The 72,089-nt window shown below is 40.1% G+C and overlaps 1 protein-coding gene across 1 annotated transcript; it reads left to right on the top strand.

Annotated features, from left to right (window-relative positions):
- Positions 1 to 19,182: 19,182 nt before the first annotated feature.
- TRIQK (triple QxxK/R motif containing) lies at positions 19,183 to 65,026 on the top strand (the record flags this gene model as incomplete). The annotated part of the gene is made up of 3 exons (XM_080610007.1): positions 19,183 to 19,259; positions 54,256 to 54,341; positions 64,913 to 65,026. The coding sequence occupies exons 1-3, from the start codon at positions 19,199 to 19,201 to the stop codon at positions 65,024 to 65,026; spliced, it is 261 nt and encodes an 86-aa protein (XP_080466133.1). The 5' UTR covers positions 19,183 to 19,198.
- Between the last annotated feature and the right edge of the window lie 7,063 nt (positions 65,027 to 72,089).

Here is a 72,089-nt window from a genome sequence, read left to right as displayed (position 1 = left end):
AATGGTATGGAATAAGGGGTGGATACTGTCCTGGTTTAGCAGTAGCAGTCATTTTTTCTGCTGGTGCAGCACTGTGGTTTTGACTTTTGGCCTGGGAAAAATATTGATAAAGCCGATGTTTTCAGTTGCTGGTCAGAATGTTTACCCTGACCAAGGACTTTGTGAGTCTCATGCTCTACCAGGGAGGAGGAGAAGCCGGGAGGAAGCAGGGACAGGACACCTGACCCAAACTAACCAAAGAAGTATTCCATACCACAGCACATCATGCCCAGGAGGTAGAACTGAGAGTTCCCAGAAGGGCTGGATCATGGCAGGGTGGGGGTGAGGTACCGGTTGGTGAGCGGTTGTATTCTCTTGCTTGTTATTTCCTTTATCATTATTACTGTTAGTGGTAGCAGTAGTGATTTGTGTTATACCTTAGTTATTAAACTGTTCTTATCTCAACCCGTGGGAGTTGCATTCTTTTGATTCTCCTCCCCGTCCCTCCAGGAGCAGAGGGAAGAAAGGTGTGGGGGGGGAAGTGGACTTCGTGGTTCTGATTTACGGCCTGGGCTTAAACCACTACACTTGGTCAACCTGGTCTAGTAGAAGGTTTCCCTGCCCATGGCAGAGGGGTCGGAAGTAGATGATCTTAAGGTCCTTTCCAACCCAAACCTTTCAATTCAATGATTCTATGAAGTTCCCACTGAATGGGGCTTGTGATAGTGATGATGTGAAGGTGACCAACTGCTTTTCATCCACATGTCTGGAACACCAATTCTAATGCATGTTGGCAAAAGAGAGGTAAAAACTGAGAAGAGGGTGTGAAGGGAGGATGCTAAAATACTCCGTCGCTGAAATTCCAGCCTCCACCAAAGCATTTCTCCTGGGACACCCACCGAGACATGTGGGTGAGAGGCCTCCTGCGGGCAGTCCCTGCGAGGTCGAGGCCGCCGCTGCCGTAGCACCTTCCTTGACACACCTGCCGTTGTAGCTGCTCGGCCTAGAACCCCAGCCCCATGCAGCTGATGCCCGGCAGGGCGGGCGGGGCCGGGAGGCGGGGACGCTCGGCCGGGAGGCGGTGGCAGCCCCGCCAGCACAGGAAGTCGCCCAGCCGCGAGAGGAGGCAGGAGGCGGAGCTGTGCCGCTCGGCCCGAGGTACCGCGCGCTTCTCGGGGTGGACAAGGGGCCGCAGGCGCCAGGGCCGGCCGCACCGACGGGCCTGCGGTTGTCACGGCAACGGCTCCCCCCTCCCCCGGGGCGGCGGGGGCGCGCTACCCGCCGCTGCTCCGGCGCCGCCATTGGCTTGCGGGCAGTGAGCGGCCACAGCGGGCGGTCGGCCCGCTGTCCGCGCGGGCCGCCACTGCCATTGGCCGGCAGAAAGCGCTCGCCTCCGCGATTGGCCGGAGCACGCTGCCAATCGGGGCGGCGCCGGGGGCGCCCGGGTGCCGCCCTCGGAATGCGGGCTGAGGGGTCGGGAGGGGTCAGCGGCCGCGGCTGGCGCGGCCATGTTGGGTGCGGGTGGGGAGAGTGCCCTCCCCTCTCCCCCGGCGGCGTGCGCCGTGCCCGGGAGGTGGGGACTGGCGGGGACGGGCGGCTCCCCTCGCGGCAGGGGGGTGGTGGTACGGCCGCACACCGCTCCGGGCGCTCCTCGGTTGTAATGTCAGCCTCCGACGTGCGCGCAGATGAGGCCAGGCTGGGTCCCTCCGCAGGGTGTGACTGGCCAATTTGGAGGGAAATAAACCCCTCAGCAGGGGGTCTCCCGTGTGAGACCTGCGGTCGAGGCCTGTTTCGGGGGTTGCTGGACTGGCTGAGCTGACAGGAGCCTGCGGTGCTTCTTTGTGGGGCCAGCCTATGGCTTTCCCTCATGAATTCAGCTCTTCTATGTACTGCCTGCCAGTGCAGTGCGGTTGGGTGTTCATATACGTGTGTGAAGCCCATTTGTGTGGGGTTTCTCTGTCTGGGAGCTGGACTTGCAGCTGCTCTGTGTGTGTGCGCGCGCACACGTGGGCTGACCACCCTAGTGCAGTGAGGCCAGGGTGTGTCGGAGCCGCCGCATGTGCAGTGTGTGACAGCTGGCTGTGGGTATGCAGTAAATCTGATACACCCTGGGCTTTTTGAGCTGGCTCCATTCACCTTTCAGGTGTTATGTGTTCCGGGTGCGTTGGACTTCTTTGTGCTTTGTGCAGAGTGCACTGGTCATGCTTACGTTCAGAAAATCCTGGATGGAAACACAGGAGCCGCAACTTCTCTAAATGTGAAATGTTGGCGGAAATCTCTGCGAATGCATATTTGTATGGCTCTCAAAGTGTTCTGCCTTACATCAGCCTACATGGTTACGAGAGCAGAGCACAGTACCAGAAAGCCCCTGTAAAAGAGCGTGTGGTACAATTGGGCTGTATGCAGAGCACACATTCACACACAGTAATTCAATTGCGTATCACATAGGGCTTGAGGGCTTTGCTTTTGGAGACCAGGCTTGTGCCTAAAGAGCTAATCAGAATGGAAGGATGCCTGTTTCTAAAGACATGTTGACTCTTCCATCCTTTGCTACTGGTGTATGATTTCCATAGTGGAAAATTGTAGAAAGTGATGCAGAAAGTGATGTAGAAAGGAATACACAGAAATCTGGAAGTATGGGGAAAATCGATCCATTTCTTAAGTAGTGCTGTTTGGCATGTCTTCCTTGGCTGAGTCACTTCACCTCTTGGTACAAAATGGGTTAGGGACAGCCGCTGTTGTTCAGAAAAGAGCTTGTCTGCTCACTGAGGAAAAATTTAGCAGCTGTTTCTGTTGGCATGGTTATCTTTGATCATGAATTAGTGCTATGTACCGTTCTAGGTCTTGATATCTGTCTTTATGGAAGCTGTGAAGATGTAAGCCTACTTCAGGTCAGTACTGTAACCTTGAGCATAGTGAAAATAGAAGTGTTAACTTGGAAATAAATTTATCACACTAGTACAAATAGTTGCCTTTTTTTTTTTTTCCCTACAGAAAGGGCAGTTGCTCACATTTTCTGTTATTTTTGCTTCAATATGTAATTTCTTTTGTAATTTATAACTTATAATTCTGTAACGTATGTATATTCTTCTAGCTGAGCCTGTTTGAGCAGATTTGAGCCCAACAGATGACCTCAAGAGGTCCCTTCCAACACCATCAGTCCTGTAATTTTGTGAATTTGATTTGTTAATTTAACCATGTAAAAATTACAATGTTTTACAACTAGCTTTGTCTAAAATAGTATTTCATGTCTGCAAAAGCAATACAGAAGATACTCAGTTTCAGCACAGATGTGACAGCTCTTCAAATATCTAGGTTTTGAAAAATCATTTAAAATCAAGTGATTAAACCAGATTTCTGTTAGCACTGGCAAAACTCCCCTTATAATTTACTTTGATTCTTGTATCAATATACATTAAATATATATATATTTCTATTAAGTTCTATAAAAACAGGACTATACCTTCCATTTCAGATGCAAGCAGCTGAGTTCCTGAATTCAATTACTGAATGAACAGGATTTTGTCCATAAAACCAGACTTCAACAAAAGGTAATATGCAACAAGATATGTAATTATTACCATAAAAATCAAGAATAAAGGCAGTGTGTTTATTTCTGGTTTGTTGGGTGTTTTTTTTAAAATTGCTTTTATTTTATTTTGATAACCTTGATATACAGAGTAAGTTTGTATGCATTGGAAGATTCCATGTGACTTCTGCCAGTTCCCCTAACTTCATAGCTCTTGCTGTTACTTTCTGCAGCTCCTTCAGGAGAGGAAGCCAGTTTGCGTGCCAGTTTTACACCAGGTACTGGAAAATCTTGTAACTCACTATAAGTCACTAATACAGAATGAGGACTAGTAATGTAAACTAATACATTAACCTGTGATACTGCCCAGTGTGTATCTAGGATTTTATTAAAATACTTAAGCCCAACCTTGTAGCCCAGTCTTCAAGGATGACTTAAGCTCAGCATACTTCATGGAAGTCGGAAGTGTACTTTATGGAAGTAGGAAACATAAAATTTTAGTGGAGTCTACATAGAAAATTATATGAGGGTTTTGGTTTGTGTGTTTCTGTTTGGTGGGTTTTTTTTTTTTGTTGTTGTTGCTTTGTTTTTCATTTTTTTGTTTTGTTTCTTGTGTTGTTTTGGTTTTTTTTCCTTTTTTTTTTTTTTTTTTTCAGTGCAATGAAGACATTTTCCTTGGATTTATTGTGAAATTTGTTTGTTAAGACCAGTAATTAGTTTTTGCTTCTTACATAGTTTTAAAAATCTTTCAAAAGAAACTAAATACCATCAAAATTAATTACAGTTTGTCGCAGTTGGAATGTTAAGAGTTTCTGTGGGATTTTTTGTCACAACTAGGAAGTTCCTGGTTTTGTTTTCCTTTGGGATATTTCCATATAAATCTAGATTTTTTTTATTAGGGAAGACAAGCTGTGAATTACAAAAAAGTAGGATAATTTGGAAAGTCTTTATGTGTTGCTAAAGGGTAATGTTATTAAACTTGGCTGTATGTTAAAAAACAAAACAAAACAAAAAACAAAAAAACCTCTGAAACCCCAAGTTTAATATCATCTTGGAGACTCAAGTTGCTCTCTTGAGTACTGTGCTTCATAAGTAAATTGTTATGTTTGTGTGTTATGAGGTAGGTAAAGATTAGAATGGAACGTAGATGGTTGTAAGGTGTAGACAAAGAAGCTAACAATTTCTCTTTACGGTTGAAGTCTCACTCAATGCTCCAACTCCCTTATGATACTACTGTTGTAATACAGTTACTCCTGGAAAACAAGACTGCAGAAGTCCTCTGACACAAACTCTGCTTTAAGATTTCTGCTCCTGTAGAGTTTTTCATTTGCTTGCAGGTTTACTTGTTATTGAGGAAAAAAATGTGACGTGATTATATACTAGCTGATCATTTTTTAAACTAAAAAATGAAGTGCTTTTCTGTGAATGGCTATCCTCATTTCAAATGAAGTCTGCAATGATTAAATATTAAAGTGATCGATGGTTTAAATTAATATAAAAACTTTTCAGGAGATTATTACAAAGATTAACATTTTAAATGTTTTAATACTTCCATAGTTTATCAATCACAGGCACAGTGAAACTGTTTTTAGTTACCAAGCTGATGATCTCATACATCATTGCAGCATTATGCGCAACATAAACATCATGGTGGTGTTGGTAGAGATGAAAAAATCAATGTATACTGTGGCTCTTTAATAACCTGTTTTTGTCTTGAAGTATTTTGTGACACATGGAATGCGAATATTTTTTCTTTGGAAAGATGATGGGAAGGAAAGAGTGTTGCAGAAAAACTGGTGTTTGCAATTTAGGAAAGAACTCTGTTTCATGTTATGACAAACATAGATAGTCACATAGAAGAAGAAAGAGCACTTGCATTAACGCAGTTTTAACATCCCCAGATTGTCAGCAACAGCTTTATGATTCCTTATACATTTTTATTCATCAGAATTATGTTTGAAGGTCATGGGAAAATGTCAAGGCACCCCAGGTGCTTTTGTATCACTAGCTGTGCATAGATACTCCTCTGATTCAGTGGCTTGAGTAAACACTTACTCCAGGCATTCTTGACATGGACAGTGCTAATCCCTTTGTTTCCCATTTCTTCTGCATATTTTTTTAGCAGCAAGGGCAAAAATTTTTAAGTTTGATTTTGCCTCTGTAACCACATATTGTAATGATACAATGGATGGGTTTATACAATGCAGTTTTTTGTGTCCCAGGACTTTTTGTAGTGTTAAATATGATAATTGATGCATCAACAAAATACTGTTTATTCATGTGCTCTGATTGGTTTTGGCATCATCCTTCGTCCAGTGTGTTTTATGATCAAAACCAAGATGGAATTGGAAAGACATGGTATAATGAATTAGCCAGTGTAAGCCCAATAGCAAGTGTAAAGAAGGATGGGAGGGTGACACAGAAATCCAGGAATAGATGCTGAGCTGGTAAAGTGAATAAATGGGGAAAGACTGTTATGAAAGCAGAAGCTTACGGTGGAAAAGTCACACCAGAAAGGGCAGGTGTGAGAGAGGGAAAAAGCAAAGGTTAATAGTAGGTTAACGTTGAGAGTGGTATTGGGAAGGTAAAATCCGGAGGGCAGAGGGAAGCAAGCCATTTTTTACACAAGTTTGTTACCACTTACTAATGCTGTTATTTCTATTCTTAAGTAAGACAACAAAATTAAAGATGGGGTTACATTGCCTGTAGTTGGTTGCCTCTAGCCAGAAAGCCAAATTTATCCTCATGAATTTCCATTGAAATAAAATAAAGTAATGGAACCAAATAACCTTTTATGTTATGAATTGTTTTTTTGTAGTGGGGAAACAGATTGGGTTGGAAATGTAGTAGATTTCAAAGTTTCAATTGTTTTCTCTCCGGCTGTGCTGTATGGTGTAAATGAAGAAAAGGTTAAGTTTACCCATGATAATTCCCTCTCACATTTACATTATCAATCAGCCTTTGTAGCTTTTTGTGCTTTTATCTATTGTGTTTTCATTGTAATCTTTACATACGAAGTTCTCAATTCTACAAACTCTTATGCTCAAATTTATTCACGAATGGCTCTGACAGATGTGCTCTGGAAGCCTTAGATGCTGTGGTTTAAGATGCTGCCAGCTGGTCGCTTCCCCCCCCCGCCCCTCAGATTGCAGTCTGGACAGAAGACCCAGCAATACCTGCACCTTCAGTTTGCTTCCATCACCTTAACTGACACCTCTTTTTGGGAGGCTTGCACTATGCATAGTCTGGGAATGGGGTCATGGTAGCAGAATGTACCCCTTCTTGTTGCCCTTTCTTACAGGCTGCTCACCCCGGCAGAGAGGTAATTACTTGGGGTCAGCAACATCTTAAAACTTCTCAGATCCTAAAAGCTTATTTATAAGACTCTCCTATGTTTTCAAGCTGAACATGTTTTAAAAATTCTGTTACCTATGTGCTCAACTTGCACTGTACTAAGTCATTATGGATAACATTTCAGTACTTGGCTTTACCATATCACCATCTCAACTGAAACTCCCACCTCGTGGTTTTGTCTTCTTTTAAAAGTGATCATGCCTAAAAGCTCATACTAAAAATCATAATCTTTCTTTCATGTAATGTGTAAGCTATAGAAATTGTCCAGTAAGCGGTTTTAGTGTTGCACTCGTGTGTGGAGGTAATTATGCTGCCTTCAACTAAGATTACATCAATTATTTTACTGCTAGACCAGTTTTGTATTACTTATGTTCTTGCCAAAAGGAGACAGTTAACCTGAAGCAGTGTATTACTTGTTTTGTTTTTGTGTCTTGGCTGTCAGACTGAAAGTACACTCTCTGTATAGCTAACTTTTAAATTTGATTAGGTCCTTGATTTACTGTTACTCAACTAAAATTAATTTTAAAATAAGGACTACACAGTAACAATAAAATGCATAAAGACTTGGTGAGCTGCCAGCACTCAGAAGTAATGGCTGGAGGCCACTGTCAACGGATGTGAGCTTGTGAAGACTTTCCCCAGTGTTTGTGTCAGGTGTGATGCTTTTTGCTATTTTAGTCAATTGTGTGTAAATGTAAAAGCAGTAATGGCAAACAATAGATGGTTCAGTGATTGCTGGGTTGATGAAGAAAGGATGAAGTTAAAAGCATGGCTGGGATCATGGTAATACGAGTCTGTTAAAATGCAGTTTGCCTGCATGTGTTGAGGAAGAAGGAATGCTGCATGTGCATGCAGAACGCAAGATTTTATCTTCTTTATCTTCTAAATCTGGGAGGGCTTGGGATTTGTGAGGAAGCTCCTGTAGCCATATGGAATTCAAGTGCAGGGCAGTTCAAGACAGGCTGGTGCTGCCTTATAGAGGTGGGGGAGAGGTAAGAGGGTGCTTTGAAATGGCTTAGTAAGACCGGTGCTGGAATGTTGCCTCTAGTTCTGTATCTATGAAAAACATGTTCTGAAAAATTTGAAGGCATGCTGAACTCCTGGAAGAGGCAGATGGACTTCTGTTAATGATACTGCCTTTCATATTTGCTGTGATGTTTCTGGTGACACATCTACCTTAACCTCACCCATGTTGAACCTCAACAAGTTCCATTTGCTACCTGTCCCACCTGTCTGCTGCAAAGACCCTCCTGCATACAGTGTGGACTGCTGTAGGCAAGGCTGTGCTGCATCTCTGTGAACTTGTAATTTATTCCTGTTACAGAGGGTGTGGAAAGCACTTTTTCTTTTGTTGTATATATGCATCATGGAAAGCTGTCTATAAGTTCTTTTTTAGATTTTGATGTGATTGAAGTATGATTTTTAAATGCAAACACAAAGAATTGCAGCAGCTTATCATTTGGGGGTTGTTTGATTCGCAGTTGTAAAATGGTCAGAGCAAGGATGGATGTTGCTTCCTTTAAATTTTCCGTAATTTGGAGTGAAGAGGTTAACAAAGCATTCCTATATTGCTGTTTACTTCTTTGTTCTGAAAGGCAGGATAATTTGAAAGCCTGGATAATTTTGGTATCTTTTTGGGTATAGAGAAAGCAGCAGACCATCAAGTTAAATAGGAAGAGGCTACTCTGGAAAACTGATTATTGTAGAGACAAACCTGTTCAAAAAGCTTCAAACAGTTTTCATTTTAAGTACACCAGTGGGGTTAAATAATATTAGTAACTTTTGTTGGAGTAACAGATCATCATAATTTAAAACAAAAGGTCCCAGTGCATTTGCTTTTATCATTTACTGCTTCAGTAAAATACATCTGAAGTGATTTACAAAGCAAAGCTTCTGGATAAATTCTTCCAGTTCTACATGGGAAGAGAGCCTGTTTATCTTCATGCATGTTTATACAGACCCATGGAAGTTATGATCTAAATGTGGGTACCATACTAAAACATAGCCATATATGCAGAGTCAAGAATTCAGAGTACTTGTATTCTGTCATGTATTGCACATAAATAATGTATATTGTATAGGCTTGGTGTAGTTTTCTATCCTGACCATAGAAGGACTCTATAATCTTGTCTTGTACCATGAAGAGACCTTCAAGGGGACAAAATGGTGTGTGTAGGAAAAAGCTCAGGGCTGTGAGTCTCTGACCAAACTTGTCTGCTTTTAAGCCTTCAGACTTAAGACTGTCCGTGCCGGAAATAGTGAAGAGCTGGAAAGATGTTTCCCCTGTACTGTATTGGTACACATTTTCATTAACTCACCTTATTTAAAACTGAAGTAAATCAATGTGGAAACAACTGCGATGGCTTGTAAAGTTGAGCGCATGGGATATTTTGAAAGCTATAAGCAGAAGCAGCTCTTTTTCAGAGTTGGCCCAGCTCTCCTTAAGCTTCTTAAGCTTGGTTGCAGGATTCAGCTTTTGGTACAGTTGTAGTCAGGCTGAGTAGTCATAGTGGGAAGAGAGCAGACCTGTAGTTTCTTGTGATGTTGGTGTTGAATCTGTTCTTATGAAAACCAGCCTGAACTCATTTCACTGTATGCTCCAGCAGGTTTGGGGTTTTCTTTTTGGTTGTATGCAGTCTACAAGGCTAGATTTCAGGCATATCTTCTCCTTCCAATAAAACTTCACAGCAGTGCTGAAGCATACATTCCCCTTTGACTCTAGCCAAGGGCATGTGCAGGCCCCTAGTGCTTAGAGAGATGCATGCAGGAAATTGGAGCAAATGGAATGGATTGTCTGCTGTTTTATCTCAGGCTAGGGTTTCTGAAGAAATACTTGCAAGCTGATAGCTACTCATTAAATGTTCTCTTTTAGGAGTCTCATAAATATTCAGTTCCTATCTAGCTTGAGGTGTAGGAACCACTCAGTCACTGAAGGTATCTTTTAGGCTGGAAAAGGCTAGCCTTGCACACATTAGAACCCAGGATCTTAAAAATGTGCGGTCTCTAAAAGCAGAAACCCATGAAAAAGTGCTCAATTTCGTATTTCAGTAATATTTTTACAGTAAATAGAAGTTCGTGTTTACTGTGTGACTTGAAACAGAGTACTTTTTTCCAATGTGTTAGTCTCAGCTGGTGCCGTCCTTTCGTTGGCATTCTCCTTGACAGTGATCCTGCAGCAAAATTTCTTCCTTTCGAAACATGCGCTGTTCAGCAGTGGGAATATATGGGACATAGTCATCTCACATCCTGTGGTGGTATGGGAAAAGCTGAGAAAAGAACCCAGGCAGACCTTGCACAAATGGTTGCATCCGGAACCCTCTGGCATCCACATGACTTTCTGATATTTCAACTGGCACTTTTCTCTTGGTTGATGATTTTTATTTTTGCTACCTATTCTTTTCGGCTGCATTCCACACTTGCCTGCTGTGCCTTAAAATGAGGCAAGTAAATAGTTCACCGCATTTTCTGATGGCTGTCAAAGCTTATTTTCAAATTTGACCATATGAAGATTTTAACCTGATTTTGATCAATTTCTTTAATTCAATTTTTGTTCAAGATTCAGATTTTTTGTAGATATCAGTGATCTTGTATTCCATTTTTGCCCAAATAGAACATAAAGCTCCTCAAGAGGTGGTGTCATGTACGCTATTACTTTATTCTTATCTTAAAAATCAGTGCTTCTAATGGGATCTCTAGGTAGGTTTCAGGAGATCCAAGTCTTGAGCAATTTAGATATAATGTGCAGAGTGTGCTTGGCCTGTTGTTTTGAACTACTTTAGAAACTACTGAGCTGATGTTATTTAAGCCGTATTAAACTCTTCACCCAATTATGGCCTAATCCTTCCAAACCAATAGAGTAGGACTTGGTTTTGAAAATGCTGCTGCTAACATCTATGTGTCTGTTCACTAAGCCTGGCTATTAAGCTCATTATTAAGTGCTGTAGGGGCTGAACTTTACATTTGATCTGTTAACACTAAGTTATCTGCTGTTTTATCTACTGGATTTTGTCTCGAACAATACTAAAGGAAAAAAATACAAAAAATGATGTGTTAAGGCTGAGGAAATGCATATCAGCTTTGTCTTCTCATTTTATGGGAAAGATTAACAGGTCATTATTTTCATCAGTTACTGAAAAAATAAAGAAAAACACAAATGCCAAACCCACCAAATTAAAACTTTTTACAATTAATGTTTCTTCTGCTTGGTGTCTAGAATAAATTTTAATTTTTTTTTTATAAGCTGAGTTGCTTTTCTGAATGCCTAATACAGCATTTGAAACAACAAAAGTTACATAAAACTGTTTTTCTTCATTCATAGATTAGTCTATTTAATACTTACCAAGCTACAGTACTTTCAGAGAAAGGGAAAAAAAAACGCACCCCACATTCATTCTGAGCCCTGAATGGAGCGATTACCTAAGTCCTTTTGATCACCAGGTTTGGTAATAGAACTAATAATTCAGTTTTGCTGAAGTGTTATTTGCTGCTGTCATTTATAGCCTGCTTTCAACTTTTGCTTGCTTGCTCGAGGTAAGAAGTGAGCCAGTCATTAGGATACAAATGTGGTGACCAGTGTTAGTGATTCCTATGACTTGGAGTCATGTGAAGGGACACTGTATTATACTACAGTGAAATGAATAACAGAAGGGCACATTTGTCTGCCTTCCGGCTTTGTGCCTGTGTGGCTTATTTGTGGCTCTTTTCTCTGCTGGTTTTCAGTTATTAGGTTGATTGTCAAGCATGAACAGACTGTTTGCTGAGTGTATTTGCTTTTCACGAATGATAGAGCAATTTCAGTGTAAATGGAGTCAAAATAGATGGGATATCACTATTAGAATTAATGGGGAAAAAATGAAGCTGAAACTTAGCCTAGCATACTTTTAAAAGCTTTTTTTTTTCTTTAAACAGGGTGAGAGAAAAGGAAAAATTCCAGCAGTTTCAAATTGTCTTGTTTTGATATATTATTTCAAAGAAGCTGTTTAATTTTTAAATCATTCACTCAGAAATTTTGTATTTTTAATGGTCCAAGATAATGCAAGCAAAAAAAAAAAAAAAGAAAAGGCACAGTAGAAGCAAACAAAAAAAGATCAGTACGGAATTGTGTGGAAAACTGGGTGTGAACAACTTCAAAAGTTACAAGCTTTATTCTTGCTGAAGATCATTATCCCATTTTGCAGTATTGAAAACATTGTGAAAGAGACCTTTTGACTTCTGGATGGTTGTGAACTGTAGTTTAAGATGGACATGCTAAAGGGAAATAGAATTATTCCGAAATATTTCTTCTCATTTAAGGAAGAAATAAGAATCTCATTTCCATCAAAAATGAGCCTAAATCTAAATGAGCTTAAAATCTAAAAATGAGAAACTAGCCAGTGTCTATAATTAAAGCAGCCAGGCTTACAGCAAGCTCTGACTTGTAGCAGTACCAGGAAAGGAGCAACATCTGGAAAAAATGGAATTTTTGTCACTTTTAAAACTGAAGAGATGGGCAAATAAAGAGGTAATTTTCTGTTTAAAGAAAAGAAAAAAGATGCTTTTCTTCTGCTGTAACACCTAGCAGGGCAAAACAGTGTTTCTGAGGTTTTGGGATAAGACCTCAGTGAAACCACGTGATGCTCTATTAAATTAAGGAACTTCAACTTCATAACATATTAGAAGTGAAGTGCTTAGGCAGACTTAGCTGATTTTGACATTTAAGGTCTATGACCTCTAGCTTTATACCTGTTATTTAAATTATTCCCTACTTCGTCAAAGGAAATGAGTGCTGAAGGGGTGTGTGGTGGGGATCAAAGAGGGAATAAAACTGCCTGGATTTATCTGAACTGCAAAATGTTCATTGCTGATGCTTCAGTTACTGAGACAGAGCAAATAATTGTTTCTCGTCGTTGCTCTTGACTTGATGAACTTTTAACTCATGAGGCAGAGAGCACGTGTTTCATTTCCGTCCTGTGCAGTTGTGGTGGTGGTGATGTCCTCTGTACTTACCCTCAGACTACAGTGGTGGCTGTACAGCATCTGTGATTGCTCCCATGGAGGCTGTATCCATCCCTGGTGATGTGCCTCTGGGCATCAGGGTGGTCTGGCTGCCCATTCTCTTCCTACGTTTTTTCGCTCTGATTTTTACCATAGTCCCTGTTCCTCCCAAAACCCCAAAGTTTAAACATATTCCTGTTATTCTGGTGCATATGGTGTAATTTATCATGTAATTTTCCCTTTAGCACAGATTGCGCTTTCCCCTGGGAAATACTACTTTTTGAACTGTCTGGCAAGGCAGAATCAAACTACATGTACGCTTTTTTTTCCTTCACAAACTTTAAGGATATTTTCTTGACACACCAGTGCAGTCATTTTCATTAAAATGAAAAAAAAAAAAAAAAAAGTCAATCTTTGAGCATTTGCAATTTTAAATTTGTTCAGATGAAGATGTGTCTTCATATTAAGCTGAATATGTTTCACAGATGGTATAGCTCTACTCAGCTCTGACGTGAGTAAGGGAATTCAGTTCTGAAGACAAATAAGAAACCCAAATAATGAAAAGTAAATGTAAGGTGCATGGAATAGCTATAAATAGAATATTCTTCTGCAAAATGTCGTACTGTTGTTATAACAAGTATAACACAAATTGCTCAGTAGATATCTTCTGTGTCAGTAATGTTTTTATAAGTAAGTTTTGGCCTAGTACATTTTCATTCTTCTTCCCATAGAAGCTGTGACAAACTGTACTCTACTGGGAATGGAAGGAACCTTTGACATTTTTAATATCCTCTTTTTGCTTAAAAACCCTAAGTTATGTAAGTATCAAATCTTTTAAAAAAATCTTGGTCAGGTTTTGCAGTCCTTGAAATTTTTACTTTTTCCAGGCTATGATGAATGCATTTAATGATAATCTTTTCAACTCTTCAGATGTTTAAAAACATTTAACATCTAACAAAAGTAAGTAGTCTTTTTGCTAGAGGAGCAAATGCAAATATTTGGGTCTAAATAATCCTACCCCATTTTAGGTACTTAGGGGAGGTTTAGGAGCATAGCAAGGAAGATTGCTGCAGGCAGTTTGGATTCCTTACCACTGCATCTCTTTCTTCATTCACTGCAAAGGGGGTGGAGGTGGCCTCCTGCATAACTGGAGTGTCTCACTTACCTTCCTGAAATTAGGTGGAACTAATCTGGGTCGTTGGTGAAATTTATGTTTCGTAATACATATTGCCTTAGGATTTTGAAACATCTAGGAGAATAAGTTGAGTATTCATATAGGCTATTACCTGTGTACTACTTCTGCAAGTAAATTTAGATCTAATTTCGTGGGTTTTCTAGGCAGTGTAAAACTAACGAACAACTGAACAGCTCCTTTCCTCTAGAGTGCAAAGGATGCTCACTGAAAGTAGCAATGTGTGTTTTGTTCCTAGTGCTTACATGAAGCTATGAAACAGCCTGGTATACGTCAGAGTAAAAGTTGTAATTCGTAGATGGTTTTCATCTTGGGATATAGTACAGTGTTTGTTGCCCTTGTGCAGAAAGATAAGATTATTTTAGCAATACTTGTTCCAACTAGAGTTATGGATCCTGGGGTTTTTTTAATTTATTTTCCCAAATTTAAGTGAATTTAAGTCACCTCTGCTACTTTCAAGGTTAAATTAAGTAAAGAAATGTTACATTCCTTTCATTAAAAGAGAATGAAGTAAATCCCCAAGGAAGGTAGAGATTTGGCAAGAAGCACGATGGGTAGGTACTCTTTCCTTTGATGTAAGAGTGTCATCCTTTGAGAGAGATTTTCTAGAGGAATGGTGAAGACTTACCAGTAGAACATGAATGTTTTTGGTTGTTTCTTTCAATGTTTTTGTTTGTTTCTATGTTTATTGTGTTTGTGGGGTTTGTAAGTAGTAGTAAAATTTTTTAAATTCTCTCTTTTGGTTAAAGTATGGTTAAAAAATTCAGCTGCATTGTTCTTACAATTCTGGCTGTGGGTTAATTCCACTGCATTTCTTCCACTGCTGTGCAGACAGACCTTAGTTTCTGTACCTCAGCAGTGCACCAAAAAAGCTAATTGAAATAACCAACAGCAGTGATTTCCAAAATACCTACATGCAGACAGCTTCCCACTTTAAATGCAGTGCTAACAGTTCTTTGGAATAACTTGATGTTCACAGAGGATCTGATATGCTCCTTGGATTTTACCCGAGGAGAATAAAAGGCAATTTTTGCTCTCTTGTAACTTGTGTTTTAATATCCTTTATTAAACTATGAACTATGGAATTGACTGGTAAAAGACCAATTCCTTCACTGACATGTGTAAGCTTTGAATCATATTAAAAAATTACTTGGGTTGTGGGTTAAGATTATCAACCTGCACTGTGTCCAACAAAAAAAAAGGATAAAAAAAAAAAAGGTTTTTTAAGTTAGCTATCCATTTGTAATTAAGGATAAGTTACTTCTGCATACATAAACATATTCACTGTGCATTCACCTGCATTTTCATTTTCAGCTGAAGACTTGGTCCAGTACCTTTACATTCTGTAGTGATTCTTTTCTATCTAAACTATCAAGTGTATTTCAGCTACAAAACTGACCATTATTTCTTTGACATACCCTCTGTGTTAGGCAGCTTGTTGTTAAAGAATACAGACACATTGTCAGATATCACCCCTAAGAAAGTTTGCACATGTGCACATACACGAATCTTTGAGTATTCACTGGTTCACACTGTAAGCCTTACCACTGTTATTAATCATTTGTATTGCACCATAAATTTACGAAGTGCAATCTCTGTGCTATATAGTCCCTGTACTTCTTGGTATTTCTGAAGTCATTCATGGTATGTTTCTATTTCATTCAAGTAATTGATTTTAAATTTTATTTTGTTTTGGTTGATACAAGCTTTATATGCATCAATAACAGTGAGTTGGGATTTAAGCACTACTGTGGTCAGACCTTGAATGGACAATCAGAACTGTTTTTTCTATGTCACAAAATGCCATTGATTGTCGGAGGTGATAATAGGCAATTTATTGTGTTTTTTTAATTATCATTCAGTGCTTATGAATAAAGGAGGAGAAGAATCGTGTTCTGAGGGTTTAAGCCTTCAAAGCTGAACTACTGGAGGGTAAGAGAAAGAGAGTGAAAAAACAGTGAAGGGTACCACAAAAGCCGGGATGTATTTTGACCTTGTATATCTCTGTAATGGCAATAAATACAAATAATTCCTTTGGACCTCGCTTTGTTTTCTTAAAACCAGCTTATGGAAAAGCTTGAAAGTTACAGAGGGCTCATGTTGCCTTCAAATAGTTACTCTTGAAGTATTTTTAGTAGCCTGTAAAGAAAAGCAGTGACAACTCCTTTACATATTTCTTAACTAGTTATGTAGTCGTTAGAATTCCAGGGACCTGAATGCTGCCTATCCCTTTGGTTTTGCAAAAAAATACAGCAAAAGCTAGATCTTCTACTTGCTGACATCGAAGGCAGTGGAGCAGCCACTTGGGAAAGACTTGAGTGCTAATTTTGCTTACACTAAAGTTAGGATGACCACTGCTATTTTAAATACAGAAAACATGCTTTTCAAATTGTTTCATGGCTCATAAAGGTTCCAGGATTTTCCTTCATGAAAATCTGATCAGAAAGTTACATTGGAGAGCACTCTGCAGCAAGGTTCATAAATAATAAATATTATCTCTTATTAATCCATATTTTAGTTTGACTCTGGCTCATGGCAAGTTGCTTCCTTGGGGAATGCAGAATTCTTTATGAGAGAAGGTGATGAGCCCCAGTCCCTGAGGAATTAAATTGTGAAAACAGTCTCTGTTTCGTACATGCTAATATAGATCGGTTATTCCCTTTCCGCATCTATCACAACACATTCTAAATTGTGGCTGATCTTTTATGCAAATAGCTGTCTTATTAGACATTGTGGCTGTATGTGCTAATGTCTCCATGGGTTTCTCAGGCCTTTGCTATCTAACCATCAAAGTGGTGGAAATGAATGATGATTACTGCATCCCTTTGAAGAACAAAGAGGAGTCTGGGTTCTAGATGCAGCAGTTGGTGACACTGAGCCACATGGGCAAAAGAGAGCATTTGGGTGGCTCCTATTAAGTCAGGAAATAATTTTTTGTCTGTGTTTCCTTCTTGAGTCTTATTGGCACTGCTAAAACTGCAGACATCTTTCACTGCTTATATTTTGTTACAAAACATTAGTAGGCTATTGAAATTGGAAAAGGCAAGTCAGAACAGTCTCTAAAAGTAGCATAAAAAAGCCAAGAACTAGTTTTGCAGTGTAAAAATATACGCTATCTCCTCAACTAGCCAGAAGTTCAAATGGTACTTTTATTTTCCGCTCTTGCTATTACGATGTGAATGTTATGTGAGAAATAAAACTCAGTCAAGAGAATAGCTGGGAAGCATATTAGAGGGCAAAACCACCAGTGGATTACAGGTCACTGTTACATGTTTTGCATAAGATAGGGGTATGCTCTGTGTTAAGCAAAAGGAATGTATGGAAACATTAGAACTCTATGATTGAATTTGCAGTTTGGATTAAGAAATAATGACAATCTTTTATACCTTGTTATTATTTATGAATACCTTTTAAAAAAAGTTGTTGACTTCTGAGCACCTAAGTTCCTTTTAAGCCGTGTCCCACACTTTAAATTAAGGAGCCTGGATTTGTCACTTTGCATTAAATGTTTATAATTCTTACAGAATAGATAAATGCAAAAGAAGAAACTGTGGATTGAAAACGCATAAATAACTGGTGGGATCATTCCTGCAGCTATACATTAAACCTTGTTTGAAACTATGGAGGAGATAACGGTACATGTTTAAGGCTGAGATGCTGATGGTAGTGCATTTAGCAGTGTCTTGGCATGCTTTTTGGCCCATGATTTGGCACTGCAGTGCCTTTAAGGGCTGCGCTTCCCAGACAGTGTGCCTTGGCAGAGCCTGGGGAAGCTTGTCTTGCTGTAATGCATCTGGTAATGCCTAACAGAAAAGTATAACTTGCAGATACTTCAAAGCCATATGTGCACAATCTGTAGACAGTCTGTGGCTGCCCGGGACAGTTCAGCTGAAGTTTGCCCTTGGCACAACTCACCAAGGCCAGTTGGGAGAAGGCAAGTAAGTGTTGGCTGTTGTGCATCTTCTGCGCTCGAACAGTAAATCTGACAATGGAAAATGTCAGCTCTCTTGTGAGTGCAGGGGGTGGTGTTTGGAGGCTTGTGCCATAAAGGTGGTCAGATGATGGGGCTTACCATCATTGTGATGAGTGACATATTCAGCCCATCCAAACAGTTGAAAAATAGTGTTTTGAGGAACAACTGTGACTGTAAAAGCCAAGTATTTTTCGACTGTGGAAAAAGAGGTGAAATGAGTATATTTGTAGAATCTTTCTGTACCTTTTGAGTGGCAGCCCTGTGAAGGGATGAATAAGAGACCATGAGGTTTTTCCAGGTTAAATGGACATATTTGGAATGACAGTAACAAAGTACCAAAAGAGCATCTTTAGATGAATGATGGTGCAGTTTCCTGTTCAATCCTTGTGTCACCTGTTTGTGCTGTGCAATGCGAGAAGCCCATTCAAGAATCAGGATGGTTGTTACTTAAATGCATTGAAGGCGATCTAAATTCTCGATACCTTCGCTGAGAGGTGTAAAAAGGGCATGGCCACAGCTCTCACCTTTTATTCTTCACTTTCTTTTCATTCACAGATCTCTAGAGCTCGTGGCAGGAAGGTAGAGTGTGGGGTTGTTGTGTTTTAGGTATCTGTTCCTCTCTTTAGCTCAAGGTGGCCGAAGGGCTGTGTCTGCAGGTGGGTTTCCTGAGCAATTACACTAGTGCATGCACACATGCCTAGTCCTGCGTCAGACTCCTGGGCATACTGTAAATGTGTTTGCCAACAACGGAAGCAGCTCAAAATACAGCAACATTCACTCCCTCGTTTACAAAAAGAAAACCAAAAAAATAAGAAAAAAAAAAAGAATGAAATTCAGTGATACCAGATGCTGAATTACTGTGCAATCAGTTTAAATCCTTTTCTTGTCTCTTTTTTTATTCAAACTAACAGGCATTCTGTAATGTTAATAACCCATGCAATGGGGAAAAAGGTATGTTAGAATTTATTAAGAGTCTTCAGAATAGTGATGATTTAACTCTGGTGTCTCATTGTACTCTGGGAAGGCTTATGACTGTGTATAATCATAACATAACATGAATGTCACTTGTTAGTTTTTTCCAATGTTGTATGTCATTGATTTCCTTAGTAACTTGTTTAGGTATAATGTTTGCTTTTTTTTCTTTTCTTGCTTATATTTTTTTCCCCTGCTGCTGACAGTGATTTTTGGATTGAAAACCATGGGTAGAAAAGATGCGTCTACAGCAAGAACTCCTGTTGACCAGTACAGGAAACAGATTGGTAAGAGATCTGAAGAAAAGCTTGTGTGCTTAAAAAAAAATATTGGGTTTTTTTGTTTGTTTTTTTTTTTTTTTTGGTTTTGTTGTTGATATTTTTGTTTGTTTGTTTGTTTTGGTTTTGTGGGTTTTTTTTTAATTTGGTTTTGTTTTTTTCAGCCAGACCTGTTAGTGTAACAAAATGTATTATTCCTCTTCAAAAACTTTGTTTTGCTTGTGAGTGGTGCAAAATAAGGCACACTTCAGGGAAGCATTTGTTATATGCTGTTGACTAATTCATTTAGCAAAACCTTTTATGAAGACAGTGTTTCAGGAAGCTTGATAACGTCCATGTTCTGTGTTTAGAAATAGTAGTGAAATACTGCAGTGCAGTGGTTCCATGATATTTTTGAACTGTTGGAAAGTTCCTGATTCTTCCGTTTGTCTCCAGCCAGATATGGGCATTTCTAACAAAATGCTGTTTCTGCTTCATAACAGTTTTTGATATGCTGAATGATACAGACCTTTACATTCTATAACTGCATTTATTCTCACACTAATGAAATACTTTTAACATGTTAATAATTTATTTTCCTAGGTCTCTTTCTCTTCTCACCTGTTATATACGTAGGTAACTTGTATACAAAGTATGCACATGCACAAACACAAATGCACTTGTGTACTCATACACGTACCTTCATAGCAGACTCAAATCTCTGTTTCTTTTTTAAATGCAAAGGCAGGTGACTTATTGTTGGAATCCATATATAAGGATTCTGTCTCTCTAGGTGTTAAATAATACTATAAACAGACACAGTATTTTAAAAGAATGTATATAAAATGAAGTACCTTAATCTATACTTACTTATCTAAGTAAATGACTTTGTTTTAAAGTTGCTAAGCATCCACATCTGTGTTTAAATGCACAGAAAAAAAGCAAGTGTCTGTGAAAGAAAGGCTGTTTATAGTGTACATTCTTATGGTGAAAGAGCTACAGGTATGCGAACAGTCTTTTTTCATGTCTTATATTTTTTTAGTGTTGCCTTATTTTAATATAACTTCTAATGGTCTTTTCTGCATCTAAAGTTGAAAGTAAGGGAGTATTGTGTATTTTATTTATTATAGATTGCTGTGGAATGCTCCATATTTTCTAATCTTGGGCAGTTTATGTCTGGCTTTCTCGGTTCATTCTCTGAGATAGTTAGAAATGTGGCTGAAAATTTCTGATTACCTTTGCAGATGGGAAGTAGACATACTGGAAAAAAATGTTTAAATAAATGGACACTCTGCTTTTGTGTGATTTAGGTTTCTTGTAGAAAACCTTGCAAGGAAACTATTACCTAGCAAAAGATGACACCACAAATATTTCACCTCAATGGGTCTGGTGAAAAGTTGGAGCCCTGCAGCCAATAGTCCCGCGTAACTGGGTGTTTGAATAGAGGATGATTGCATTAGCTTTCTAGCATTTTCTCTGCATATTTTCATGGTGGTCACTTCTTTTTCAGCCACCTCCTTTAGGGATGCTTTTCTTCCTCTTGTGCATGACTTCAGGTGACCATGGTTGAAATTGTTTTTCATAGTTGTCCGCAGGGTGAGAGAAACTGGTGATTTTCAGCGGGATCCCTGGAAGGCGTTATGGCCTGCTGGAAGACCAGGGGGGATGTAAAGCTTCATCTAAGTATGAGACTTACAAGATTTCTTCTCACTGTTTCACACCTTGGGTTACTTCATGCATGTCACTATTGCATGGCACTGTGGTTGCACATTTCACAGTTGTGAGATGCTAGGACTGATCATCTGTGCTTTGATCAGGGGACAGGACATTGTGCTGTGTAGCAGGGGGGTGAGAGTATTTGTATAGAGGCCCAGTACTCAGAGGGATCCTGTTATATTGCTGACTTTCCAGTTTTGAGCTAGCATGTTGTCTGAACAATTTGGCACCTTCCCTGTTACATGATGCAGCACTGTGATCCGTTGGGTACTGCAAAATACAGTGTCTGAGGGGGCTTATAATAAGCTCATTTTCCTCAGATGCGACACATTGCTCTTAACTTGGCAAAAGCAAGTGTTAAAAATTATCGTAGGGAAGAGTCTCACACTGGCAGGCAAATAAACTACATAACCTAGGAGGTGTTTCTATGATTGTACTATTCCTTAGAGGACAGAGAGCAAGAACGAAAATAGACCATTCACTGCCTTTTGCACTGGTGATGGTTGTTTCAACTCCCATTCTGGTCATTCACTGTAGCCATAGAGTTTGCCAATGGAAATTATTTTTCTGAACTTAATGAATTAGAGGGGGTTGAATATTCATGGATACAATTTTACACTTTAATGTAGGTGTGTTTGAGTTTTATGTACAAGCATTTTGGGTTAGCTTCAGGCCTGGCAGCTGAGCTTAGTGGAGCCATCTCTCTATTGTCATTATGCTTTTAGGTGTATTATGGACGTAGGTGTATTATTGACAATTGTTGTCCGATAAAGAACTTTTCTTGCCATAATGAACATGGAAATCTTTCTTTTTTTTTTTTTTTCCCCATTACTTCTTGATTTTTTTCTTCTTACATGGTGTTGCCGAAGTGATGATAATTCATCTGTTTATCACAGAGTCATGGTTGAAATTGGCAGGGACTTCTGGAGGTCGTCTGGTCCAACCCCCCAGCTCAAGCAGGGTCATCTAGAGTCAGTTACCCAGAAGAGTGTCCAGATGGCTTTTGAATATCTCCAAGGGGGGGAACTCCGCAATGATTCTGGACAGCCTTGTTCCTGTGTTGGATCACCCTCAAAGGGAAAACATTTTTTTCTTACGTGTTTCAGTGTGTGCCTGTTGCCTCTGGTCCTGTCACTGAGCACCACTGGGAAGAGCCTGTCTCCATTCTCTTTGCACCCTCCCTTCAGGGATTCATTGAGTTCCCCCTCATTGATGAGGTCTCTCCACACTGATGAGGTAGTTTCCCCTTGAGCCTGATCTTCTCTTGGGTAAACAGTCCCAGGTCTCCCAGCCTTACCTCATGGCAGAGATGCTCCAGATCCTCAATTTTAACTCCCCTTGATCTGATTTCAGATTCTTGATCTGATTTCATTTACATACTTACTAGAAATTATACAGAAAGAATTTAATTTTTTTCCTAAAGCCCATTCATCAAATAAACCCTAGATTGGGCAGCCTAGGTACTCTTTCATGGATGCTTTAGTGTGAGGCTGTTCAGTAGGAGACTGCTCCGAACACAGAATGCCGTCATGCTCCAGGCTCATCTATTTTTGAAGTGGTTGTTTAATCACCCTTCCTCAGATAGGTTATATCTAGAAACAGTAAGCAAAGGGAGGTTGAATGGGACCTGTCTTTTAAAGAATTAATTTATCACATGCATTAAAAGTTCTAAACACATGTGTGGAGTGATTGCCATCCTTCTTTTCCAGGCATTTGGTATGTACGGGTTCTTGATGGATGCTGGCTGAACAGCTGTCTCTTGTTGACTAATGGTATGGTGTTATTTCTTAGCTCATGATTTAATTTTTTCTAGCCTGCTGGATAGAAGGTAACCAGATTGAAACGTTTTTAATACCTTTTTTGTTTGATGGAAAATGGCAGTTTTCAAGGAGCAACATGTCACAAAGTCACGTCAACTTCAACACAATTTTCAGTTACATGTTTAGTGGAGTAATTTGAAATAAAAGCAGATTTTTAATTTCAATTTGTTCCAAGCTTTCTGTTTTGTTCTGAGTTTCCATACGGCATGCCACATGTTTGCCCTGTGCCATGGTTCAAGCTCATGTTGATCACTTCAGTTCAGCCGTTTGCCTTTTTCTCTCCTCGATTGAGCGCAGGATCGCTCATGTCTTGTTTGCCACTGTGCCATTAGCAGTTGCTGTTTGCTTCAGTAGCATTTTCAGAGGATTCCCCTGGCATAGAGATTGATACTGCTCTTCTCTGTCAGCTGGCTTTCAGCCATATCTCCTGCCACCAGCCAAAATTTGTCTGTAGAGCCTCTTGTTCAGCAAGTGCTCCGGTATCCAACAGAGCACTGCCTTTTCCTCTGGGAGCAGAGGCAGCCTTTTTGTTACCAGACCAAACTGGCACTAGCTTCGTGAAGACTGTCCCCAAGTGGGACAGGGAACAGCAGCAGCAACCTTCTCAAGCTGGCTTAGACTGTGCCTGGAGGAGGGAGGATGGTGCTGAGGGAATCTTTCCCCATTCAGTTCCCCATGAGCAGCCGAGGTTTTGGAGGAGGAATGAGGAAAAGTAATTTTTAACACTCATTATTCATCTCTCTCTCACATACCCAAACATATACCTGTAGTGCAGCAACAAACGGGGCAGCTCGTTTACATAGTGTTTCCTTCTCACTGCTGCTGTTTGTGCTGCTGTGCCTAATTTGCCGAGATCGGAGGAAAGGTGTGAGGCAGTATGCATCTTTCTGCATTTATGCAGCTTTGCTCCACAAATGCTGTGAAAATAGCAACAGGTTTTACACCATATTTGCTTTGTTTACTGTTATGTGTGCTTTAAGTTCCCAGAACAATTCCACATGTATATTTTCCATCCTTCTTCATCTGGTGTGTCGCTTGCTCGGCATGGAAGCTGCAGGATTTGTGGGTAGTGTTCATGACTCGTGTGATTGTGGGATCCTAAGCAGGCATACTGAGAGGATTATAGCATAACTAAAACCTGGTCTACAAATCAGGAATAGACATACTTTTGGCTCCTATTACTATTGTGTTGCTGTAGCATAACTTTTCATGAGGAGAGGTTGGTTGCCAATCATTCATCCTCCAATTTGTAGACTCAAGGTCTGCTTATTGTCTCCTCTGTATCTTCTGACTTGCTGGCTGGATCCTTTAGGGGCTGGAGCTTATATAGGCGCAACCCCGGGGAACTCTAGCTCCTCACATCCACTGGGAAGGAATAAAAGTTATGAATGAAAGCAAATTCTCCTTTTGTTTTGGAAAGCACAAGCTGCTAGGCTGAGCATGATCGCGAGGTGGTGGAGGTGTTCTTTGGCACAGCACATGCAGAGCGATGGAGTGGTGAAGGGGACTGGGTGGGAGTCCTGAGGCCCCGGTTGTAGCAGAACAGGAGGGAAAAGAAAACTGTCCACCTGAACTAGCAGGTAAAACTCTGGGTAAAGTCAACCCTTTTTTGAAACTCCTTGGTGTGGGGAGCTGGTGACTTGTCCAGAAGAAAGGCATCTCATCGTAGTGCCAAGGGTTATGGTCCCGCTGTAGCCCCAATGAGGTGAAGAAGAGCTTGTGTCTCGGCATGATCATGGTGGGTAGAGCTGGGCTCTGTTGTTTCCCAGCCTCCTGCAGAGTAGCTGAGCTGTCAGCTGGGTGATTGTGAAGGAAAGTGGTCCCAGTCTCCCAAACCAGGACTGGTTTGTGGTAGTATGGTTGCACTGACAATATGAAGGAAGAGACAGACCTTGGTGAGATGGATGGATGAGGACTAGTGGCAGCAAGAGTGTCTGGACTTCCCACCTCCGTCTCCCAGCTCAGTTGTGAGCGTGAACCTGTTGCCTCCCCATCTCCAGAAGGAAGCCCTTCTTGTGGCAGATTGCCATCTCTGCTTGCTCAGCTGTTAGAAGTGTCTTTACCCTCCACCACCTCACTTTTTTCTCTATTTTCCATGGTTCACCTCTTCTATTTTTTACAGTTAATTGCCCCCCACCCTCCTTACCCTGAATAGTGCCATTGCTCAAATCAGACTGACTGCTAAGACTTGTCAGCTCAAAAAAGGGAAAAGTATTACATTTTGACACTTTCTTATGAAATATATTGCACACTTTGAAGTGAAATGTGATTGTTTTGTTTTGGATCAGGAAATGTTTCTAATCAGCATGAAAATTTTAGATTTAATTTCTGAAGCAACAGCAAAAAATGTTTGGACTGAATTTGTGTTGAAAATTTCAAAATCACACCATTTGTAACAGAACAGGAATTCCTGTATCTTTTGTCTGTTAAGAAAAGGCACGGGACCAGAATTTAGGATTTGTGTCATTGAGATTGCTCTCCACTGTCACAACTAAAGATGTAGCAGGACTGATGTCAATGGAATTAAAACTCTCCAAGCTATTTTTTTTTAATTAGTCATCTCTTTTTTCTCCATATTTGATGCCAGTCACCTATTTACTGGGGGAAAGCTAGGGAGGGGAAAATTACAGAAACAACTGCTTGCTATTCTAAGTGGAGACAAAAATGGGAGAGACCTCTCCTACTATTTATTTAGAGTGTAAAAACAAAGAAGGAGGCAGTTCCAGTGCATGTGGAACATTACATTTACTTTCTTGAATTTTTCTAATAAAGACTTACTGTTAAGCACATAATAAAGAGAAGCAGAAAGAAACCCCAAACCTAACTGCTTTTGCTATTATGTGTTGGCAAGTTTTGGAATCTTTTCCTCTGCTGAGTTTTGTACTTCACACTGACATGCCATGGATACCACATGCAGTCCCTTTTCTTTTGTTTGGGAGGAGGTTTTATGAAGAATTACTTTCATTGTCACAAAAAATGAGCTAGATCTTTTGGTCAGTGATTGCTGTTTTGAATTCAGTTTTGTGCCAGTGGCATCACTTCTTGGAAACTAAAGCAGGAGCAGCTGAGGAAAACACTGCTGTGAAGTGAAGCCTAGTCTGGCTGTACTAATTTAATCCACATTTTGTGACGATTGAGATGTTTTTAAATATGTTCTGTGAAGGATGATGATGGATTTTAAGCACATACGGTATGTGATCACTTATTTTTTAAAGTCCAAAGCAGTAAAACTAAGTTTTATTGCCTTGGCTTGGAGCATAAAAGGTGATGGTAAATCTGGATATGTACTTGTGTTTGTGTGGATATTATTTAGTTTTCATTTGCAGGGCAGACACAGCCCCAGCCTGAGCAGGGGTGGGAGGGGTGGCTGCAGAGCCAGGAGACTGTGGGAATATGTACGCACTCCATGCAGAGATGCTAAGGAGAAGGGTGTATCTAAATCTTTGTCTCCCATCCCCTCTCCACAGCAAATGCCTAGAGTTTCTTTGAACTTGTATGATTATACTACTCTTACTGTACGTTTATACTACACTTGTTTAGTACTTCTATACAGATGGAGGCTCACAGTCAGCTCTTACTTTAATCTCATCGACAGCATCACCATTTCACTCAGTGGAGTTGCTGTGAACTTTTTTATAGGTGTAAATGAGAGTGAAATTTGACATGCTGTTTCCAGTTGCTGAATTGCATTTCAGCATGGTGTTACTTCAAGCACTTGCAATTCCTGTAAGGTATCTGGTGTCTGAAGGGCTTTTGCAGATACATATTTGTGCTTGTACTTACTCTCAGCTTCTGATCCATTCTTCAGTGGATTAATTTCTGCAGTCAAAAAAATCAACCTAAAACAACCTCTTTGCATTCTCTCCAAAATTTGTAAAAGTTTCGCTATAGACACATATGTGTGTGTATATTACATTTAGAGGCAGAGCAGTTTAACTTTTTTAGAAATTCTTTCACCAAGCTTGTATGTGTGAAGAGTGGACTTCAGAGTACTTGTATTTCAATGTGAATCTGTAAATCTAACTTCAGACACCCATTTCTAAAAATCGCAGGCATAATTTTTCTATGTATACAGTGTTCATATATATGCACTGTCTATATATGGTGCATGTGCTTATATTTGTGGGTAATATTATGTCAATATAAATGCAAGAAGAGTTAGGCAGTGAAATACAAATCTGATTTCCTGTTATTTCATCATAAGGCAGCAGTGCAGAGGGCGTAAGAATGAAGTGACCGTGCACATGCATCTATCAAGATCTGTTTGATAGATATTTAATGTGGACGGCATTTCTTCAGTTACTATGCTGTGAGATGCAGCACTATTTTCTTTTTTATGAAGTGTAAGAAGAAAGACATGGAGTCCCCCTGTCTCAATTCAAAAGGTATATCTGAAGACACTTTTGTGTTTCATGCTTCAGGACATGACCACTTCCATTAGGTAGTTCAGCAGGTATTGCACCTATTTATGGCCTTAATAAAATGTGTTAGATATCTGTGTTCAGGGTAAGCATAACTACGGAACAGTCATCTGGATTTTGTAATGAATTTGTTCACATTGGTGATTGCTGTCACGTAGTCTGTTAATTGCATGTTGTCAGGGATTTCTGTAACTGGTTTGTATTAAAAATATTTTTTTTAAGTGGAAGCTTTTGCTTCTATGCCTTATTTTGGAAGAAAGTTAGGGACTGGCTACATTGTGGTTTTCAAGGGCTTGAACTATTTATGGGATTGTCTGTTAGGCTCTGCATATTACTTGCAGGCTTAAAGTGTGGATGAGAAATGAAGTAACAGGGCAGCAGATCTTAGCTCAAACTGCTAGAATGAAAATATAAAAAGGCAGTTGTTTAATTTGAATTACAGTTACAGAAATTACAAGCATTGTGCAGCTAGTTTTTGCTTTTACTCAATGGTAAAGGCTGATTAAAAATAAGCACTGTTGAAAGTATTCACACATTCAAAGGTATTTCAAGATTTTTCATTTGTGTAGCAGTTAGATCAGTACAGCAAAACACCACGATGTGAACAAAGAGCTTCACAATAAAAAGGGAAATCAAATACTCTGCCCTGATTGAGTGCTCTGGTTGCAGTTAATAAATTTACAGTTAGTATAAGGCAAGTAACTAATCTGTTTTTTAATCTCTGAAATACTTTACTTGAAATCTGGTCCTTGTCATCAGCCCAGCTTCAAAATATCCTATTTGCCATGGGACTGACCAAGTCGTGGCCTGCTAAGGTATTGCTATTGTTCTAAAAGAACTCATATATTAAATAATAATATTTTGAAGAGTTTTGACTGTCTGTTAAATAGGAAAGGTGAGAAAAGCCTGCCTTTTCCTTAGTGTATTTTCTGTGACTATCTTAGAATTATCACTGTATCTGCATTGGTGCTGTAAGATTTGTAGCAATACTGATATCCTCGATTGTGATTCTTGATTTTTCATTAACATTTTAGAATGAGTGGGGTTTTTTTGTTAGAATTAATTTTCCTATGGTATTTTCACCAAATACCTGTGGGCTTTCTTGTTCATAAGAACTGGGGTTTGGATGATCTAGAGTGTAATAGGTAAGAGGATGTGACACAGCTCATCACTAAATCACTTGCTCAGGTTCAGCCTAGGTGATAGTCATGGGAAGATGGTAACTGCCTAGCAGATGTTGGGTGGCATTTGTGATGCGATGTTTTTGCATTCAGTTCTTAGTGGAGAAGTGTTGAAAAACATCATTATTTGTTGGCAGTCAAAACACAGGAGCTGGATAATGAACTAGCATATGGAGTGAAACAGTGTCTTAGCATTAGACATGGTCCCTTCAGCTCAGGGTTACAGTGTACTGATGAGAGCATGTCCCACATTCCCTGAGGCTGTTGTAAGTCTGAACTTGGAGAGTGCATTAAACCCCTCAGCTTTGGACCCCTTGAGCGCAGTGCTTGCATTGACCTGCCTTTTAGCAGTGCTGATTAACTTGGCCACAGTCTGTGCATTATGACAATGCATCTCCTAGTTTGAAGTTGGCTTGCGCCTAATCTGTTCATTTCACGGGCAAAATGAGTGCAACTGTTTGTGTAGACCTGGCCTGAAGGAACTTCAGTCACTGTAACGGAAGAGCTGGAAGAAGTTTAAAGTAGGATGCAAGTGGGGCCATCTAGGAGTTTTGCAGGTATTGAGTGGGGATGTGTAAGAATCATCTCTTCTGTTCTAACGAGTGAAAGGTCTGAATTTGGGCTGGTGATTCATGTAACTTGTAGGTTAAACAAGCCTGGTACTGCTTTCTGGCACAGAGGCCAACTGGCATCAAATGACACTGACCATACTGTTAAACTCTTTTATCCCTAAAACAGAGTGGCTGCTTGCAAACTTCATATTGAAAATTTCTCTAGGCCCATGTTAACTTTTGGGCCATGTATAAGAATTGCTTGGGAGAGGGATCCTCTGGGTACAAACTGTGGCAGGGACTGTTGTAACAATTGGAGTGTGCATACCATTGAATTCCAGTTCCACTTGACATTGTATAATATATTGGTACACCTGCAAGCAGATAGCCAGAGGGTACAGTCTGACATTACAAAGCGACCTTTAGCAACAGCTACCTCTCTTAACTTGTTCCTGTTACTATGTCACGGTGTGTGCCATGCCTCGAGTGGCACAGATGTTTGAATGCCATTTTGATCCAGCTTGAATCAAAAATTGTGCTGGGCAGTTTTTCAGTTGAATGAATTCCCTGATCTACTTCATCATCTGGCTGCATGCACAAACTGAGCTAATATGCATCAAAGAGCAGGTCGGCACACATCAAAATCTGACGTATGTGGCAAAACTCATGCCAGCAAATGCCATAAGCCAATATTGCTGTTGAACATGCTGCAAAGCCAAGACACACCTCAAGTGGGTCTGGGAAAAGTCATTATTCCATATAACATGCAGAGTGACCAGATTAGGAAGTGTGAAGGATTGGCTTCCTTTGTAGACTTCCCCCAGCTTCTTAGAATCACTTCTGATTTCAATCCATTGGCCTGTGTTGGTCAGATGAGTCCTACTGTCAGAATTACGTTATGAATAACTATGATAGTTTAAATCTATGTATTTTTAGAGGTATTTTGCGCTGTCTACAGTGAACAATGATGCTGCCTTCCCTACATGTGGAAGATATAACAAGACATGGATGCAGTTATTTTTTTGACGCAACCTCTTCCATAATGTTTAGGTATAGTATGGTGTATTTTGCCTACCAAACATCAGAAAGAAATTGAGTGGAGCAACTTGTGGGATTCTCTCTGAAGAAATACTTTTCCAGAAAAGACAGGCTGAAGTCCGCTGTGTCTTTTCTGGAATAGACGGGGACTGTGCAAACTCGAATGAACTGCACAGGGAGAAACATTGAATAAATTGCAAATCAAATAGAACTGAAGGTACAATCCTTAACATACTTCATAGTGTGAAGTGTCTCAGAAAATCAACCTGTTAAGTACAATACCAGATGGAAATGATTGGTAGAGTTACAAGAAAATCAGATTCATGCTTGTAACACAGAAGGCTCTGTGTATCTTGATAGGCAGCTTGGAAAACCACAGACCCCATAGCATATATTCCATGGAAGAATTTCTGTCCAAATGGTTTAATGGAAAAAGCCAAATATATGACCTGTTGTGTTTGTATAGAGAAAACTATCAAATTCTAATGAGTAATTGTCATGAAAAGGACAAAGAAGGAAGTGCTTTCGTGTGCTCTTCAGAGAGAGAGAATAAAATATTTTATCTGTGGCAAAACCAGGAAAAATGTAGTCCACAGAGGATTGTCTTCCCCATCTTACTTCTGTTACTGATGCAAAAAGAGAAATTAAAAAGCCTAGTTCAGTGTTAACTTTTTTTGCTTTATCCAGCTACCTTTCAGGTAGTTTTTAGTCTGGAAAGAAACACTTCCTACAGCCAAGACACCATGAGTAGGAAGGTTGGATTTTATGGTGGTGGAGACTGGGGACAGGTATCACATTTAGCAAATTTAGCAAAGTTGTTTCAGATTCTCATCCTTGTAACTGGGAGCAAAATTAAACCCATAAGTGTGAAGATAAAATCAATAACATTTAGATACTGGAAAGGCTCATTATGTTTCGTCAGGATTTGTTTGTTGGCTGTTGTCAAAATACTATCAAAGAACTGTGCATGTTGCTAATTTAATAATAATTTTGGAAAAGTTTCATGATAAGGAGGCCAAACACCAGTACAGGTTGCCAGGGAAGTTGTGGGATTTTCATGTCTGGAAATCTTTTTAAACTGATTTGTATGAAGACCTGAGCCACGTGATCTAACTTTGAAGTTAGCCTGGCCAGGCTTATGTTAGAGTAGGAAACCTTCAGAGTCCTCTCCGTCCTGAATTATGCTGACATCATGCCATTATTCTCATTTGTTTCTGACATGCCAGGAATATTTGGTTAGAGTGGTACAGGCATAGAGTCCTGCCACAGAAAAGGTTCTCAGAGCTGCTCAGTACACTGCTGTGCATGGGTAGCTGAAGGAATAGAAAGCTAATGATATAGTACTTGTCATGCACTGCTACATAGGAATGTCAGGGTGGGTTGCATCAGCATCTTAAAACATGGTTTATATCTTTACTTTGATGACTGGCTAGTTCCTTACCAATGCTGCCAATTCATCAGCTGGAAATCATAGAGGAAAAGTCCCTTTGTTTCTGATGATCACCCATATATGCATTTAAAATAGAGATAAGAAATACTAAAGCCATTAAATATGGCACTGGAGATACTGTCTTTGAAGTACTGAGTACTGCTTTGCTCATCCATGTTTAAGAAAGATGAATCAAAAGTGAAGGACATGCTGAAAGAACTACTAAGGTGACCAAAAAGAGCTGAGAAGACCCTTGTTTAGCTCAGCTGAACACAAACTGAAAAAATATGGTTCCTCTTAGTGAACTTTTTGGGAGTAAGCACTTGGGAAAGACATATATTTATAGTCTGTAACTGGGTATAAATTGTCTGTAAAGAAACATAGCTGGAAACTAAAAAGCAGTTTCTTACCAGTAGGAGATTGAGCTTCTTGAGTAATGTCCTACAGGTAGGGCTAAAGACAAAAAAACTCACAAAACTAACTTATTTTCCAACTGATTGTTTTCTATGATCAGTTTTGATCAAAACTGCATGATATGGGTGCCTTCACTAGCAGAGTACTGGATTTCAGTAGTTCACCACATCCTTCCTAGTCATATGTTCCATATGGACAAAGTTTCACTGTGAAGTGGAGCAGCTTTCCAAGATATTTATAGCTAGAAAATGCATTTGGAAGGATTACCATAACTTTCTGACTGTAGTTTTACTTGTGGAAAAATTAATACTGAGTATTTTCACCAAAATCAAGATTTTAGGAGAACGTAAAACAGAATCTTGAATTTTGCAGGTTTTTTCCATTTATGATGAGCAGAATATAAAATTCAAGCTGAAAGTCCACATTGAAAGAAGAGACATGATGGAAGAGGGGCACATTTTGATTGTAATGTTAACTTTGTTTTTCAGTGCCTGTGCTCACAACAGAATGTGGTGAAACTATCAAAAGTTTCTACATCATATTTTCCTGTTTGTTTTGGTTTTGTTGGGTTTTTGTTTGTTTGGTTGGTTGGTTTTTTAGTACACTGCTGGGTGTACATTTGGTGTTGCTGCTCTTTTTGTTCTTTGTATTATAGAAGTGCAGTACTTAACAGTCTAGTAGCATGTATAGTATGCAGTTTCTTGGAGGATCCTCAGTTCTACATCTTTGACATGACTTTCCTATGTCACCCCTAGCCCTAGGTGTTGCAGCATGTCCCGCTGGTGGGAACAGGAGGTGACTCGGGCATCCTTACCATCAAAACTTAGTTTAGCATGTTTTGAAGAAATTCATATGGGCATGCAGCACTAGGCATTACTGAAATCTTTGGCATAAAATTACTTGGATCTTCGAAGCGCACACCAGTATGGGGGACATTGAAAGAGCTTCGTCCTCAGTAAATCTTGGATTAGGTTGATAAGTTGGCTAGAGTGGATTATAGTTGGATAAAGACTTGGAGTAGAAAGTGATTGAGGCACATGTGTTTATGCAGACTATTAGCCATTTAACATATCACAAGGTCATATTGACTAAGGTCACCATTTAATTGTGGCATGGAATGCTGGCCTCAGAGAAGAAGGAGATAAGACTATTGACTTGTTTTACCTCATCAAATCTCTGCACTTTTCCTAAACCAAAAGAAGGAAGACTTATCTAGGACTGCTTGTACATTTGATGAGTCAAAATGTGCATGTCTTGTCCAAGGTCATACCCAAAATATGTGGCTGAGAGAGGAAAAGATATTGTGGTCCTTGTCTATTACCCTAACCATAAATGCGTTTGTCATAGAATTATAGAATGGTTTGGGTTGGAGAGCACATCAAAGATCATGTGGTTCCAACCCCTCTGCCATGGGCAGAGACTCCTTACACTAGACCATGTCGCCTAAGGCTCTGTCCATCTTGGCACTGAATTCTTCCAGGGATGGGACATCCACAGTTTGTCTGGACAACCTGTTCCAGTGTCTCATCAGCCTCATAATGAAGAGTTTCATACTAATATCTAATAATTCATCTGGTCATCCTATCTAATCATGAATATGGTCATCTTCCATTGGTCCCTTGCCTCATTTACTATGTATCACACAACTTGATCAGTGAGTCTTATTGTCCATATTTACTTAGCTGCTGAAAGAGGAAGGGGCTTCTGAGCAACATACATTAACATTAAATGATAAAAATTCATAACATTCTGTATTCTGGTATGTATGTTCATAGAATCATAGAATAGTTAGGGTTGGAAAGGACCTTAAGATCATCTAGTTCCAACCCCCCTGCCATGGGCAGGGACACCTCACCATGCCACCCAAGAAAAAATGCGAATGGGGGACAAGAGACCAGGTTAGGAGCATGTTAGACCACGTTAGGAGCAGACAGCTTTATTCCATGACTTTTCAGTGCCTGCCTTTGAACATGTTGGTATCCATACCTGTATTAAAAATACAGGTAGGTGCCTGAGGATTCTTTCTATGATATTTCTGTGGAGAAAACCAGTAAAAAATAAAGTATTAGCACATTACGGAGTGAACGGTCAGTGAGTCTCCTTGCCACACTCTGTAGCCCTTTAATTGTAAGAAAAAAAACCCCTTATTAGAACATGATTATTAAATTAGCATTGTGCTTCTGCTGCACCTTTGGATTTTGAACCACAAGAACTAAGAAGTAACTTGATGGTATCTTCATCGCATGCATGTTTCACTCAAATGTTAGTTGCAGTAATTTTGTTTTAATAGTGTCCTCTATTCTGCGTATGCAAAATTTCTTTGCTAAATTCTTAGAACTTGGCATATCAGATCCACTGGCTTTTTCTTGGCTCTAGGAAAAGTGTCATAAGGACTGCATTGTTACTGAAAGTGAAGTTGTGCCTCTTTTCTTCTAAGGAACTGAACTGTTGAAAAATAGGCCATAGAGAGCACGTGTGGCTTTGTTTTGTTCTGTGTTTCTCTATCTACAAAATGGGACAGTCAGAAAAGCAATTTACTCCAAATGTAAGGCAAACCTCTAGGTTGTGACGAGCTGAAAAATGACTGAAGAAAGAAATGCACTGCCTGTTTTTCACTCTGCATCCTATTTGTAATAAATGTGTAATTTCTGTTATGTTTAAAGAACGGGATCAGTCAGAGCAAGAAATGTCAATAGAGAACTGTTCAGGTAGTTTACAGGTAACCTCTCTCATCTGTCCTGAACCATGCCTGTCCTGTCTGCATGGGAACCACGGGAGGTGAGAGTTTCTCTCTACTGATGCTGCACATCAGGACTGTCACAGAGGAGAGGCACTTGAACTAGGACCAAGTCACTGGTCACTTAGTGGTGCATGGCTGAAGTTCTGTGTCCTGTATGACATGCTAGACCCCACTTGGTGACTAGGCAAAGGGACTTCTCCAGTGAGAGAAAAGAGAAGGGAGTGTGGGGTTATGTAGGACCTTTGTGATCAGAGCAGTGTCCGTATAACAGTTTCCTCACAAACAAGCACAGCTAAAAGTTCCTTTTCTGTTTAGTTCTGTTTAATTCTGGAACCTGAAATTGCTTTGTACATAGGTTTATAAATATTTAATACACATTTTTAATGAATAAGAAATTGACTTTAAGGGTCAGTAGCAGATTCAGTTACTTTTTCAGGTACTTTTTTTAAGTGTTTCTCATTATATTTGTAAATGTAATTTTAAAATACTTAAAAAGAAATCAATATAAGCCATCAGAGTATTATCTCTTAATAGATAACACTTACGAGTGTTTTTCACTTCTGTTGCACCATTAGACCAGGATCTTGGATTTTTTTATGAGTACCAAAGTGTTGTAAGGAAAAGAGATTTCCCAAGGTCATACAGTAATTTTATGGAAGAGTCAGGAATAGAAAACAGTTCCATGCTTTATCTGCTCTAATTGAATACTTTTCCAGATGGTACACTATTTTCCTTAGCAGTCTCTCCAGCTTTTGTATGTTTCCTCCAAGAAGCAGCATACTTAAAAGATCATCCTGTGGAATAAAGTTTCGGAATAAATTATGCTGGGAGCAGTCCTTGTTTCTTTGAATAAACTGCCCTAATACTTACCTTTCACTATTGTTCGTAATATAGTCATGTTCAAAGTACGACTGTTACTGAAACCAACTTACTTCATTCATTAAAATATGAACAGAGCACTGATACTGATGCAAATGATGAAATAAAATCAAAAGGCCGCAGATAAACTCATTGCCATCACTCTGATGGCAAAGTGATTAGAAAAATGCAGAATTAAGTTCCTTGACAAATGTCAAGAACAGGTGTAGAATAAAGCCTAGCTAATCTTCATTATATATTGAAGATTGCAGTATTTGTGAATGATACCAGATACTCGCCTGTAAGGCAGCAAGTCCTGTCTTGAAGTCAGGAGTAAGATGCCATTATGTTATGTGTTTTAATACACTACACACATGCACGCATAGTTCCTTTCTTGCAAGCCTTTAGAAAGGGAAAAGGGTGAATTAGTATGGCTGGAAAAATAAAGATAAATTTTGAAGTTAGCCTGGCTCTTCTATCCTGTTATCTCAACACAAACACAGATCTCATTACTGACTATAGCCCAGTTTGGCTTTTGAAGGTAAAATTGTGTCTCCTGATAATGCTTTCAAGACATTATCACACCTTTAGTTCTAAGGTCCATAAACCATTACTCTGGGTGCTCATAAATATGTATTTCCTTTACACTTTGAAGTAAGCTGCTAATGCTGTCATTCACTTTTAGTTAAGACCTGTCAGGTGGTGTTTCTGTTGAGGGAAAGAAGTTTAAATTATGGGTGAACTAAAGATATGTAGTTCTTAGGAGTGCTAAAATTATGAGTGAGTTGGAGAGATTATGCTTTACAAGTAATTTTAGGATCCCAAGGGACAATGGTGATGTGTACAAGAGATGTTCCCTTCTCCTCTAATTCCATTAAAAGCCTCTGATTTCTGCACTCCTGGAGTGAAACTCCAGAAACCTGCTTTTCCATCTTACGTAACACTTTCGCAGTATCCTGTAGCATCCACCTCTGCTAAGACTGTCAGTGCATTGACTTCTGGAGTGACAGTGATATATAGGTCTGACAAAGCATCCTTCGCAATATGCTTCATTGAAGTGTAAACTGCAAATGCTGACAGTATTACTGGAAACCTTTTACTTTGGCAGAATTAATAAATTACAACTCGTATTTTGGGATGGTGTTGTAATATACAGCTGGTCCAGAATGATATGACTTACTAGTATGGAATTAGAGCATCTTGGCAGACAGCATCCAATTTATTTTCAATTCTGAGAAAAGCATTATCCACTGGATAAGACACTGGCTCAGGAGTTAAGGCGTTTAGGATCACGGTTGTGCCATTCTTCTGGTGCCTGATCCCATGCAAGTCTCTTTACCCAGATGTCTTTTCTTCCTTCCCCTACTCTTTTCCTTTTTAAACATTGCTGTGATCATTCATAGGTTGTCCTCAGTTCTTGCAGCTTCTCTGCTCCTAGATGAACACCATAAATCCCATACTTGGAGTAAATCCATAAATCTAGTTTGTTACCCAAAAGTTCTAGTGCCAGTCCAGGCTTTGTTTGATTCAGATTTAGGAAGCTTTACTTTAGCAAGTTGTGACCAGTGGTGAGTTAATCTGAAGCAAAGAATATTTTTAATCTTGGCAGTTAGGCTAACGCAGGCTAACGTTAAAAGGCATTAGAAGTGACCCTAGCTTCTCCTGAGCTCTAATGTCTCTGAGGCTCTGTCCCTGGTTCATCATGCTACTTTGTAAGTGTTCTTTGTTTGCTACAAGGTGGTTTTGTTTGTTTATTTTTCATAAAATCAGATGTAGGATTTAATGTCGAGTGATGTACTAATACTGTTCAAGTACTGCCATCTTGTTGTGTGTGAGAACAGAAAACCGTGAAACTGTTAGAAACGGATGCAATGTGGTATCTGCTGTGGAAGTTCTGTACTCTATTTTCATGGGCTCATCTGTTCCACAAGTTACTCAGGTTTTTCCATACCACCTCCAAGATCTCTCTGTTCCAGCTGGGGAAAAGGAAGCTGCGAGTGACAGGTTGTGTCCTCTCCTTCACGGCCTAGCTGTTGCCATACCTCCTCTGAACAAAGTCCCATAAAATGGCTGGTCAGGTTTGGCTGGGGAGGTCTGTGACTCCTGGGAGGGTGCTTATGGAGGAGCAGGGGCATGGGAGAAGAGATGACTTCAGATCCATGTGGTTCCATAGTCCCACTGTGACATCCCTCAGGGGCAGGCCCTGGTCACCTAATAAGATTGGACACATCAGGTACAGCAACTACAGGAGAGAGAGAGAGAACCTTCTCTCCTGAAACACCACTGACTCTGTCCAGAGTGTTTAATATTATTATTACAGTATTTGGTGACATGGTACTTATTCAGCATCCATTGTTGTGAATGACTCAGTGGACTCAGTGATATTATCTGACAGTAGCATGATATCCACCCAAGTAATTGGGAATAAATTTCTAATTATAGAATCACAGAATCATAGAATAGTTAGGATTGAAAAGGACCTTAAGATCATCTAGTTCCAACCTCCCTGCCATGGGCAGGGACACCTCACACTAAACCATGTCACCCAAGGCCTCATCCAACCTGGCCTTGAACACTGCCAGGGATGGAGCATTCACAGCCTCCCTGGGCAATCCATTCCAGTGCCTCACCAACCTAACAGTAAAGAATTTCTTCCTTATATCCAATCTAAACTTCCCCTGTTTAAGTTTTAACTCGTGACCCCTTCTCCTGTCACTGCAGTCCCTAATGAATAGTCCATCCCCAGCATCCTTATAGGCCCCCTTCAGATACTGGAAGGCTGCTATGAGGTCTCCACGCAGCCTTCTCTTCTCCAGGCTGAACAGCCCCAACTTTCTAAGCCTATCTTCATAGGGGAGGTGCTCCACTCCCCTGATCATCCTCGTGGCCTTCCTCTGGACTTATTCCAAAGGTACTGATAACAAAAGTTGCTGGTACTGAAGACATTTTTCAGGCAATGGTTGTCTTGGTCCTGTTCAGATACTCAAGAGGTTAAACTTACTGCCAGAGATGTGGTCTGGAAGGGTTTCAGAGTTGCAGGTTTTGGATAAGCTAGGGCTATTGAAGGTTTTTTTTTTTCAGTGGGGAAAGAGGGAAGAGTGTATTGCTTTCATTTTCATCATGCTCTTAGAATCATTTAAGTGTATGTTGGTTTTCTTCCTAAAAAATACCCCAGTAGGGAATCTTTGACTTCTGTGACCTCAGTTGCTCCTGTCAAGGTCAAAAGAAAGTACTTTATGTAAGACAATGGGAGAAATTTCTGGCTATATAATTGCAGGGATAAGAAGAAAAGAGAAGATGTTTTGAGGAACATCTGTTCCATGGATATGCTTTATTGTGGGCAACTGAATTGGATGACCTGGTCATCAGTGTCTATATTTTCCTTTATTGTCTTTAAGTGCTCTCAGTGGGGAACTATTAGTAGTATTTTCCTACCTTCCTGCTGAAGCACAGGCCAGCTTTTATTGGAGTTAACCTCTAGTAATTATAAAGCCAACATCACAATAACAAGCAAACAGATGGGACATATAATATTAATAAATTATTGAATACAACTTCCTCATCCTTCACAGTAAGCTCTTTGGGACAGGGACAGACAGTTTCTTGTAAGCACTCACAGTACAACAAGGAGGTAAGCAACAGCCAACATGATTTGTAAAATCAATTCAATTTCCTTCTCTGACAGAGTAGCAAACCTTACTGATGGGGGAGAGGAAGAGGTGCTATGTGCCTTGATCTGGTCAAGGCTTTTTGACAATTTATTCTGGTAAACAAAGATGCATGAATATGAAGCTACTGCAAGATGGGCACCAAACTGGTATGAAAGCCATTCTTGGTAGATATTAATGGTTTAGTGTCTGTTTGTAAAGGTGTAATGAGGCATCCATAGTGGTCTGTTCTGGACCCAATATGAATTGCAAGCGAGATGATGAATTTACAAATTATACCAGTATGAGAGGCAGTAAAGAGCTAAGAGGTTAAGATTAGAATTCAACCTACATTTAAGACATTGACGAAGTAGTTTGGAAAAGTAGAATATAATCCAACAAGGAAAAGGACAAGATTCTTAACTTTGGTATAAGTAATCAACCTACAGACTGAGTATGGGTAAGGAATGCTTAGGCAATGATTTTGGAGAAAGGGTTTGTAACAGTGAGCAGAGAGTCTCAGGCAGACTGTGACTGAATGTGCAAGGAGAGTATATACATAAAAGATGCCAGTAAGGCCTCAGATGAAGTGCTGTATTCAGTTCTGTACAAAGATCAGAAAAAAGGTCTAGAGGAGAGCAAGAGGAGCCTAGAAAACAAAGATTGAAGGACTGATACTGAAGGGCTGGTTCCATCTGGAGAACAGAAGACTTGAAAGATTTAGTGGCAGCCAGTGAATATATAAAAGCCTTATGCAAAGAAAGGAATAAATCAACTGTCCTCCAAGTCAGTGGAAGATATGACAAAAAGTAATGTGCTAAGAGTTCAATGCGGGAAGTTTGAGTTAGATATTGGACATGAGGAAACTTTCCATGTTAAACCTAGTGAAGCACTGAGGGAAAGCTAGTGAGGCTGTGCCATCTCCATTTTCAAGGACCTGTGTTTCTGAGACTCTGTACTCCCCATGTGGAACATGGTTGTAGATGTGTGCTCTGGGTTGGTATCTGTGACAACAGTGTAGTCATCTCTCTCTTGTCTTTGCTGCTCTAGCTTCTATCTGGCAGAGCCCCTCCTGTTCAGCTTTTTCCCCTGTTAAGTGAGCTATGAATACACCTTCAAATGGGATATATTAAAAAAATTCTGAGGCCTCTAGAGACAGGGATGGAAAAGACCAGAAGAGCACACTCAGGACTTTCGCAGCTCTGAAATGATGGTGCTGCATGCTACTTCCATCTTCCTAAAAAGCTCTGACTATAAGTCTGTTTCTAGTTATTTCGGGATATATCACATTTTCCTCTATTTGCAGCCAACAAAGTTAATAAAATCAGCAGAAGCCAAATGGGAGCTGGGCGCAGTCAGTCTCAGAAAGGCAGAAAGACTCATTGTGTCCTGCATGTCCCTCTTACCACACCTTATGCTGCATTTTCACAGAATCACAGAATCACAGAATATTAGGAATCGGAAGGGACCTCAAAAGATCATCTAGTCCAATCCCCCTGCTGGAGCAGGAACACCTAGATGAGGTTACACAGGAAGGCATCCAGGCGAGTTTTGAATGTCTCCAGAGAAGGAGACTCCACAACCTCCCTGGGCAGCCTGTTCCAGTGTTCCATTACCCTCACTGAGAAGAAGTTTCTTCTCAAATTTAAGTGGAACCTCTTGTGCTCCAGTTTGTGCCCACTACCCCTTGTCCTATCATTGGTTGTCACCGAGAAGAGCCTGGCTCCATCCTCGTGACACTCACCCTTTATATATTTATAAACATTAATGAGGTCACCCCTCAGTCTTCTCTTTTCCAAACTAAAGAGACCCAGCTCCCTCAGCCTTTCCTCATAAGGGAGATGCTCCATTCCCTTAATCATCTTAGTTGCCCTGCGTTGGACTCTCTCCAGCAGTTCCCTGTCCTTCTTGAACTGAGGGGCCTAGAACTGGACATAATATTCCAGATGTGGTCTCACCAGGGCAGAGTAGAGAGGAAGGAGAACCTCTCTTGACCTACTGACCACCTCCCTTCTATTACAGCCCAGGATGCCATTGGCCTTCCTGGCCACAAGGGCACAGTGTTGGCTCATGGTCATCCTGCTGTCCACCAGGACCCCCAGGTCCCTTTCCCCTTCATTGCTCTCTAATAGGTTATTCCCCAACCTGTACTGGAACCTGGGGTTGTTCCTACCCAGATGTAACACTCTACACTTCCCCTTGTTATATTTCATCCCATTTTTCACAGCCCAACTCTCCAGCCTGTCCAGGTCCCGCTGGATGGCAGCACAGCCTTCTGGCGTGTCAACCACTCCTCCCAGCTTAGTGTCATCAGCAGACTTGCTGATAGTACACTCAATTCCCCCATCCAGTTCATTGATGAAGATATTGAATAATACTGGCCCCAGCACTGACCCTTGAGGCACTCCACTAGATACAGGCCTCCAACTAGACTCCGCCCCACTGACCACAACTCTCTGCCTTCTCTCCTTCAGCCAGTTCGCAGTCCACCTCACCACCCGACCATCCAGTCCACACTTCCTCAGTTTAGCTGTGAGGATGCTGTGGGAGACTGTGTCAAACACTTTACTGAAGTCAAGGTAGACCACATCCACTGCTCTGCCATAATCCAACCACCTTGTTATGTCTTCATAAAAGGCTATGAGGTTGGTCAAGCACGACTTCCTCTTGGTGAAGCCATGTTGACTGCCCCTAATGATCCTCTTATCCTTGATATGCCTTGAGATGGCACCAAGGATAAGGTGTTCCATCACTTTCCCAGGGATGGAGGTGAGGCTGACTGGTCTATAGTTACCCGGGTCCTCCTTCTTGCCCTTTTTGAAGATTGGAGCAACATTTGCTTTCCTCCAGTCCTCAGGCACCTCTCCCATTTCCCAAGACTTGGCAAAGATGATGGAGAGTGGTCCAGCAATGACTTCAGCCAGCTCCCTCAGTAGCCGGGGGTGCATCCCATCGGGACCCATGGATTTATGGATGTCCAGATTGCTTAATGTCTCCTTAACCCAGTCCTCATCAACTAAGGCAAACTCCTCCAATTTCCCAACTTCCTCTGGGTCCTCAGGGGTACGGGGCTCCTCAGGACAGCCTCCAGCAGAGTAGACAGAGACAAAGAAGGCATTCAGCAACTCTGCCTTCTCTATATCTTCTGTCACCAGGGCACCCACCCCATTCATCAGTGGGCCTACCTTGCCTCTGGTGTTAGTTTTATCTGCCATGTATTTGAAAAAACTCTTTCTGTTGTCCTTGACCCCTCTCGCCAGGTTTAATTCTAAGGAGGCCTTAGCTTTCCTAGTTGCCTCCCTACATCCTCTAACAGCCTTATATTCTTCCCAAGTGGCCAGCCCCTCCTTCCATGATCTGTAAACTCTCCTCTTCCATTTGAGCTTACCCAGCAGTTCCTTGTATAACCACGCAGATCTCCTGGCTCCCTTCCTTGATTTCCTGCGTGTCGGGATGCTTTGATCTTGAGCTTGGTAGAAGCAGTCCTGGAATGCTAGCCAACTATCTTGGGCCCCTCTACCTTCGAACAGCCTTGCCCATGGGATTTTCCCCAGCAATTGTTTGAAAAGGCCAAAGTTTGCCCTGCTGAAGTCCAGGGTTGCAATTCTGCTTGCTATTCTGTTCCTGCCGCATGAGATCCTAAACTCCACCATTTCATGGTCACTACAACCGAGGCAACCCTCAACCTTTACTGCTTCAGCTAGACCCTCCTTGTTAGTGAGGATGAGATCCAGCAGTGCTCCTTTCCTAATCGGTTCCTCCACCATTTGCATCAGAAAGTTATCATCCATACACTGGAGGAGCCTCCTGGACTGTGGCTGGGTTGCTGAGTAGTCTTTCCAGCAAACATCAGGGAAGTTAAAATCCCCCACGACGACCACGGCCTGTGACTGTGAGGCCGCTCTCAGCTGCCTGTAGAAGGCCTTGTCAACTTCCTCACCCTGATCTGGTGGCCTGTAATAGACACCTACAACAGTATCGCCCCTGCCAGCCTGCCCCTTAATTCTCACCCATAGACTCTCAACCTGCTCCTCATCTGTGCCAGGACAGTACTCAGTACATTGTAGTTGCTCTCTCACGTAAAGAGCAACTCCGCCACCTCGCCTGGCCGGCCTGTCTTTCCTGGAAAGGACATAGCCATCTATGAGCACGTTCCAGTCATGTGAGCTGTCCCACCATGTCTCTGTAATTGCCACCAGATCATAATCTACTGACCGAACACAGGTTTCTAACTCCTCCTGCTTATTCCCCATGCTGCGCGCATTGGTGTACAGGCATTTCAGGGCGCGAGCTGAGCACACTGATTTCACCCTACGGGGATGGGAGGCCCCCGGTCCTCATCAATTCTAGAGTGCTGCCCCACTGGTGCCAGCCCAGCTACAACCCCATCCCCCTTCAAATCTAGTTTAAAGCTCTCCAAACTAGCCCTGCCAATTCCTGTCCCAGCATCCTTCTACCCCTGTGAGATAAACCTTTTCTATGTATCACTGTCTGGACTGGTGTCTTATAAAACCAGCTGATATCAAAGAATCCAAAACCCTGCCTGTAGCACCAGTCTTGAAGCCAATCATTTATGGACTGAATTTTTCTAATTGATCCCACGCCATCATCTGAAAATGGAAGGAGTGCAGAGAAAAATCACTTGAGCCCCTGAATCTTTCACCATCCGTCCCAAGGCCTTGAAATCTTTCTTCATTCCCCTCAGACTACGGGATGCAGCTTCCTCCCCACCTGTCTGGAAGATCAGCAGTGGGTAATAGTCTGTCGGGTGCACCAGGTTGGGGAATACCCTGGTGATATCCCTGACTCGGGCTCCAGGTAGACTACAAACTTCCCTATGATGAGGGTCAGCTCTGCCTATGGGGCCCTCTGTCCCTCTCAGAAGGGAATCACCTACCACAATTACCCTTCTTTCTTTCTTATCATACCTCTCATTATCAAATAAATAGTACAATAGTTTCTGTTGTCCAAAAATCATCTAATCAAATGTTTGAAAAAACATGGCTTTTAATTTCATTAATGGTAGTTACTTCACTCCTAAGCAGTAGTATTTTTGTTTTGCTTTTCTCATTTTCAGAATTTATACTAAACCATGGTTGTTTAAGTAGAAATATAACTACTAGTAGCTGTTCCATAGCAAAGTAATAAAAATGTGCTCAAAACTGCATGGGCACTCGGTGGATAAAGAACTGGCTGGATGGCTGCACGCAAAGAGTTGTGGTCAATGGCTTGATGTCCGGCTGGAGACCGGTAACGAGTGGTGTCCCCCCAGGGATCGGTGTTGGGACCGGTCTTGTTCAACATCTTTGTCGGTGACATGGACAGTGGGATTGAGTGCGCCCTCAGCAAGTTTGCCGATGACACCAAGCTGTGTGGTTTGGTTGATACGCCGGAGGGAAGGGATGCCATCCAGAGGGACCTTGACACGCTTGTGAGGTGGGCTGATGCCAACCTGATGAAGTTTAACCATGCCAAGTGCAAGGTCCTACACCTGGGTCGGAGCAATCCCAGGCAAGGCTACAGGTTGGGCAGAGATGAGATTCAGAGCAGCCCTGCAGAGAAGGACTTGGGGGTGTTGGTCGATGAAAAAATGAACATGAGCCGGCAGTGTGCGCTCGCAGCCCAGAAAGCCAACCGTATCCTGGGCTGCATCAAGAGGAGTGTGACCAGCAGGTCAAAGGAGGTGATCCTGCCCCTCTACTCTGCTCTCGTGAGACCTCACTTGGAGTATTGTGTGCAGTTCTGGTGTCCTCAACATAAAAAGGACATGGAACTGTTGGAACAAGTCCAGAGGAGGGCGCGAGGATGATCAGGGGAGTGGAGCACCTCCCGTATGAAGATAGGCTGAGAAAGTTGGGGCTGTTGAGCCTGGAGAAGAGAAGGCTGTGTGGAGACCTCATAGCAGCCTTCCAGTATCTGAAGGGGGCCTACAAGGATGCTGGGGAGGGACTATTCATCAGGGACTGTAGTGACAGGACAAGAGGTAACGGGTTCAAACTTAAACAGAGGAAGTTTAGATTGGATCTAAGGAAGAAATTCTTTACTGTTAGGTTGGTGAGGCACTGGAATGGATTGCCCAGGGAGGTTGTGAATGCTCCATCCTTGGCAGTGTTCAAGGCCAGGTTGGATGAGGCCTTGGGTGGCATGGTTTAGTGTGAGTTGTCCCTGCCCATGGCATGGGGGTTGGAACTAGATGATCTTAAGGTCCTTTCCAACCCTAACTATTCTATGATTCTGTGATTCTAGGTGTGTATATATTATGCAGGTGGAAAAGAAAAGAACCCGAACAACCACCCAGTGATCTGTTTCAGATTACTTGTGGTAATTTATTTTTAAGGAAGGTATGTGATGTTTTCATAGCTGTCTGAGTAGGAAACGTTAAGGATGTTGTTGGAAAAAAGAAGAACATCACCATCCCTCAACGTGTTCAAAAAACTGCGTGGATGAGGCACTTAGGGCATGGTTTAGTGGTGGACTTGGCAGTGCTGTAACGGTTGAACTTGATAATTTAAAAAGATCTTTTTGAACCCAGTTGATACTGTGATCCTGTGTATGTTGAAGATAGATACTCTTTAACCTGGAGCTATTATGTTTTAGTGGCTGTAGGCGTGCACCTCTTGGGCTTGAGTAAAAGACTGCAAAAGTTCATTTAGCATTGAAAGGGATGAGAAAGGACTGCCCATCAAATAATATCTCATAAGCATCAATACTTTTAGTGCTGTTCTTCAGATCTTTTATTATGGTCTTGCTGTTAATTGAGTATATTCTACAGGTATTGAAAACAATGAAATTACCTGACTAATCAGCTGATTTAAAGTGCTGATGTTCTTTTTTGGTTTGTACATTACTGATAACCAGTTTACTGAAGTTCTTTTCTTAATTACTTATATAGATTTTTAAAATAATCCTTAAAAGAAGAATCAGAAAAGATGGTAAATAGGTTCTTAATTACTCATTAAAATCAACATATGTCTAATACAAATTTTAAATGTAAAGCATTTATTTAATGAAATGCTGCTTTTCATGGCAACTCATAGCAAATTCTAAGGGATTTTCTAAGGGATTCTGTTTCCAACCAGAATATTATATTTAACAGATATTTCTAGACTTCTGGTTTGAAATCAAGGAAAGACAGCAATAATTAAATGGGTCTACTATGGTATACTTAAGAATGCTTTATATTTTGTGTTGTTGGTTTATTGGGTTTTTTTAATCTTCCCTGCAGCATAAAAGGTTCCATTTATTCATTTTAATGCATCTTTCTTGTTGGCTTAAAGCTGAAATATAGTTGCTTGAAAATTAATTTACCCCTCACGAATGACTGGTTGGATTATCTTTGTAGCATTAAATGTCAACCCTGAGCTCAGAGCACATTGTGTCTATGGTAAAAAGTTGTCCCTGAGCACTTAATGTTGTGTTAAATGATGATGTGTCCTTTGCAAATGTATTATTAGTGTCAAGCTGTTCTGTCTCTCAAGATTGAAAAATGGTCAGTGATTTGAGCTGCCATTAAACCTGTATAAAATAGAGAGGCTGTAGGGGGTTTTCATGCCTTTTCTGAGTACAGACATACTCATAAGTAGGAATAAGACACATCAAAATGTTTCTGTTAACCTAAGACTCAAAAAACTCCCTTTGGAATCATAGCAATTAAAAATAAGAAAATCTCACTTCTTCTCAGGAAAAGAATGGTCACCGAGTATGTCTGTGTGACACTAAGAGCACAAAAACCAGTAATAAACACTTGAGAGCTTGGTCTTCTTTCTGTAAACATGAGTTAGAGTTCTGTGGCTGATTCTCAAATATGGATCATAACACTGTTACTGATGTGTGATTTTAACTAAGTTTAGGCCTAAAATGTTGTCCTGTCCCTGAAAGTGTTCAAGGCCAGGCTCTTACATCCTAAATAAATAGTTATTTCCAGGTTTAGAGTTATAGTGTTAGAGATGAGACATGGGTGTTTAAGATGCGTCAGGTGTGCATAGAGTTACACAGAATTTCACTGGACTGAAATTCGGTCACTCAGTGAATATACAGTGACTGGTTTAAAATCTCTCAAAGTTATTTCATAGACTTATAGAATGGTTTAGGTTGGAAGGGACCTTGAAGATCATCTAGTTCCAACCCCTTGCTGTGGGCAGGGACACCTTCTACTAGACCAGGTTATATACTTCTGTACACTCAACTTAGAAGGTAGGTGCTAGGTACCGTCATGGATCTGAGTGGTGCATTTGACAAAACACTCCTTTCCCCATGCCAGACATCTAACTTGCTGGCATTATTAAAGACACTTAAAGAAAAATTCTGCTACTGTGTATGAAATGATAGAACTCAGTGCTGAGGAGCCACAGAGCATGCAGAAAAAAATAATTATGTTCCCTGCTATTAAAAAATGAACTACTGTTAAGCTATGGAATTGTTGAAAGTGCAAGCTATGAACCTTTTAGTCCACTGACTTGCTGTTTATAGCTTCTACTGAATTCCTTTGGTGCATTTTAGTTATATTACTATAGCTACATTAAGGTATTTCAGACAATGTGATTTTTATGGAAAAATTTTTTCCGAGTTGTCAGCCATTTAGCTGGCTCTAGGGAAGTGTCCCTGATGACTGCAAAAAGGCATATGCCATGTCCATCTTCAAGAAAACTAGGAGAACATGGGCATAAATAGAGTGAGTCCAGTGAAGGGTCAAGGTGACCATCTGAAGCACAGGATGTACAAGGAGAGGCTGAGAGCGCTGCTTTGTTCAGCTCCAAAAGGCTAAGCTGAGGTGTAACTGCTGTCTACAATTTTAATAGGAAGCTACAGACAGGGTCAAGCCTAGCTTTTCTCAAAGGTGTGCAATGATAGGACAAGAGGCAAGTTAGAACATGGAAATTCCCATTGGGTAGGAGAATAATGGTTTTACCAGAAGGATGGTCAAATGTTGGAAAAGGTTGCTCAGGGAGACTGTGGAACCTCCACCTTTGGAAATACTCCAAACTCAGCTAACCTAGCTTCCTGAGCAACTACAGCTTTACAGTCCCTTCATGGGTGTGATGTTTTCTCTATAGTAATAAAGTACTAAGTAATGTGGCCATGCCCACAAATGTCCTGAGTCCAGATAAAATCATGTAGGAAACTAGTTCTTCTCCAATTGTCCTTTAGATCTTTAGTTTCTTTGGCTCCAATTCATTCTGCTTAACCTTAGAAGTGAAACCAATCCACCTGATTTGGGTGCTGAACATCAGTAGGCTCTCGCTGTTGTTGATGGCAGTAAAGTAGTCACTGCTAGGGAGCACTTTAGGCTGTCCTAGACTGCTGTCAGTCACTCTTTGGAGGAATCTGTGTATGGAAAGTAAAAGAGACCTAAACAAGCAATCACCTAAATCTGGAGTCGGGTGCAATGGCTGTGGCTTTCTGTGTTTTGCATGTAAGGAAGTTGTGGAGGATAGCATGACCAAGCCTTCCTCCTTCATGGACCTTCACCCCTGCCAGTGAGATCTAACTTTTCCTTTCCCCCTGTTACAGCAGGGAAAAGGAGGGGATGCTTGCAGTCTGACTGGGAATCCTACAAAGACCAGAGTATCGTTTTCTTGTTCTATGTTTGTTTTGTGGGGTTTTGTGGAGTGTTCCTAGAACCTTCACTAATTCAGGTCAATAGTCATAACAAGAACGTTGATTTCAGCTTAACTAGATGTGTGATTTCACACTTCCAGTTTGACAGTAAAGCTTGCCACAGTCTGTCTCTGGTTTCTAATTAGCTATGTATACATTGTAGTATGGATTTCAGCAACAGTTACATAAATGTACTTCAGTTAAACTACTACAGGTAACTGAAATTTAGCCAGTAGTTGTAGTTTTATTACACCTTAAGCAATACTTTAACATATGAAATGTGTTGCTAGTGTATGGAAAACATCTTACTAATGTTTTGATTATGACTATAATACCAGCACAAGAAGATTCAGGACAGCAGTTTGTTGCTTGTTACAAATCATAGTGAAAGTGTCGAAAGGAATTTTAAATCTGTAATGTTGATTAGCAAATTTTACTATCTGCCAGGTTTTTTGGCATGCTGTAAATAACTCATCTTCAAATAATTTGTCTCAGTAATTAAATTTAGATTGCACATTTCTCATTTCAAATATTTTGACTCTTATCTATTTGCTTTTCCATTGTGGCTTAATTGGTGTGGTCTATATAAACGGACAATAAATTTATATACCTTTGTTATAAAGATCAGTCAGTGAATAGAACTTGGTATTCATCCCAGACAGAATTATGATTGAATGTATTTGGAAGATTAAAGCACTGAATTTACTTTTTTCTAATTAAAGGCAATTAAAGATTTGCAGACACAAATAAAAGACAATGAATTGAGGAATAAGTGTAGGAGCAAGTCCATTTGCAGGTGAAAAGAAGTGCCTTTGAAGCAGAACCAGCTGTATTTTCATTGAAAGAATAACAGTTTAGGAAGCTTTTCTGCATGTGCTTGCTTGATAGCATAATGTACTCATAAGCAGCTTACGCAGTACAGTATTCAGAAAATAGCAGTGCATTAATTTTTAAAGTAGCAAATGCAGAAGAAGAGCAATGCTGCCACATGATGATAATGAAGGTGGATATTGTAAAGTCTACTGAGAGAAAAGAAATCAGGGAGCTCCTGAAATGTGAACATTTATAAAACAATAACTAGATATTCATATGATAATAAGCTTGGACAGCAGCATCAACAAAGGCCAAAGATGCAGTCCTGTTTCTGCTTAAGCCTGATGAATTGAGAAGCAGAGAGGCAGTCTTTAGTCTGTTATTCAATTCCAGTAATGAGCTATTGTTAGAATAAAAAAGTAAATATCTGGAAGGGTTGGGAATCTATTTTTTTTTTTTTTTTCCTCATGAAGTTATTCTAGAGATTTGTTCAGGTTGTATCTTTATGGCAGCATCTTCAAATGTAATCATAAATATAGTCAGTTTTATTAAATATAGTGCTCAGCATGTTGCATTCCCAGTTACATGCGTAACAGAGCTTGGTGTGTATGCAACAGTACAGCATTATGCATACTACCTAGTAGTGTCACAGTATTTCTTCAGACAAAAAAAACCAGTCACCCAGAACTTCATGAACTGTTCTAGCTCATATGTATTATTTAGTTTGATTTTTGCATTACTCATAGTGTCACTGAAGGTTTAAGTCAAGAAAAATACTTAATATAGAAGATCAGGTCATCAGTAGTATGTTAGGAAAATTACTAAATAGAAGATATATAGGATCTCAATTTGCCTTGTGAGTAGAGATAAATAACAAAACTTATTTTCAAATCTGTAAATTGTTATTCCTAGCTACATGAGGAGAAACAAGCTCATGTTGCGTATTATGTGAATCCCTAATACTTGCTCTAAGGGAGACACTTCGGCATTTTTCACAGTACAGCTTTGTTTAGTAGTGAAAAAAGTCCCTATATTTCACCTTGTCTTCATCCTTTTCTAATTCCACACCTAGTGGGAATAATCTTCATTTCTACCTTTGGAAAGCTTTCCAAACGGGATCTGTAAACAGGGCACAACTCAGTTCAGCTGCTACTGAGGTCACTTTGCCACCAAAGGAGTGGGAAAAAATGTGCAAGAAGGATGGAAGGAAAGGGCGAGATGAAGGGTGAGCTCTGGAGAGCTTCTAAAGGGCAAAGGCAACTTCAGGCGCTGAAATGGAAAGGTGGATGGTCTTTGCATGGGTTCCTGGGAGAAACTGACGGGAGGCAGGAAAAGAAGAGAGATGATGGCTGTAGTCAGTAGGAGAAATTGTCTTATAATGGACTAGTTCCTTGGCCTTAAAAATGGAACGTGATGGACTTACAAAAAGTTGTAAAGAAAGAAGTGGTAAATCTGTAAGAAAAAAAAAAAAAAAGGAAATTAGGGTAAGTTCTAAAAAAATGAAGGAAAGCTGATGCTGAAGTTTGAGAGAAAAGATGACAAATTAATAACACTAATGAGAAGTAGAAGAGGAAAGGATTTTGCTTAAGTAATACAAAAAGTAAGATCTGGTCTGGAAATTCTCCTATTCTATCTCTTTGGCTTCTTCATGCCTTTGTACGTTCCCTCGGGAAAGCCCTGTGTCTTGAATAGACATTGGATAAAGCAGACAAGTGGGACTTTGTCTGATGAGTCCACCTTAACTGGCTTTGATGGTCACTTCCTGGGAAGAAGAAACAGCTTAAGCGTGATGACTCTGACAGATAAATGTACAAGAAAGCTTGCAGGGTGAGATAAAACTAGAAGACATTGGGAGTGTGAATATACGTATTCCAACTGGCTGAATTTGCAGGCCCAAAAGAACATAGGGGGCCTGTATTGTCTAGTTCTGTTTGTTTTCCAGGTGGCAATGATCAGTATTCACGTGGTAGGGGCTTTGCATTTCATAGTTCTTTATAGTTCTGTAGTGCTTTCCCAAGGCCTCAGAAAGTTCAGATGTTTTAAAAGTCTTTTAGTACAATTGCTGAGCCTGATTTTCATTGCAAGAACTCCACAGATGCTCTTTTTAAACTTTTGCACTTGGTGGACTCAGACTGTTTCCCTACCTTTTTTTTTTTTTTTCATTTTGGCTATCACATTTAACAAGGAGAGTGGTAAATTAATGGCAGGTGCATAGATTTGGAGGACTACCAGCTCTAGAGTCATTATTGAAATAGCCTATTTGTTATGCAGGGGGGTTAGTTGTTCATATCAGATTTAATATAAATCTGGACGTATTCTCTAGATAAGTAGAATCCAGTCTTAGCCATAGCCATGATAAACAATAAACAGTAGCATAGTGCCTGAAACCAAGGGAAAAAACACCGATAAACTTTCCATTTTCTAATAATAGATTTGGTTCTGCCAATAGGTGCAGTTCACACACTGGGTCTCCTCTGCAATGTTTATTCCTGCTTGTATCACCTTCACAGTCGACCCTTGGAGAGAAAGAGGGAGAATAGGCCATTGGAGGAAGGGTAAATGGGTTTCAGTAGCTCACTTGTTTCCCATTCCTAATGATCCTTACAAAGCTTCATTATCTAATGCTATTGCATCACTGGAAGGGAAACCTCTGAGTATCCTGCTTTATTTACCCCATATGGGAGAGAAGTAAACCTGAATTATGAGAACTGAAATTGAACTTAGTCCTTGTCAGTTATATACCTCTGAGCAAAGGTATTTTTCGTGCTTAAAACATCTCAGGAGGATAAATTTCTGTAGCTTGTTCACAAGTAAGTAAGAACAGCTGCATCACTTTATTGAAAGCTGGCTCCCAACAAACAAACAAAAAAATTCAAGGCTGGGGTGTATCTATGCCAAATTTCAGTCTGGAGTGAATTTTTAGGAGTTATAAACTCCTGCCATTTATAATGGAAATTCTGACAGCTCTTTAACTATTTCATAGCAAAAATATGACTGCAGTACTTTAGGGAGAAGAAACGTACTCCTTCTGGCTGGCTTCCTCTTATGACTTAGCCATTTTGGTGGTTCCTGTAATTCTTTCCCTAACTGTTAAAAAAACTTACTGTATTCTTGATGCATCCTATTACCAGATGTCATTGATTTCTGAAGAATAATCCTGTCCTGCAATTGAGATAAATTGACTGGATGAATATATTGGAACATGAGACATAAATAGTCATCTTTTCTTCACTTTGTCCTCTAAAAAAGTTCCTTGTATATATACTTCCCTCCACCAGTAGACGTGGTTTCGGTTATTTTTCTAAGTTGTTTCAGATCTTTCATGAATAATACCTGACCAAAGGATAATATGGAGACATTCACAATATATAATCCCTAGGGTTGAGGAGAAATTATGCAATGAAGGCAAATTCATAATGTGAGTTCAGCATCCACAGTATGCTACAGAGTTGCTCTGTGCTGAGTATGAGCAGTGATAGAAAAAGTAGACAGAGGTGCATTTTCATGAATCCAGTGTATCACTGGAGAAGACTTTCTTTTCCAACTCATGTCTTAGAATTTCACCACTGCAAAATATTCCAGTTTTGAAGGTGATCATAAAATAGAAGATTGCACTAGTGATTACTAAAGTAAGATCACATCTGGTTGAGCAAATGGGAGTATTGCATACATAAAACTACTGGGAATGGTTTTAGAGGAAAGGTTGAATTACTTGAATATAACAATAATGAAAGCTAATGTACAACTAGATAAAATTAGTGGTTTAAAAACAGCCAAACACTCCTGCTTACATCATTGTAGCTTGGCTTTGGAAGTAGGTAAAAAGGACATAAGGGCATGTATGGATTTAGGGGAGCAGGGGGAATGGAAAGAACATCTTTGAACAGCCAAAGCAGTTACACTGAAGCTTTACCTCTCTGAGGAGTTTTTTCACTGATTACTCTTTTCTTTCTCCTCCTTTTGTGACTGTACCTGTACCTTGACTCATGTTAACTTAAATAGTACATAATACAGCAATAACAGCCCCTTCTGAAAGCAAAAATATCCTTGAGAGATATCAAGCATTTTATTCTGTATTATTGAGATAAATGATTTATGCCATTTCTGAGTACTTGTGTGGCCTCCTCTGACCTCAGTTCATATGGACGCACAGTAATCAAGCGCTTGGCTGCACTCTTTGTGCCTGCAAGAGATAGTCCCCATAACTTTTTGAAAGTTCATCTGAGACGCTTCTAGAAGATTCTACAAGCAAGTGGTGTGAAGCAGTGGTTTTATAAGCGCTTACTTGGACTGACACGCATGTCTCTTGAGTTCTGATACTTACAAATAATGTTCCGGTTCATAATGACGAAACATTTACACTCACCATAATGTCCTGTATTATACATTTATATATGCATTAGGGATGAATAACCAACAAAAATTATAATGAAAATTTTGTTTTGATTGAAATGAGAGGGAAAAACATCATCCATCTTTAATCTACTTATTTGCTGTCTGATGCTTACTGAACAATTTAATAAACATTATACTAGTGGATGGCTAACCATATGTGTGTTCTGATGTTCCTCTGGAGTACTAGGTTCTGCACTGGTTTGTTGGCTCTTGCTTGTTGCTGTTGTTCTCTGTGCTATCTTTCTCCACAGACCAAGCCCCAGTCTCACAGAGTAGCTCCTCTTTAAAGTGCTGGGCTGGGGGATGTTTTCAAAACTTTAGATCTGACTTTTCAACTGAAATAATTGCTGACATTCTTTATATCATTTTTTGTGTCATTTTCCTTAAATGTGCTTTTCTACTCTAGGAAAACAAGATTATAAGAAAACCAGGCCTATGTTAAGAGCTACAAGATTAAAAGCAGAGGCCAAGAAAACTGCACTAGGCGTAAAGGTAGAGATCTATTTGACAGCTTATATCACCTTTGTGTGTATGTTGTTTCTTTTCCCCATAGATGTACTGTGTGAATATTGATTTTTGAGAGATATTGTTTATGACACTTCAAAATCTAAGTGGAACACCAGAATCTAAAATATTTATGATGGATTGCTTTTACTTAACCCTAAAATAACTAGAACAGTTGAAATGCTAAAAGATTTTAAGTGGTCCATGTCCTTGTTATGACGCATACTTACTTTAGGGTCAATAAAGTACCGTATGCATGGAAAATTGATCTTTTCAAGGAGCCTCTCTACACTTAGAACAAATGCTTTAATGATTTCATATAGTTATAAAAGTTACAATAAACATCTTCCTTCTTCCTTTTCTTATCCTATACCCTGGAGTAATCTGAAGACTTGTTAAGTGTTATAAATTCTTTGCATTATTATCTCAGTCTACATCCTTGTGTACTGCTTCTGACTTGGAAGAAGGTGGTTAACTAACAGCAAAACACATGGAAAGGTACTGAACTTTATTTTGGAAAAGCCCTCTTTTCAGGCAGGTATGCAGTATAATAATGACTATTTGATCATGGCTGTGAATATGAACAAGGAAGGCAATTAGGAATATATTGTGCTGTCTGCCACCCAATGTGTCATCGAAGCGGGATTTATCTGAAGGCATATTTTTTATTTAAGTTGCAGCCACTATTTTTCCCTCAAACTCATTTTTGAATCAGGTTAATATATAATTAGCTTAGCTGCAAGTGTGAAAACTGAGCAAAATAAAAAAATGGATCAAATACCTGGATGTTCTAGTGGAAGAAACTTCAGAAATGTTAAAAGGAGAACATTTTCTTGTTTCTGGCAGATGAGAAATCAATTTTTTCAAGTTATATCTTACAGCAAATGCCAAGGTATTACTACCAAGCTGTAACAGCTGTTGAGCTGCCAGATGATGTATTTGGTTGTCTTCCAGAATTTGCTATTACAATCACAAAACAGTGCTTTCTTTTTGCTCCTGATTGCTGATCTCGATCAAGCATTACCATGCAATGCAGTATGTTTTCACAACATAATCTCCTCAGTTAGTGCTGTGTGTCAGGTTTTAATGAGAAAAAGTAGATTGCCTTTTTTGTTTAAGGGATAGATTATTAACCTTTTGAGTTCAGTGTTTTTCCCTTCCTTTCTTATTAGATCTTGTTTTTTCTTTCTATTTTACTTTCAATGACATGACCTTTTAAAAGTGATGTTCTACTTGGAGTACTGTTTTACTGCACAGGCCAGTTTTAAAACGGGCAAGGTGTTTTGCATGTCTTTCACAAATGAGAAAAATATGAACCTTGGTTCTTCAAAACTTGTTTTGATTCTTTATTTTCTTCAGTAATTCTTATTTTAAAATGAGGGAGAATAGGAAAGCATATGTGTAATCCTATGTATAATGAAGAATAAAGTATTAGTGAGAAAATGAATTGAGAACAGTGTATTTTGTGCAAATATATTCCTGCATGTTTTAGCAGAACACCAGCTGACATCTACGTAAGAATAAGTTTTGCCATCAAGGCACACCCATGTTCTACACGTCATAGGATGTTGTATTTTGGGGGTTCTGATAATAGCAGTGCACAGTGTCTCAGGTTTGCAATTCTGCCTCTGCCTTTAAAAAAATCCCAAAGTCTTTAAAATACTGCCTTCTGGCTGTAGAATTTTTTGCATACCTGAACCTTAAAATATGGCTCTGAATGATACCCAAACAGATCACAGTCATTTGCTTTGCTTCCTAATTGCTGAGAAAAGCTGACAGAGTTGAAGCAAAAGGGAAGGTAAGTTGGGCACCTTTCCCTCAGGATATGCTTGTGGGGGGAAGGAAAGCAGGGCCTTTGTGTGCATCCTTCTCACTGAGCCTGCTTAATGCCAACAACCTCAGGCTTACTAAATGTTACAATACTTCTACCAGAATGTGGTCAATCCCTGTAGAATAAAACTGTGCTCCTACTGGCAGAATGTGCAGCGCTCAGCACAGGGGTGAGGCATATATTAATGTCTCAGGGTAAACTTGCACCTCCCGTCTTGCAGTGACAACTTTACACCCTGCTCTGTTCCCCCAGTTAAGCAGAGCTTTGCTATGTGGGCAGTGGATGCACCTCGAATGTCTGCAGGGAAATTGCTCTCCCGACCCCAGGAGAGGCTGTGTAGTTGTGAAGCCCTGTAACCTCTCCCCCTCTCTCAGGCAGGGCTTGTTTTGCTCAGGCCACTGTAAGTTCTTACAGCTGTCCAAAAGCAATCTTCTTGCACTCATTCCCACACCTATCCCAGGTACTTCTCTGTTGTCTTCTAAATAAATTTTGAAATTAGAATTTCTTGAAGTCTCATGCTTAGTGTGACAGCAGAGTGTTAAATCGCTCCTTGTGTCAGTGGCTGTCCAAAGAGTGGAGTTGAGGTCCCTTCAGGTTCTGTACATTCACTAAACTGTTTTGAGGCTTGAGTGTGCATTCCTTTAGTTGTTTCCTAATATTCAGGGCTTTTGAGTGTGCCTGAGCTCTTCATTTGGGAAGGTATCGTCACGGTTGTCACCTCGTATTAACAAAGTTTTCTCTTAGTGATAAACAATATGATTCGCCTTCCAAAAGCTGGAATTTTAGTCTTTTTATGTGATGTAGGCCCTGATTCTTTGCAGTGGCAGTTGATTAACCGTCTGTGTTGAAGAAAAAAAAAAAATAGTATAACCACAGTGTAATGCAGTAAGTAGGCAGCACTTTAAATAGAATGTCTAAAGTTCTTACAAATCTGTGTTTATTTACCATATATTTTATTTGTTTATCCAGGTTTCAGTACTTAACGCAGTGTGCAGCATTTCAAAATATATAAACATTTTCTCAACTGCTAAGTTGCAGTTAGTAAAAGTATTGTAGAGGAAGGATACATGTAAAAGTACAAGTTATTTGGGAAAGAAGAATATTTTTGTAATTCTGTGAAATACCTAAAACAATAAGTATCATACCTCACTTGAAACTATAGGATTTTTAGTGCACATTGATACTTCTAGAGTTGTTTTGCGCAAGTGTCTTGAAGAGCTTATATTTCCAGCTGTAAACTAAGACTTGGTGTAGTATTTAGGAAAAAAAAAAAAAAAAAGGACTGGAAAATAATAAAGGTATTTTGGTCCTTAATTTCTACAAAGATAATGAAATTCAGATGTTGTGTATTTCACCATGAGAGCTGACAACATTTGCTTTAAAAAAAAAAAGCCCTGTAAATGACATAAAATTTTTCAGAACCAATCCCCTGGAGATCCTTCACATTTCATTGCTGACATACTAATTAGGTTGTCTTGTCAAACTTTGATTGCCTTGTCATTTTAACGCAAGGTTTAAAGTAACAAAGTTTCTTTGAGTCACTGGCATTTAGTACTTTTTAATTTCCCCAATGAGAGATTTTATCTGTGTTGATAATGTCAGAGAAGCAGCCGAGCACTAATAACTATCAAAAGTTAGTTCAAGCAGGGTGACCATGCTAGTATTTGGTGTGTAATATTTGCTCTTTAAACATGTTTAAAGATTAAATATTGTAGCAGAGCTATTATGGTGGCTCTGCTTGTACATGTGACACTAATGCGGACAGTGCCAAAATATATGGTATCTATTGGAAAAGCAGGACCCCTGTCTTGAGAAACAACTTGTAGAGAAAGCAGCATGCTGTATGTCTCCTGGTGTTTGGGTATGACAGAATTTTTTTGTAGCAATACCAAAAAGGGAGCCTCTGAATCTTCTCTGTGTGGTTGTTTTGTTATCCCCCCACAGGGGGCTTGTGCAGGTGGAAGCCCACCTGCTCATCCTTACCAGCTCAAGCAGCAAGGGGTCTGCACCATTCAGCACTAGCTCAGCTCTCAGAGGGTGAGGAAGAGGTGCCAGCACGAGGGTGGCAAGCAGAAAATGGTTTGAGAAATGTGGAAGCTCAGCATCAGATAGCTGGGGTTTGGTATACAGAGGCCAAAACTAATAGGAGTTCTCTGGAAAAGACTTTGTTCAGAGGCTGCAGAATGAATCAGTGGTCCATGGGATAGATGATGAAGTTTTCTCTCTTGTTGAAAACTAGACACAAATTGAACAATAGTATTTTACACCCACTTGCAAAAACATAATTGACTGCAGAATACTACTCCATAGAGAATTATTAGCAACACAGTACATCGATTGAGCTAAGGAAAAAATGCTTCCTAAAAAACAGAGAGCTTACTGTCTGTCATTCTTTTGCCTATCTACTTAATCTATTGTGTAGCTAGCTAGCTCACTATTAACAGTGTATCTCATCTGGAACAAGTTATGTATGAATAGATAACAAGACGTTCCTGGTGTATTTTGGCAAATAGTATTCTCTGATTTCATGCTGCTCATGATCTGCTAAGTTAGTGAACTACATTTGCCGAGATAAGTTGGGAATATAGTTTCATAGCTTTGTAGAAAATAAGCCCGCAAGGGACTATTAGATCATTTGATCTGGCCTTCTGTATGTTACAGATCATAAAATTTCATCCAAATACTTTCTAGGAAGTCATAGAATCATAGAATCATAGAATAGTTAGGGTTGGAAAGGACCTTAAGATCATCTAGTCCCAACCCCCCTGCCATGGGCAGGGACACCCCACACTAAACCATGCCACCCAAGGCCTCATCCAGCCTGGCCTTGAACACCACCAAGGATGGAGCATTCACAACCTCCCTGGGCAACCCATTCCAGTGCCTCACCACCCTCTCAGTAAAGAATTTCTTCCTTATATCCAATCTAAACTTCCCCTGTTTAAGTTTGAACCCGTTACCTCTTGTCCTGTCACTACAGTCCCTGATGAAGAGTCCCTCCCCAGCATCCTTGTAGGCCCCCTTCAGATACTGGAAGGCTGCTATGAGGTCTCCATGCAGCCTTCTCTTCTCCAGGCTCAACAGCCCCAACTTTCTAAGCCTGTCTTCATACGGGAGGTGCTCCAGTCCCCTGATCATCCTCGTGGCCCTCCTCTGGACTTGTTCCAACAGTTCCATGTCCTTTTTATGTTGAGGACACCAGAACTGCACACAATACTCCAAGTAAGGTCTCATGAGAGCAGAGTAGAGGGGCAGGATCACCTCCTTCGACCTGCTGGTCATGCTCCTTTTGATGCAGCCCAGGATACGATTGGCTTTCTGGGCTGCGAGCGCACACTGAAGCTGGCTCATGTTCATTTTTTCATCGACCAAAAGTCAATGCACTTTAGTCCAAGCACTAGTCCAAGCGCTTTATAAGAGCCAAAATACTGGGTCTTCTAACCAGCTTATGTGCCTCACATAAAGAGCAGGGTGGCTTAATGTGCCACTAGTGAACAAACTCTGATATTCCCAGTGATCTCAGTAGTCAGACTTTGATCCCTGACCTTGAAATTGAAGGGCGTGGAAAAACTGACGGAGAGGAAAACCAAGTTCAATTGATCCCTTGTGACCCTGGCCTGACCTGTATACGTAAGTACAGTAATCATGGTGGTTTGAACATGGGAACAAGATGCACAAGAAGCACCAAGCAGGAGCTTAGGAGGATTTTCTGTACCATCTCAGAGTGCTAGTCCATCTTATTCATCTTTGGTCTGTACTTATGACCAATCTCTAACACTTCAAAGTACAGTTGACAACGACAAAATCTCAAATCCTAGAAATTAAATCAATACAATTGGAGGAAAGGTTCCTGGAAAATAAGGAAACTTCTTTTGATCCTCTACAGAAAAATCTGAAGCACTGAAGCATGAAGTGCCATTACTTTTAACAATTTCGTACTTCAGGGCTTCAGAATATAGCACTGACCATATTAGTAATTGCAATCTTCCCTGTGTCCTGAAGGAGGGGAGCAGTCTAGAGGGCTGAGTTTACCAACTCCAAGGCTGGTTGCCAGGACCTCCTTTTCACACAAACCCAAGTTGAAGCTAAACCAAAATGTACTTTTTTGAGAGATCTGACCTTAAAAGACTCCCAGCCATGGAAGTCCATATTTTCCCCAAGAGGTAACTGGAATGTTCAATCATTCTTGCTTCTAGGAAATGGCATCTTGTTTCAAGACAGATCTTATCTTACCACAGCTCGACCTTGAGAGGTTCTTGTAAACAAGATAGGAGGACCCCACACTGCGAAGCACCTTACAGTTATATGCTGTAAGCAAACTAGCTCTCATTCTTCTCTATAATAAAATAAATACCAGTCATCTCCCTACTGGAAGCTCTTCTGCCTTTGCACATCCAGAGTACTGAGGGAGTGGTTACCCCTTAAATCCAAAAAACTTTCTAGAGTCACTGTTTTTCAAAGCAGAGTCCTCCACTTTGTAAGTACTATCTACATCTTTGATACCTGTATATATTATCTTGCATTTAGCTATATTAAAATGAATCCTGTTCCTCTGTGAACCTACAGCCAGGCCTTTTAGGTGACTCTCTAATAGTACCTTCTTCTCATTATTTAAGATAAAAATGATCTTTGTTCCATCTGAAATTTTTAAAGTAAAAAGAACCCAAGCACAAAAATGACTGATAAAAGTTAATAAGTTACTTTTGTTACCTTTTATTAGCTGTAGAATGTTCTGCATTAAAGAAGTAAGCATCCATTTTTAAATATAATTTTTTTCAAACTCTAAAAAAATGGTGAATGTCCAGATAAAGTCTTCTGGTTAAAAATTATATGGGATAAAAAGGTTCATGATTGTCAAGTCCATGTATGTTTCTTTAAATTCTACAGGTATCCTTGGTCAGCATGATTTTCTTTTCATCTCTTCCCAGAAATCTGTGGGGACAGTTTAGCATTTCAAAGACAGCAATTTGTGGTACTCTTTCACTTAGTTTTAAGCTGGTTGCAGATACCAAAGGTGTGATTCTCTTTGTAGGACAATAAAAAAAAATATGTAAAAAATCTGAAATTTCCTGAAAGTGTAAAATTTCCCTGTATGCGTGGGATGTGATACTGCCATACACCGTGTCTGGAATTAGAAGTTGTGGATGTGGATTACCTCAAAGTGTTTAAGGCCAGGTTGGACAGGGTTTTGAGCAACCTGGTCTAGTGGAAAGTGTCCCTGCCTGTGGTGGGGGGAGGTTGGAACTAGATGATCTTTAAGGTACTTTCCAAATCTAAGCATTCTCTGATTCTATGATATGTGTTGTTATAGCCAACTTTTTTTCCTCACCTCAATTTTTTCAATTTCTGATTAATCTTGTTTAGAACCCAGCTCTGCACCTTGCTCCATCAACGTGAATCTGAGGACATTATCCGAGTATTTTGTCATGAGAGACATAGAACTGTCAAAAAATGAAAGAACTAATGAAAGAACTAAATCTACATTATGCTGTTATGGCATATGTTTCTTTTATGAAAAAGTTTCTGAAAAACTTAGCCAAGCTGAGATTTATAGGATTCTACAGACATTATTCTAAATGTAAGAGAATATAATAGAAAATTCTGTTCCTTTTGAAGTCTTCTTTGGGATTTGAGAGCAGGGATGTTATTTCCTAGTGTTCTGTGCCATGTTAAAAAAGCAAAAAGGAGAAGAAGCCCTGTGATCATTTTAAGTTTATTTCTATAAGACTTTTTCTATATTGGTTAATTATTCATGGTGAAATCCTCGGAGTAAATGGATTTCACAGAGGGATGATGGGGATGATCCATAAAATGCAAGAGAAAGGGAGCTATATATGCCGAGCGGGGAGTATTTTAACATTTCATTTCTATGCATGGCTTAAAATACAAATAGCAAAGCCTGATAAGTAGAAAACAAATTAAAATGACAATATATACTATTGTTGCAAAGACAGTATAGTGGTGTAACATCTCATTTGCTATTTACATTGCAAAATTTATGTTTATAAAAGTTCATAAACTGAAGGCAATTCTTAAGAGAATGCGTATCACTAGCTGAGAGCCAGGTGTCCTTTGTTAGGCCATTTATTTTAGATTTTTGGTACTCTTTTAGGAACTCAAAATTAAGGTTCTTGCATAATTCTCAAACCTGGAATTGCAGTAAGACTTTTCATTCCGAAGGTTAATAAATACTGATCCAGCCACCCAGTTCCTAATTCCTGAGCAAGGAAAGTAGCATTGTTATCTCAGTGTTATTCACTGTAAAGCTTAGGAAGAGGAATAAAAGAACTACTCCTGTCAAAGCAGTTACTGGGCAGATTGAGAAAAAAAAGTAGGATTTTCCCAGTTCTACTTCCTAGAAAACAAATCTTTGATGCAAACGTTCCCCATAATTTTGCTGCTGCAATCACAGCGTTTCAGAAGTGTGGCTGGGGAGAAGGGATAGAACAGGTGAACCTATTGTAAAGCAAAGTGTGGCAAGTATGGCATCCAAATAAGGGAAAAAACTTTTTAATATTGGAATGAATTTGCTCTCTGTGTCAAGCGTGAACGGTGCCTGCATTGTACGGTTTTGTGTCCACTCTCCTGAGCAGATGGAGCTTGCAGTTGTATGTCACTTGTTTATTACATCCTCTTAAGATTAGTAGCTGCGTGGCCAGATGGGTCTGGGAGCACAGCTGTGGATACAAGGATATAAATGAAACCTGTCTGATGCTGCCATGCCCTTTTGTGAGATACTGATGTGTTGCAACTGCAACAAAGCAAAAATCACTTTCCTTTAATATATTAGTGAATTAGATGTACTTTCTTTTTTTTTAATCAAATAATATGAAATCAGGAGGATGAGGTTCAGAAGATGATAATTCTAAGAGGAAAATGTACTTGAATTCTGTAGCAAACGGCCTCAGCAAATTTACAGGAGCAATTTTAATGTGGTAAAATAAATTTAAAGTACATCTCAATTAATCATCTGTATAAAATGTAAAGCAAAGGGTTCTATAGAACAAAGATTCCCATAGAGCATACGCCAACTAGGCAGTAGTATTTCAAAGTTTATTAGATGGCATATGCTGAATTATTGATCCAACATTCTGATGAACTAGTTAATGCATTCATGTAAATGCAAATGAAATGCTGTTCTATAGAAGAATGCCAGATTATGGGCTAGACTTAAAAAAAATGAAGCCAACATAGTTTTAACTCCTTCATGGCAGTGGACACACAAAATCAGTCACAATGCCACCATCAATCTAGAGATCCTGGATAGAATTCTTCCTACAGTGCAGGTATCATCTCTACTCCCCTTCTAGTCTAAGGGGAGAAACAGGCATTATCAGGAAGAATTCTCTTGACCTATTTTAGAGGACACAATGAATTCTGCACCAAAGAAGGTCAGATTCTATCCTTGGATAGTAAAGGGTGTACAATTATCTAGCTATGGTATAGGCATCTTGTTTCAATCCCACTGGCAGAGCAGGTTTGATGTGGCATCTTCTGTACTGATTCAGATTAGTTGTTGTAAAGTCACTGAACTGTTTTTCTTCTCTCCTTTTAAGTTTATAGCTGGATTGTTCTGATATAGATGGTTTGTAGGCCAACATGAAGCTGAGATTTGGGCAAACAGTTTAGGGTGGAACAAACTAACCTGTTCTTTTGAGCACCTCAGATTTTAAAAATGCATCATGATGATAAAGGATGAAGCAGTGCATGGTGTTAGCTGTGGAAGTCTCACTTTCTGAGAGCTCCAGGAACATAAAGATTTTTGTCAAATTTGAATTTCTTCTTTCATTGTCTAGCAAAATGAAAGTCAACACTATACGAAGTGTGCTATGCTTTCCAGGAGAATAAAAACTTTAAAATGTGAAATAGTGTCGCTTTGAAAGAAGTACTGTTATAAAGAGTATGATAATTCTGTGATTTTATTATATTTGAGATCTAAAGTTGGAGCTTAGCAGAGTCCAGCTTTAAGATAGAATATGATGATAGGCAGTCACATAATGAGCATGACGTGTAGTGCAAAAACATTTTTCTGCTTCTGAAAGCTGCTATAAATCATGTATACTTTGGAAGACTGTTTTATGTTAATTAAGGAAGATGCAGCAAGTTGCAATATTTTATGGGAAGAGAGGCAAGTGCAAGTGCATATTGTTGTGCTTTTTGCCTTATTGCAAAGGGAAGGAAGAAAAGTTTCATCCAATTCTGAACGATTTTGTAGCTCCATATTGTAATGCATGCCAGGAGGTTGGGAGGTAGAGGTATCAATTTTCGTTGACTTCCACCATACTGTGTTTGCTTCATTAAAAAATTACAAATTTGTTGGCAAAAAGCAGTAACATATTGCTAGAAAACATCAAAATTCACAGTGTAAATTCATAACTTAAATTTGTGTTCAAAACTGTGGTTTATGGATTCTGTCTTTTCTTTTAAAAAAGAAGGAATAGCATAATAAAAGGATATAAAGCTCCTATTTTTAGGTCTTTAAGCCATCCATCCCATTTTTGGCAGAATATTGGGCTCACCAAAATCTTTATTAAGTGAATGGATTTTATAACATTCTGAAATGGTAATCACAAAGAAGAAATCATTAAAGTATCAATGCCTTGTGCAATTATATGTCTGATCTTGTTTTGATATGCATTATAGAAGGAAAATAATATTCCTTATTTATCTGAAAATATGGTACTATTTCTAACATGTTTTGTTTTACTTTTTTTTCTTATTCCTACAGGAAGTTGCACTTGTCCTTGCAGCTATACTGGTATTTTTGTTGGCTTTCTATGCTTTCTTTTATCTTAACATTTCCAATGAAGTTGACCTTGATCTGGATCCAGATGAAAACTAGCAGATGCAATGAATCTATCATCAAGATTTCTTCAACTTCAACAAGACTACGTAGGAACACACAGTCCCTTTACTGTGAGGCAGTAAATGATACTAGTTCTTGCAGTCCAAATTCATAAGAAAGTTTTGCAATACATCAGTCAGTCACTTTTACATTCCAGATCTCCAAAATAAGAGAACACTTATGCCCGGCAAGTGTATTTGGTTAATAGGAAGGCCAGGAGCATCCATACAATACATGAAGTTTGTTGTTTACATTATTTGTTTTCTCAGGCAGAGAACTTTGATGTCAAAAGACAGGTGCTATTATTATCCTGGGTATTGATGCTGACTTCACAGGAGGAGAGTCTGCCTTGACTAAATTTAGGAATCAAAGCTTCCTAATAGCCAAATTAGTTTTCTTTTCCTTTCCCAAAAGAAAGCAGAAATGCCAAATAAAAAGTCTTTTCTTGATTTACATTTAAAATATATCAAAAATCCCCCTCATCCTTTCTCTCCCTTTTAATCCTTTTTTGTGCATGTGTGCACACACGCGCTTACGAAGATGGAAGAAATTGTAGGGAAAAAATAATCTTTTTAGAAGCAGTCTGTCACCTCCTATATGGACTTAATTTTATGTCATCCCAGATTCTGTGTGCCCATATATCTGCAGTAATCTTTTTCATTCTTTTGCCAACTGTTCAGCACACATGTGTTCTGTCAAAAATGGCACCTGGATGACAGAAGCTCTAACATTCGCATATGCCTCTGAAGCACAGTTCTTTGCCTCCTGTGCTGTCTGAACTAGTGTAAATAGAAAGTTCAGTCGATGTTGGTTTTAATTAGTGTATTGCTCTATTATTAATATAAAGTCAAAATTATATATTAATTATACTGTTCCTGCTGGTTGTGGTATCACCTTGCTCTACCTGTTAGGAGGATGTTGTAAAAAAGGTTCCTTTTCAGTTATGCAACCATTTTAATCATCAAACTAATGTGAGAAGTTGTAAATATTAAGAAACCTTTTTTGGTTTTGGTTTTGGTTTTTGATTTGTTTTTTTTTTTCCATGAGTACTAATAATTGGGAAAGTCTTGGCTAGATTACATCCTTCAGTTCTTGCAAAGTACCTTGCAGGTTATGCGCTTTTTTGATCCCTTTGATAACCACAAGCCACTTGAAGTTGGTATGTCAAAGCCACTGCAGGGAGATGTAAAATTCTGGCTGTATCCTGTTCTGCTTTGAGTTTGCCATATAACTGAGCTTGTCATTGTAAAGATTCAGTTTTGATCCTTTTAAAAGGGTGGTCAGTCTTTCTCTAGTTTGGATTCACTTCGACACCAAGAAAAGCATCAAGCCATTTTTGCTGAATGTGGCAAGGAAGTTAGGCAGATTGACTTCCAGAAAAGTAATTATAATTCTGAATTCTATTAGCAAACTAGGTTGGCTTCATCTTTGACACCAGTTTCAGGGCTGAATGTTAGGTGTAGTTGCAACTGAGATATTTACTGCCTTGTTCCAGAAATGCCTAAGGTTTCCTATAGTAATTTTGAAAACAAAGGGATACAAATCATAGCAGATACTATAATGGAAAATATATTTATTTTAAATTGACACAGTTCCATTATCACCACTTAAGGAACTTAGATCAATACAGTTAATTTTTAAACCATACGGTAACTATGACCATATACATTATGAGTCTCTAAGGATCCACTTCTTATCTGTCATTCTCCTCATTCACTTTATGCAATACAAAACAACTCCTCTAGAAATTCAAAGTACAACAGTCTTCCAAGAAGAACATGGAAGAGAAACATAAACATATATGTGCAAATATTCCTCATTTTCTAATTATGACTGTTACAGACACCAAATCCTAAGATTTATGCATGCATATGACTTATTGTCTGCTAATACATGCTCATGTGACCAGATGCTTAGTAACACGTTGCATTCATGGTGAAGCATTATCTGACACATGGCCTGGCTTTCAGTGGACGGAAAAGCATATCACAAACTGTCTCCTTGGATGTGACATGCTTTTCACTTCACCAGTGCCACACCACATGTCACAGAAGCTGCAGACCTCTCCTGTTACTTTGCATGAGCAATATTGTTGTTCCATGAAATGCTGGAAATACTGCTTTCTTAATGTCTGCATGTAGCTCTCCAGATGATATGTGGCCTGAGAAAGATGTGTACTTACCCCTTCATGCAGGTTGTCTCATAACCTGCTTTCTGATTCAGTTAGATTAAAAAGCAAGCTATTCTTACTGTCAAATTTATGAAGCTACTATAACAGGAAGATTGTATTTCTCATAATTACGACTTATAGACAAAATCTGAAGCGTGTATATGTGTGACTGAAGCATTTTCACTGATCTGTGACTTATGAGTCCATATTGCCCACAAGTGCCATAGTTTGCAGTTTGTTGGCTTCATTTCGATCAGGCCTTTTTGTTGACATGAGAGATATTCTCATGTAACAAGAAAATTTCCTTTTACTTTGATAAACTGGATAGGCTTCTGTTCCATGTACATAGAAATGCATGGTTAATATTGCAGCAAATATAATTTTTCTCTTATTAGTACAATAATTTCTAATGGGACTATGTCAATAGTCTTTTCAAGCTAAAGGCCACCACTGTACATGAAATGAAATGAACCATCCTTGGTTTTCTAAAAGGCACAAGCACAACAACGTTAGCAATGAGGTCTGATTCTCGTGAGGCCTCATTTGGAGTACTGTGTACAGTTCTAGTGTCCTCAACATAAGAAGGATATGGAACTGTTGGAACAAGTCCAGAGGAGGGCCGCGAGGATGATCGGGGACGGGAGCACCTCCCATATGAAGACAGGCTGAGAAAGTTGGGGCTGTTCAGCCTGGAGAAGAGAAGGCTGCGTGGAGACCTCATAGCAGCCTTCCAGTATCTGAAGGGGGCCTACAAGGATGACAAGAGGGACTGCAGTGGTAGGACAAGGGGTAATGGGTTCAAACTTAAAGAGAAGAAGTTCATGTTAGATATAGGGAAGAAATACTTTACTGCAAGAGTGGTGAGAAACTGGAACAGGCTGCCCAAGGAATCTGTGGATGCCTCATCTCTGGCAGTGTTCAAAGACAGGTTGGACAGGACGTTGAGCAACCTGGTCTAGTGGAAGGTGTCCCTGCCCATGGCAGGGGTGTTGGAACTAGTTGATCTTAAGGTCTTTCCAAACCAAATCATTCTATGATTGTGTGATTCTAAGTTTGCTAATTTATGATGCCCCTGAGTTCACTGAAATTGCAACTCTGATTTACTCCAAGGGGAAATCAGAATCTGACCTCAAGTTATTTCTGCTTTCTGGAGTGCTACATTGTCCATGCCTCGTATTTTAGAGACTGATTTTTGTCTTGCAAATGTGGCTTATTTTGTCCTTAATTATATCTGAGAATGAAATGCACCTCTTGGGTTTTGGACCACCTATCTTTGTATTAGTTGCTCAGTGTCTATTTTATTAATAAATGTATTTTTACTATTTTGGTGCTCTTACTAATGTTGGACACACTGAATTATATATACATTTGGAAGAACTTTAAAGCAATATAAACAGCACAATGTTCAAATATGAGCAGTGATACTCACTAGTTTTAGAATATCTGGATGATTCTAGGCAGTTTTAGCCTATAAGCTCATATTACAACAAAGTGTAGCCTCTGAATACTTGTAGCCTCTGAATACTTAAAAGACAATAAAGAGGACTTCCCTTGGTGTCCTACCTAATAGATCAGATCTCCTTCTGCAGACAAGTTGTTCTGTGTAGCTCAATCAACTTCAGACATTTATGCTTGTTTCAAAGAAAAATTGCTGAACAAACCATTTATGCAGCAAACCTGGCTTAACAGGGCAAGTTTTTTCAAGGAGATTCACCTGTGGGGAAAGGGTAGATACCATTATTGTTGTTACCCTTTGCTTGTGGAGTAAACTGAGTTTCTTTCCTGCAGAGGTTGTGGAGGAGATGTCTATACTGGGTCCTCATACTGTGGGTCTGAGCACATCCCATCTGCAAAAGTCTGGCATGGTAGTCTTCCAGCAGTGATTTTGCTCAGTAGTTTTCCTTTTCTCTTCAATCCTACAAAAGCTGAACCAGCATGTAGTCCATCTTAGGACAGAAGCCTCAGTATAGTAGTTTTAGTAGTACTGCTGATGAACATTGCCAAGAAGGTCTTCAATTCTGCTTCCTAAAGTCCATAAATATATTTTACTGGAAGCTTAGGAGACATGTTAAGCATTTCCCTAATAGACCCTAGAGATATATTTAAACTTTTCTTAAAGAATGCTTTATTTAAAGTTCACTGTTGCATATCATATAGACATCATGGGATTCAGGATCTGTTGCGGCCCTTTCCATGCATCAGACCAGCTGTAGCGAGGACAACACATAGATGGCGAGATTATGCCGCAACATGTAATTGTGAACATCCGCAACTTGAGCAAACTCATCTGTTTGCTAAAGTGTCATCTTAGAGCAGTTGACCTAAAAGTTGTGTTTGGTAACATTTTTTAATCAACTCTACTAAATGAAGGCTCAGTGAAAACGCCATATAAACTGCTCATCCTGTTTCCATGAAAATTACTACCATGGAAGAGGTATATCTGCTGACTTGGGGCCAAGTTTTGAATGTTGCCCATTCAGAGAGGAAAATGTTGTTAGCAGCTCCTGGTAGAATGATGATTCATTTTACTGTGATACAGGATTGTGCCTATAAATTACAACTGAGCCAACTGGTGAAGGTCAAATGCATTTAGGATAATTCTCAGTAAAAGACTGTACTTGAAATGCAGCCTAGGTAAGTTAAAGAGTGCCAACAAGTGGGATATTACAGATCTTGATTGCATTTCAAGTTTTACTTACAGAAGCATAATAATTACTGGTGCTTATGACTAAGAAACTAACAATATGGCATATCAATAAGACAGCAGAAATGTGATGTTGGAGCTGCTTCTTAAAGGATTTTGTAGGGGATTATGCCTGCACTTTGGGGAATGAAGCCATGAGATGAATAAACTGGCAAAGATTGTCTGTGATCTTATGCTTACTGTATTTTTCCCTAAAAGAGCTGATGGAGATATTTTGCAACACTTTTACCCTCATCCTCTTATTTTGCTATTATGCATTCTTTTGTAAATGTATTTCTACACTTTTCCAAAGTGGAGTATTTTTGTTGTTGTTCATCAGTGCATTTAGTCGACAAAATCCCCTGCTCTTCCTTTTATTCCCCCTTAATCACAACCAAATTGGTGGGGAGACAGCCAAAATGTTAGGTACCAGTGTCTCTCAAGCAGATGTCACACCACTATTTCTTAGCTCGTTTAAATGAATAAACATGTTAAACTGTGAAGTATTACATTTTAGATTTTTTCATTACAAAAAAAAATTGGACAATCTGTTTACTGTCCTTAATTGAGACAACAATCCTGGTGGTTGCCAGTTTTGGCAGTTATAATGATGAACTATAAATACTGGGACAAATCAACTAACTGGTGATTGTGGAGGATAGTTCAAGTAGAAGCCTCATTCTGCATCAATACTTTTCAGTGATCATGTGACTAATATTCTGAAGCTGAACCTCAACTCTGCTGCTGGGAATTCCCATTGGCAAAACACTACAGAAAAGAGTGGAGCTGATGAGGAGCGTGCAGCAGGGCCTGCCTGTCAGAAAGCTGCAGCCAGCCCCAGAGGAACTCACCAGGCAAAAGCGATGGGCACAGATCCCTTTGTTCTCCAGTTTGGGGCTGCAAGTGTCTGGGTCTGCATGCGCCTGGCATGCTGGAGGGGAGAGAGCAAATGCCACTGGGAATGAGCACCTATGCAGGACCAGGGATGTGTCCAAGGGCTGCTCTGTCCCTGCCTAGCTGGCTGCTGGGCAGGGCTGGAGGCCTTGAAGAGCAAGGGGCATTGCAGGCACATGTGTCACGGCAGGTGCCCGCTGCCCAGCCTGGGCCCTGCTTGCTGAGGAGAGGAGGGGCCCTGCCCCAGCGTGGCTGAGGAGCCCCTGCCTCCTGCTGCGCACACTCCCAGCCCCATGCTGACCGCCTGGAGAGCTGGTCTGCCAGGCTGATTTCTTGGCTTGTAGTGGCAGATGGAATCCTTTACTTAGTACAGCAGCAATTATGGTGGGGCATGGGCCCCAGGACTGGGGAACAGGCCCCAGCACTGGGGAACAGGCAGTGCCCTTTGGCTACTTGGAAGCATGGTCAACAGAAACTTTCGTGTCACAAACACACATGTGACACTGAACTGAAATCTTAAAGAACAGCAGCTTTGCCACTTTGCCACCCTTCTCGCTAACCTAGGCAATGAGGATAGGAAATTGCTATAGCCTTGTCCAGAGGGCAACAGAGCTGAAGCATGTCCAAAGTTGCTGGGGCCATGGTGCATGACTTTGCGGGGCAAGCCACGAGGGCCATGCCAGCTGGGTGGGTGCAGGAAGGAGGTCTGGGGAAGGTGCTGCTGACCCCCAGGGAGGGGACAGCGCTCTGGGCCCAGCCCCTGATGCTGCCCCTTGAGAAAGAGAGAGGAGGAGGAGGAAGCCAACAAATGAACCTGAAATCTCCCAGTCCAGAGATGAAGGAACACATTTATTGTGCTGGTGAGCGGGCAGGCATCAGAGCCGTCACTGAGGGATGGAGCATGGCTGGTCCCGCGGAGGTGTCCTGGCCATATGTTGGGAGTCTGGGCCTGATGTTGCAAGCGGGAGCTCCGCTCAGTGCTTGGTGATGGTGCTCTTGGTCCTCTCCTGCTCTCTTCTAGGCCACATGTAGGAAGTTTGGGTCTGACGGCTCAACTGGGTTTGGTTTCTCTGTCAGTTGGGTCCTGGAGGGCTGTGAGAGACTGATAAGAGAAATTATTGTAATAAAGGGGAGAGTGATAGGACAGATTGGAAACATGGTAGAAAATGAAGCAAGAATTTGGGGTGCAGAGAGAAAGACAGAAGTCACCACCATGGATCCAGCGGTGTCCAGGGCATCTGTTGTCAGAGGTGGTGGGAGTCCTTCAGGGTTCGTCAGATATTGAAGCAGAGTGTCCCACAAGAGTCCGTAGT

Source organism: Psittacula echo, assembly GCF_963264785.1.
Source record: "Psittacula echo genome assembly, chromosome: 2".
Taxonomy (NCBI): Eukaryota; Metazoa; Chordata; class Aves; order Psittaciformes; family Psittacidae; genus Psittacula; species Psittacula echo.
This window is presented reverse-complemented; position numbering and strand designations above follow the sequence as displayed.